This window comes from Tenrec ecaudatus, chromosome 3 (assembly GCF_050624435.1).
Source record: "Tenrec ecaudatus isolate mTenEca1 chromosome 3, mTenEca1.hap1, whole genome shotgun sequence".
In the NCBI taxonomy this organism is placed as follows: domain Eukaryota; kingdom Metazoa; phylum Chordata; class Mammalia; order Afrosoricida; family Tenrecidae; genus Tenrec; species Tenrec ecaudatus.
Window position 1 is genome coordinate 133,389,190 of NC_134532.1, and position 72,089 is coordinate 133,461,278.

The following is a 72,089-nucleotide window of genomic DNA, read 5'->3' on the forward strand; positions in this document are numbered from 1 at the left end:
CTTCAACTCAATCAGTATAAAAAGTTTTTGGAAATAAAATAAATGTGCCCGATTGTGTTGTTTTGTAACAAAAGTCCTGGGAAACTAAGAAAAGCCAGTAATCATACCAGACAGAGGGAACAACCTGCAATAAAAAGCATGATACTTTTCAGGGAATGTCCCAGGCGGCCAATCAAATTCTCTTTCCTAGGAAGTTTGAGTGCAAGTTGTGTTTTGTTTGGTTGTTTGTTTAAAGAGTTCAAATGAGAGTGGTCTTAGTAGAGATGTAAGCAGAAGTAAGTGCAGTTACAAGATTCTTTAGAGGATTCAGAAAAAGAAGGTTGTTCGTAAAGGAATGACATAACCCAGACACCAGAGCTTGGCATCAGGTAAGAAGTACTGTTGAGTAGATGGATCTGCCGCTGTCTTCAGAAAGATAGAGCTTCCTCCCAGGCAATGGCTAACAGCCCATTAGAACTCTTCAATGGGAGGACACAACCCCAACTCAAACATGCGAAGCAATGTAAAATTCAATATTAGAACTCAATGAATTCACCCCTAAGCCAAGGTTGAATTTTCTAGTTAAGTTCTGTCACATGAGCTCCATTTCAATCTACCATGTGACACCTTGGCTTCCCCTCCCCTGTCATTATCCTCAAGCAAACTCCTTTTATAAGGTTGTTCCCATCACCGCCAAGCTTCCAGTCTTCCAGTCAGGAGATTCCCCCTTTCTCAGCAGGTCGTGCAAGAGTTTGGTTTTGCATCCTCTCATGAATCAATCATTGTTGTCAGGGCTATGTGGCCCTCTTGGAGCCCTGTCCTGGATCAGAGGCACCCCTGCCTAACCACGTAGATGAGGTATGGTTCTTCAATGGAAAACTGAAGTACAGTTTTCAACAAGGGGGTGAATGGATGTTGAGAAGCCAAAAACAAGTTTTCTACCATAAATAACTTTGTGTGTGTCCTTGCTTGCTTCCCTGTGACCTTCAACTAAGCCTTCAGTAGCTCAGGTCGTTTAAACATGTTTTTGCTTCTCCTAGCCTAAAAGAACCTACTGAAAACCATTCTTTGAAAAGCAATCCCATGAAAAAATATATTTTCACATTGTATGATATACAATTCATTAGGAGGGGATGATTATCTGCAAGCATATGCGGCTCTACTGGCAAACTATAATAAATATGAAGAGCTTCTAAATTGCAGACCCATGAGGGTTATGCAAACACAGCCACGGTTCCCACAATAGTGAAGAGCTCCTCCATTCTATGAAAGCTAGCTGGATATCCCCTTTTAGAATCACCCATCTTCTCTCACTTCAAATAAATAAAACAACAGATTTTCAAATATCTCCAGCAGGATGACTAAATCAGAGCAAACCTTTATGTTAGCCAATAGGCAGTATGCCAAAGTTTAAGGATTACAGAGAGTCATATAATACAAATACTGTGCCCTCATGGACACGGAGTTGATTAAAAGAGACAAACCCATCAAAACACAAATCATTGAACAGAATTTTCAATAATTTCAATAACCAGCACCACAGAGATCAATACCACCAGATATAGATGCCTCACAGGGGGAAAAGCAATTAAATATGGGAATGAATGATTCAGGTAGGTGTCGTGGAGGTGACATCGAAGCTGCATTTTAAGATATGAATAGCAATAAGTAAGTGGACATGGGGAAAGGACATTTCAGGCAGGAAGCGAATTCCTGATGCTCTGAAATAACTACTGTGGAATTTAAAAATTGGAATCATTAAGAGATATGGCTGGTAAAACAATTAGTTATCTGAAGATCTCTTTTCAAAATGAGTTGAAAAATCCTAGCTTAAAAGTATTTCAGGTCATCCTAAACCTTCAAGACAAGGGATTGTTTAGATATACAATGAAACACTAAATTGGATCAAAAACAATGCTAGGAAAGAGTACTTAGCTGGAAGAAGGAAAGTAGAGATAGGAGATAGGAAGGCATCAGTGAGAAAAAGAAGGAAAGAGATGAGGAGAGAGAGAAGAAGAAATAAAGGAGAAGAAAGAATAAAAGGGAGGGAAGGAGGAAGCAGAAAGGAAATAAAAATAATCCGACGTCTACCTCAGTCTTCCAGGATTTGGGCCCGTGACAGAGGAGTAGGTTCTGGACATTGTGCCTTGTGGGAAAAGAAAAACAGAAGTTCTTTATCCCACAGAAACTCTTTTCTTCTGTAATGATATGATTTTTGAAAAGATGACAGCCATTTTGTAACCTTACAATGACAAGTGTATTTAGAGCTCAGCCCTGGAAAGAGTGCAGAATAGAAAAGAAATAAAATCATGGTCCCTGAGCCTAAAGAGCCCTTAATTCAAGGTGGCAAGGCACGCACACGTGAATTAACTTAAAAACAATTGCAAAGCAACTTACAGTCTTACCCAGTGCCAAATAATGTAGAACTGATGGCAGCTCTCCAGAATCCACCGTTGGTCAGTGTCCTGCCAACGTTTTTGCCAATCCAGCCAAACTGATGACGTTTTTAGGAAAGATGTGACATTTAGGGAATAGTCTTGTGTCAAATTCTTAGAGTGAAGAAAAAACATCTAAGTTGTACAAAGTTTGCGATCAACCACTAACCTAAATGTTGGTAGGTAAAGCCCACCAAGCAGCACCTCAGAAGAAAGTACTGGCAGTCTATTTCCATCAAGGTGGTAGACAAGAAAGACCTATGGAATGGTTCTACACTGTAATATATTGGGGACTCGTACAAGTCATCACAATCCATGCATACATCCATTGTGTCAAGCACATTTGTGCATTTGTTGCCATCATCATTCTCAAAACATTTGCTTTCTACTTGAGCCCTTCGTATCAGCCCTGTGTTTCCAATTCCTATCTTCAGTGTACATCCTCTGTTCTAACCAGATTTGTAAGGTAGAAATGGGATCATAACAGTGTGTGGGGTGGTGGTGGTGGGAGCATTTAAGAACTAGAAAGAACTAAAGGAAAGGTGTATGTTTCATTGGTGCTACACTGCACCCTGACTGGCTCGTCTCCTCCCCGTGACCCTTCTCTAAGGGGATGTCCAGTTACCTACAGATGGGCTTTGGGTCCCCAATATGCAACCCTCATACCAAATCATATCATTCACAATGATATTATTTTTTGTTCTTTGATGCCTGATAACCAATCCCTTTGACACCTCATGATCACACAGGCTGGTGTGCTTCTTCCATGTGGGCTTTGTTGCTTCTCAGCTAGATGGCCTCTTATTTACCTTCAAGCCTTTAAAATCCCAGATGCTATATCTTTCGATAGCTGGTACCATCGTCTTTCTTCACCATGTTTGCTTACCCACCCACTTTATTTTCAGGGATCCTGTCTGGAAGGTGAGCATCACGGAATTCCAATTCAATAGAATGAAGTGTTCTTGCATTGAGGGAGTACTTGAGTGGAGGTCCAATGTCCATCGTCTACCTTTATATTAAACCTATAAATATATGCACATAGATCTATTTCCCCATCATATATATATTTACATATGTACATGCCTGTATTTAGACCTCTATAAATGCCCTTGCCTCCTACTTCTTTCCTCTATTTCCTTTGACTTTCCTCTTGTCCTGCTATATGTTAAGCCTTCATTTGGGTTTCAGTAATTCCTCTCAGTTACATTGCCCTTAATAGCATTCGTTCAGAAAGGAAAAATAGTATCAAAAAAGCACTGGGTTGAATATTAGACTTTAGTGTTAGTAAATCCAGTTAACAGCTTGTTAAATTTAAGGACATTGTGAAGGTCACTCAAACACCTTACATCTTGATCTCTGATTTGTAGAATGGAGATAAGGATTCACTTGGCAAACATTTACTGAACACTTAATAAGATTTGGACGGTCTCCACTGACAGGGCTGTAGCAATGAGCAAAAGAACCCAAGTCCCTGCCCACACAGAAGGCAGAGATGTAATAAACAAACATGTGCTGAATCAAGTATATAGGATATGCAGTGCAGTCAAACTGTAAATAGAGTAAGTACAGTAAGCCCCATAGAGAAACATAAAGCAGTGTAAGGCACACAGAAAATATGACAGGTGAATGGACAAAGGGATTCTTTTATACTGCGGTCAAGAAAATCTCTGATAAATGCTCATATTTCCCTTTCTGTGTGGTGTGATGTGATATGGCGTGGTATGTGTGAGACAGACACAGAGAACTGGAGTTTGTTCATACTCTCTGCAAGGATTGCTAGTCAAGGGTGCTTGGCAAGTTTTTCCCGATACATAAAAATCAGGTACAAGGTACTATTATTGTTGTTACTGTTGAGGATTAAGTCTAAACTCATTAGCTTGACATTTATTATCGTTGACAAAACAAGCTTCCAACCTACCTTTCCGGTTTTGTCTGCATTTCCCCTTGATAAGCCAAAGTTTAAAATAAAATTTTTACTTTTGTCTAATACGCTTGGTGATTGATCCTGCACACAAGACTTCTATTGTTTCCTCCATTTAGTCTTTTCCCCCCAATTTTTATACATTCTGTGTCTCTCAATGAAATGATAAACGTCTATATGTCAGAGCATTTTATAAATAACCTGGGCATGAAACATGTACAATAAACTAAATTTATTGTTTTAGTGTCACATACTGGTTTAATGCTTACAAACATTTCTGAAAACTCTCAATGTGTTTGAATATTAGGACTGGACTCAACTTTACATAAGTTTCTAATTGACTTATTTATTTTGGAACAGTGTAGCTTTATGAACTGAAATTCTGAAAAATTCTGCATTGCCAAAGAGGGCCATGAAGGATTGTCTCAGTGTTGACCACAGCAATAAGCAGCTCATCATTCTATGTACCCTTGAGCCTTGGGGTGTTACTTGCAAGGGTACATGTTCTATTTCTGCCTCTTAAATACCTTCTTGGTTGAGAGAACTTCTCAGCAGACTGAGAAATCCAATAGAAGAGAAGGATGAGTGTCGTACAGTCGAACCACAGGCTGAGTACAACACACGGTGGTGGTGGTGGCAGGCAGAATAACGCCCTAGAAAGATGTCCACATCCTACTTCCTACAACCCGTGACTGTGAGAAGTTAAGGAGCTTGACCTGAGCAGATAATCCTGGATTATCTGAGTGGGTTCAATGTGATCATAAGGGTCTTTATAAAGAGGAGGAGAGAACAGACTCAGAGAAGGGGGAGTTGCGATGATGAAAATAGAGGTTGCAGAGATGCAGAAACAAGTCCCAAAGTATAGCTGGAATAGCATGAAACAGAGGCTTCCCTCGGAGCCTCCAAAAGGAACGTGCACTTGCCAGTGATGTTGTTAGGGGCCATGGAGTCCGTTCCAACCCATAGCAACCCTGTATGCAAAACAGACCAAAACACGGCCTGGTCCTGAGCCAGCCTCACAATTGTTCATATGCTTGAGCCTATTGTTGTAAGCCACTCTGTCAATCCATCTAATTGAAGACCCTGCTGTCATTCGCTGCCCCCTTCTTTACCTCCATGTGTGTGTTGCTGTGATGCTGGAAGCTAGCCCACTGGTATTTCAAGTGTCAGCAAGGTCACCCAAAGTGAACAGCTTTCTGCAGAGCTTCCAGACTAAGCTCAGAACCATGAAGAAAAATCAGCTGCCTACTTTCGAGGAAGAAGCCACTGAAAACTGTATGCATAGATCCTATGATTGTAGCACCACACACCCCACCTTCAGACATCTAACCTCGAAGACTGTAAGATAATAAAATTGTATTAGATTAAGCTACTGTGTTTGTGGCCGTTTTTTACAGCAGCAACAGAAGACATACAGTGGAATAAAAACAAAATACAACACACACACACACACACAAACATCTTAAATTAGAGCTCCAACACAATCTAAACCTACCACCTGCATACTAAATTTTCAATTTTAGGAAAAACACTCAACCTCAGTGTCTTGTCCTGTCAAGTGGAGATCACACTCGGCTTCCGGTGCTGTTAGAAGACAAATTGAAATGCCTCACATGAGCACTTTCTGAAGTGTTTTGTGCCTTACACATAGCAGGTGTAACATTTTCAGTTTGTTTTTGTTTTGTTTTCTTTGATGAAGCAGAGAACTGAAAGGAAAGAAAGGCTAAATTGAGCCAAAATCTAACAAACTGGGTGGCCACCCAACATCCATGTCACAACCTTCCTTCCTCAACACCTAATACATTTTCGTGTTCTTTGACCAAGAGCTAAGACACGACACGGCCTCAGAATTCTTCTTAACTCATCTTTAGGAGGTCACTATTCATAGATGACACTGGTATGTAAGAAGAAATTGATTTCAAAGCCCCGGTCTAGTGATTTAACAAGTTTGGTCCTTCGGCGGGCAGCATCACGTAGCATCTGTAAGCTAGTTAGAAATGCAGGTCCCGAGGCCCAGGCCACACCTAGGACACCAGAATTCACATCTTACCAAGATCCTCCACGTGTGTCCCGTGTGCTATTTTAAAGACTACTATTTTGGACTGCTTTGAATCCTAGGGTTACTGGGTGCCTTGCGACTAGGCCCTTAACTCCTGGACGTCTCTGTCCCAACTTCCTTGGTCAGTGAAGAACTATACCTATCTTGTGGGGTTTTGAGCATCGGAGAGCAACTGCAAAGATGGCATTTTGCAGCGTGCCTGCCAGTCTACTCGGCGAGTAGCAGTTCTTTGTATTGTCTCACTCTGCACTGTCGCCAGCAGCTGAGCTTACTACACAGCCATTCAGTTTGCTGGCGTTCCTGGGCGGCCAGAAGGCTGCCAGAGCCACCCCTGCCTAGGGGCAACCGGGGCGGCTCGAGGGGTGCGTGGGGGCCCTCACTCGATCAGGAATGCCAACTCCAAATGCTCAGGCCAGGGTACATTTCACAACGCACATGAAACGCCAGGTGGTCTCCCGGCTTCCAGATCCTCCCTTGCAGGTGGCTGTACGAGAAGAGACCGTCTGCAGGAGTCGTCGCTGCCCAGGGCTTGGGAGCCTGTGGGGAGAAGCCGGGATCCGTGCCGCGTAGCCCGTGGCCACCCTGCCCTCTCCCGAATCCCCTGCTCAACTTTCCTCCTGGCCCCGGCCTCCCTGCAGCGGAAGCCCAACCTGCCCGAGCTGCCCTGCTCCCTCCCGGGCCAGGCGCCCAGCAGCCGCCGCCGCCTCGCTTCCCCAGGGACCGCGCGGGCGGGGCCTGGGCCGGGGGCGGGGCCGGGGCGGGGCCTGGACTCGTGGGGGCGGAGCTCGGCGTCCTGCCACGGCCGCCGCCGCCGCCGCCGCCACTGCCGCTGCCTGGCCGCGCAGCGCCGCCTCGGTGGGCAGACGGGCTCGTGGACTTGCGCCTCCAAATTGGCCGCGTGCCCGCCGCCGGCGGCTGCCCTCTGCGGAGGGGCGCCCCGCTCTCCGCGCCGCGCCTGGAGCCGCCTCAGCCCTGCACAGTCCCCTCGGCCCAGAGCCCCGGCTGGGGAACTGAGACGGGACGACCCCGCCACCGCGCAGGCAGTGGCCCCGCCACGCTGGGGAGAGCCCCGTGAGAGCAGGTAGGCGACCGACGGACGCGGCCGAAGACGGACACCCCCCCCCCACACACCGACACACACGCCCCCCGCTTTCCAAACCGCCTCTGCTCAGCGGCCAACCCCGAGGGACAGAAGTGTGCGGTGTGTGCCCCGCGCTGCTGGGGCGTGGATCTAGTCCCACCAGTCCCACATTTTGCTGGCTGATCCTTTGCCTGTTGCTGCCGTCCCCATCCCATGCTGCACTCCAGGAAGGGCCCTCTCCTGCCCAGGTATGGATTTCTCTGCAAGGTCATCGCTCCCTTAGGACCTGGCTTTGAAGGTAAGGCTGGAGAAGACGCCTCATGTTCTTGGGCTGGAGTTTAGCATTTATAATAGGGTCTGCATACTCTGTGCATATTCGAATAGAGATGCGTGTGTGTGTACCTGTGTGTGTGTGTGTGTGTGTGTGTTGAGAGAGAGAGAGAGAGAGAATGAATACTTCCCAGGCATTTTCATTTGTCTAGGCTTCTTTCCCATAAGGTCAAAACACTATAGCCATCATACCTATGCAGGTCTGATGTGTATATCTATATGTAGGTGATGCCCGCACATACATATAGACATGCATCTATGTATGGTCACATGTAGTTTTTCTTGCGGTAGGAGGAGAGAGAAGAGGAAGGGCGGGCAGAGGTTGATCAGGGGAAATCACTGTAGAGACCTGTTCAGTGTCTAGAGGTGAACTTTGGAACCACATTAAATCAGGGTAGAGACTACAGACTATAAATGTTCTTTAGAGAGGGATATATATATATATATATATATATACCTGTCTTATTATCTATTTATTTATTTATTTCATTATTTATTTATTTATGCGAAGGGCTGAAGGGGATTGTCTACACACAGCAGATCTTCCTGCTCTCCTGGCAGAGGGAAATGCCATAGGGAAAATTTCAGACGCAACAATGGGCTGGGAAAGAGGGTCGAAAGAAAAGGATACTCAATGGGCATTGAAAAGTGCATTTTCCGTGATGGTTCAGACAGCAAATCCACCAATCAGTTTAGAGGGCCTGGAGAGGGATTGTGAGAAGTGTGTGCTGAGGGTGGAGGCAGTTCAAGGTTAAGATGATGAGAATGGCCACAAAGCAGCAGAGGGAAGAAGGAAAATGAAAAGGTTGCGGGGGTGGGGGGGACTGGGGGGAGGCACAGAGAAGACCTGAGCAGTGAGGTGTCCCCTAGGAAGCAACCACCTTGAGTATGGCATCTTCTTCCCCGAGGGACAGCCATCCTGGAACATGCTTCATCTCATCTTGTGCACAACACACAACACGTTTGTTAAACACCATTGGTCGGTCCATGGTTCTCATTTTGGTTTGGCAAGGAATCTGGGTCATGGTGGCACTGGAAGAAACCAAACTGTTTACAGCCCAAGCAAGATTTGGAGAGAGCTGATTAAGGCTCAGCATCATGAAATATTTACACATCTCTTGCATGGACTTTTGTTGTTCCTGTTGGTGCTGCTGCATATTTTTCCTTAATCATACTGTCAGTGTATGTCTACCCAATGTGCTTATCCTCTGGTTATAAACTCCCCCTTCCAACCCCGTCCTCTGCCCCCTACCCTCTCCTCCCCCCCCACTGATCTACCCTAAGTAACAACTGTGAGAATACAAATACATGAAGCCACAGCATGTGGTGGGGGGAAGGGGTGGTGGATCTCTCTGTTGCTAGCTGCAGGATTTTGAATGCTGTAATGTCCTTTCGAAATAGAAGCCTGAAGATTTTCCAAGTTTGCCCTCCTTGGGTGAGGAGGATAGGATGTTCACTCATAAACCAAGTGGACATAGGTAGTAATTTCCATTGCTAGTCTAGATGTCAGATCATACAGATTTATTTTAGCAACAGAGGGACTCGTGTACGGTGAGCTTTCGGTCTTCTTTTGAATGCTTTTAAAGTAAGGTGCTATTGAAAGGGAATTAGTGGAATAAGTGGTGAGGCTTCTCCTAATCACTCACCAGACTTTTAAGGACATGCTTAAGACAAAATAGCAGTTGCATCTGTTTCATATAGGAAGTGGAGAGCCGAAGCACTAAATGAATCAAATAAGTCTCAGTTGGTGGGTGGGGTGGGTTCTAATGAGATGAAATTTGTGGGGTTTCTTTAATTGTCTCAAAACACTTGCCAATACATTTATTTATCCCTGTGCCACTTCCTTGATTATGCCACAGATTACTATTACTTGCAAGAGTATATTTAGATACAGCCAGACTTCACTGTTTGAATTTCCAGTCACAAAATCTGCAGCCTATTGGCAAGCACTAAAAATCAATCAAAGAATCACACACACACACACACACACACAAATCACAACACGCTGGCATCAGAGTCAGAACACAGCTCAATCTTTTCCATCACTGGTATAGCTGCTCTTTGTGGCTCCTTTCATTTATTTACTTGTCCATTCACTGGTCCATTCAGACATTCAACATGTATTTTTCCTGACGTAGATAGGGCCCTCCACTGTGGAAGAAAAGGGCGAAGGAGATGCAGCCTCACAGGGCTAGCAAGCGCTCTTCAGGGTGAGCAGCTGGTGCGAGGGAAGGCAGTACACCCTTTCCTCGTCCCCCAGAATTGGGCAAGGAGAGATTTCCAGAGATTCCCTGAGGAGGGGAAGATCCTCCTTGGTGAGGAAGAGAGGGGAAGGCGTCCCATAAAAGAAACAACATGTGCAAATGTCCTAGGAAAACAAATCCCTCTTGGTGTTCTCTCAAACACAATATATGCACAGGTAAAGATGGGAGGATGAGGACGGAGGAGCAAGCAGGATCCATCCCCAAACCAAAGTCCAGCAGGGCTTCTTATTTATCTGGTCAGTCCGCCATTAAATCAGAGGAATTACACAAATGTCTTCCTATGCAGGCTCTATGCTGTTGCTATTTCTTGATTTTATATCCTCAACTAGCCAGAAACCATTGTTGGTGTTGTTAGGTGCCATCAAGTACGTTCCGACCCCTGCACAGCATCATGAAAGGCCACCCTGGCCTGCACCATTGATGCAGCCAGTGTGTCAGTCCATCTTGTCGAGGGCCTTCCTCGCCTTCGCTGCCCTTCTCCAGGGACTGGCCTCTCCTGAGAACATGTCCAAAGTATGTAAGATAAGGTCCCACAATTCACACGCAACAATTCTTCTTCAGCCTTCCTTCATCAAACACATGTACCTTAATTTACCGTGACCTAAAACCAAAACACAACTCGCCACCATCAAGTCTGTTCCCATTCAGACCAGCCGCACAAACTGTTCCTGAGGCTATAACTTTTCACGTAGGCAGATTGCCTCATCTTTGTCCCTCTGCGCAGCTGGTGAGTTTGAACTGAAGGCGTGGCAGTTAGCAGTGGCACACTTGCTGGACAACTCCACAACTCCCCTAATTTACCCTCGTTGACTTAGAAGAGAGGAATATCCCTGGGAAAGTCATAACCCAGGTGCTTCGATTTCTTCACCCATGAAATATCTACCACCACTCTCATACTATACAGATGGAAGGAATAGTGAGCCAATGGGAATTTGCATCTTCTAGAAATGGATTCTGTTGTAAGGCAGGATAACTTATTTTGTGTTACAAAAGTATTCGGGGCCAAAAGATTGATATTTCAATTATGCAATTGTCCCAAATGATGGTGGTTGGTGGTATTAAAAACTCATGAGCAAACAACCCAGAAGCATGGGCCGAAGAGAACCTCAAAAGTCATATCTAAAATGTACAATTATTTTCATATGAGAAAAAAATTGATAATCTCAATAAGTAATCAATAACCACCCTTCTAGAACTGGGCATCTCAAAGCACAGGGCACAATCTATTGTGAAGTCATCTTGGTAGATCTGACTGTAATTTCTTTTCCTCAAAAAGTAGAACAAAATGGAAAAGTAAATATTATTCACGGGACTTTTAAAACATCATATTTATATGGAGATATATATTGGAATATGATGTAAAATGGTTACCTGACTGTGTACCGTGTGCCCCAAAGCCCAAGGGATACAAAGAAGTATCAGAGCTGTTCACGATTTGCTATTTGAACCTATACAGGACCTACTGAACAGAAGCTTATTAAGACAGACAAGACGCTATCACTTACCAGTTAGGTGGCAGGAAAATCAGAGCAGAGGGAGACTGGAGGACGAGCTTAGTCCAGAAAGCCTTCAAGGAGAAGGTGGAACTTGAGCTCGCTTAGGAAGACGGATGGGCTCCAGGTGGGCAACGGGGAAGGAGAGGTGGCATAGAAGGAGAGGGTGGAGAGTGGGTGTGGTGGGAGATTCGGAGTTGTATTTAAGATCCCACGTTAGCCGGAGCTCAGTGCAGCAGGATGTCTAGTGAGGCTGAAACAGTTCTCGTGGGTCGCTGATCTCCGGAGTCCTTTTCCGAAGACTGCCATTTTAAGGAAATCTAGACTTCTGCACCAGACCATTAAATTATCACTAATGTAAACACGCTATGCGGGGAGACGCTGAGAGAGGCGCTCTCTCATCATAAACTTGCTACTCTCTGCCATATTTTAAATTTTCTTTTGCTGTTATTTACTGACTGGACCCTCTTTCCATTAAATTTGATGGTTGAACTACTGAAATTACACGACGCACCACATTGCCGCATGAGCATCTCAATTCTCAGAACACAACTGCAGTCATTGGCACCAGGCGCAAGGGTGAGGAAGTGATTGTCCTCAATTCGGCAAACCCGTCTCTTCAGTGAGAGTCTTTTTTTCTCGAAGAATGACTTCTGCTCTTGGATATATCTGCTTTCCTTTTTTCAGTTTTTTTATGACTATCTTTTTTTCCCACTTATTTGTAATTTTTATATAAACATACGTGTAGCCATTTCTCATAATTAGCACTAATGTTTTTTCATAACCTTATTGTTATTCCAAAGACAAAAAAGAAAAGCGCATATTGTTGTTTGTATTTCCGGCACCTTATTTTGGTGGGCTTTTGAGTTCTTGCTGTCTGTCTCTGGAATGAAAAAAATGTCATAATAGAGAAGGTTTTTTAAAAGCTGTGACTTTAACGAGAGCAGTGCTCATTAAAAATATCGACTCGTCAGCAGTTGATTTTGAGTGCAATCAAATGTGAATATTCACCTCTCTTTAGATAAACATTTTTAATTCCTCTCTCACCATCTTCCCCACATCCGTGTGTTTAAATTAGTGATAATCTAATGGTCTTGTGCAGAAGTCAAGTCAGGAATAATAGAAATATTTATTATAAGCATATAGAGAAGCATTATTATAACATTTCTTTTGAAACATAAAACTCATTTATTGAATTATAAGAAGGGGAGCGCATGTATTCAATTTAGATTACTGATGATCTTGAGTGTGGATGAGAATAATTTTCATAGCGTTTTGGTTGGAGTTGGTAACTATTTTATCAATTGCTCATGCTGAAATTATATCATCAGTTTAATTTAAGACCAGTAGGATAATTTGTGGCCCAAATTATTATTACCAGTCTATATAACTAACCCTAGGCTAGAGAGTGACCCCTTACAGACTTTATAATCAGAATCTGGTGGTGGGACTTAGCAATCTGTATTTTTTGTAAAATTCCCAGAACAATTCTAGTAGCCAGGTGTAGACATCACTGGCTGATGCTTCAATTTACAAGGAAATGAAAAGGTTACTAATGAACCGGGGATAAGTTACAGAACTTGCCCTCCATCCCTGTTTGAGCTGAAATTCATCCAGGGCTCCACTTTGCAACACACCACTCATTCTCTGGAGGGGAGGAGGGGCAGGACCTAAGAGAAGGCTGGGAACCCCTGAGTGGATGGGGGGAGGGTAATCCAGTGAGTTATAGGCCCCTTCCTCCAAAACTGAGAGTCAGTGCAGCGACAGACCCAAGAGGCTGTGGTGGCAGAGAACTGAGGAGCAGCTGTGTATTCTGAGGCAAGAGTGTTTCTGGGCCCAACATACTAAGTTTGGTTTCTAAATTCTAGTGATTGGATCCTAAACCGAGTGGATTCCCAAATCATCCTTAGGAATATTGCTTTCATCCCTATCCACATCCTTGTGGCACTTGCCGGGAGCAAGCAAATCCTGAAAAGAATGGGTGACAGGAGGAGAAAGCCCCCACAAAATCAGGAGCTTCCCCCAGGACCTAAGTGTCATTGCTAATTCGCCGAGGTTCTGCTAGACAGAGGTCCAGTGCGCCTTAACGCATTTGCATCTGATAATGTTCTGAAGGAGGAGTTCCAGAGAATCCTTGTTAAAGCATGAATTGCAAATCGTCCATTAAAGTTGGAGATCTGATTTAGGGAGGATCATCGAGGAGTTTTGTGTGGACAGATTCTGGATGGATTTTCCAGGGATGCTGATTTCCCAATAGGCTAAAACTTAAATCACCACACGGTGTCTCTGAGAGACAGCTCTGTTTCTTTACAACATAAAACTTTGGTTAAGTGAAATGCTTGAGGAAGGGAAGGAAGTGTAAGTAATCAGAGCATCTTTTTTTGGTTCCAGTTCTTATTGACAGTCTTTCGAAAATGTAATAGCCTGTTTCAATGTGTCAGCCTTCATAGGTGCAATACGCTGAATATCATCAAGATTCAGAATTTCACATTGCCTCCGAGTTATTATTCTGAAGTACGTCTGTGTAGGACAGCTAAAAAGTTCCTGAATGGAACGTGGGAGTTTTTTTTTCTTCCTTTCTGCCCTGTTATGCATAAACTTGTTGACAGGGAGCTTGTTTGCTTTTTTTTTGTTTTGAGTAAACAGATATAAACATGATACAAAAGTATACGTACAGCATTCATTAAAAAATAGAAAATGTTTCCAAAAATGCAAAAGAGATTTGGTTCCTCATGGGTTCCACTTTGTTGGATGGCTCTGCTGTTACATCGTTCTGGAATGCTTAGTCCCGTGCCCTAATTTTGTTTCTCAAACCCTGGCTTGACACTGCTAAGTGCTCTATAATTGGTAAGGTCGGTTTCTAACTTTTTTTCTTACACACACAGATTTAAAGCATATTATACTTATATTCTATAGCGCTTTCTTTGTTTTACAGAACCCGGGTGCTATAGTGGATTATACGATGGGCCGCTAACCACACAGTAGGCAGGTCAAACCTACTGGTTGCTCTGCCGGAGAAAGATGAGGCTTTCTGCTCCTGTAGATATTAAAAAAGCCAAGGGGGCAGTTCTGTTGCTTCCTGTAGAGGTTACTATGAGTCAGAATTGACTCTGTGGCAGTAAGTTTGTTGCTCTTAGCCTGGCTTGCTTCTTGCATGTTTGACAGACCTGTTCTTGTATCTGAAGCAGCCCCCGGGTGGGCTGATGGCTTTGGTGGTTGTCATTGTTTTCTTTATATTATTCTCTCAGCACACCTCTCTTGGAATCCTTGCATACTTTATTTATTCAGGAAAGATTCAAGTAAAATGATGGGAGTAGAAATGTTAACCCTTACAAGAACTCTCATCAGTTACAGTGTCACCAGAACCCCCTGACACATACAACTGGCTGATGAGAAACAGGCGTAGAGGATTGTTCTTGTGCTCCCATTGAACATGTTCGCAGAGCAGTCAGAGAGCAGAAGTCTCTCAGGGTATCGGTGTCAAGGTCAGTGCCCTGGTCAGGACTAGCAGTGATTCTCTCCAGCATGGGGGAAGGTTTCTCAGGACCTGTCACACTCCAGTTAACCCCTTCAGGCCTCAGGTTTGAGGACGGCTGTGCCAGAGCCGAGATGTAACAGTGGCAGCCTGTGCAACCAGCAGGAAGACCGAGGTTTATTTCGCCTGCAGGGTATTTGTTTTTAATTAAACCAATATTCAAAATCAAGAAGGGTTGTTACCAAAAAAAAAAAAAAGATAAAGAAAGAAAGAAACCCTGGCTACGAAACCCAAATTCTGCAGGGAGGAACCCAAGCACCTTCTGTGCTCCAGTGGACTGAAGTCCCCATTGCTCCCTACTGTGTCTTCACATTGTGATGTTGAGGCTTCCTACCGGTCGCCTGCAGGCAGCAGCTGCACTGAATCATGTTCCTGGCACCCGTGCTGGAACCTGTATGAGTCTGTGAAGGCTGGGCTCCCAAGCGCCATGGATCTGCTCAAACAACCTCTCCATTCGAAAGCCCAGAGACAGGAATGCAGTTCTCTCCCCCCTAGGGAGCATCAGAACATTTCTATCAACATATTTAGATTCCGTGACAGTCCCATGACTGTCAATGGAGCTGACCCGGTCTGTTAGGAAGAGAATAACCGAGTTCTTTGTTTGCTCGTTGCTTGCTGTTTTACTGTAGCACATGGGCCCCCAACGTCATCAGTTTGAACAACAATGAATTCCCGTCGTTTGCTTTGTAGATCAACGAGTAGAAGCAGATACAGGCTTGCTTCTGAATTTTTAATGAGTCCGTTCTTTATCGGAAGTAGCCCCTTGGTGGTGCAATGGTTAAGTCCTTGACTGCCAGCAGAAAGGCTGGAGGTTCGAATCCACCAGAAGCGGCACAGAAGACAGGCCTGACGCTGCTTCCGCCTTGAGAATCATATGCAGCGCAGTTCCCATCTGAAACACACGGGGTCGCTGTGAGTCAGAATGAACTCGATAGCAACTAACCACCACCTTTATCTTCTGGACGGCAAATTTACATAGCCTCCTAAAAGCACAAAAGGTATCCTCATGTCTCCAGTGGTCGCACATGCCATTTGGTAGGCCTAGGAGTTTGTATAAAAGGGTAGTTATAGTATGGACTCCCTGCCCCGTCGCCTGTCCCCCACCCCCTCTGGTGGCTGTGTTTGTACAGCTGGGAAATGCCCATTGAATGATGGACGTCCACGGTGCGCTCACCCCCTCTCTGAAGCGCATCGGCCTGAACGCTCCAGCGTGTGGACGGAGCTGCTCTGCGAGGATGGCTGGAGAGGAAGTGGCTGTGTCACGGTTGATTTAGCCGTGCTGCAAATAAAGACAAATGCCCTTTTGAAACAACAAGATGGAAAACTCGGAGCTCTTCCGTAGTGGAAGAGGCCTTAATTACTCTGAGTTTCTCTCTCTCTCACTCAACTTTTGCTGCCACGTTCCTTCCTCATGCACACTTCACAGCATTTCCACCCCCGTATCGTGCCTCCTACTTTCCTTCTAAAAACATCCTCCCATCGAATTACTAATCCTTAAGAGCCAGCACTTCAGCGACTTCAATCTAAGAAGACAGGACTGAGAATAGTACCGGTGGAAGCCAACGGAGGACACGGGGCCACGTGGACTCTGGGTGCCGTCTTCGCAGAAGGTGCCACTTCTTCAGACGATGAGGTCTTAGCGTCCAAGTACCCTGTTGCCTGAATTGTGTGCAGAATGTATAAAGTACTGGAGGCATGAAAGCACTGAGGGATAAGTTACCCCTTTTTCCTTAAGAGTTTTCAGTGACAAACATTAGTTACACTGTAGCTTCCATGTTTTTCTTGTGCAGAAGAATCTCCTTGGGGTGGCTTGGCTGCTTAAAGCTCTACTAGTGGATTTCTCAAAGGTGACCCCCAGGGCTTTGTCACTTTGAAGTGGGGACAATTATGTTTCTGAGAGAAATGGCAAAGTGAATAACCTGAATTGAACTTGATTTTGGGTAGACAGCAGTTACCCCTGCTTTGCAAATTAAATGAAAGATCGCCTCCCTCAGTCAGGAAATAAGACGTATTGAGGACATCAGGCACCACGTGTGAAATTGGAGATTAAAGGAGAGCCCCTGATTGAAGGAAGGTGGGTGTCTTGATTTATTTACGCAATCTATATTGAACACATAGCATATATATTAGATACTGTCTAGGTGCCAGGAATTCAGTTAAATAAAACAGACCGAGCTGTCAAGTTATTCCCAGATTAATTTCTTGTCAAACATGGTTCCAGCAGAGCTAGGGTGTATCGTTCCCCAACCTAATCTCGGGAAATTCCCCAAGTAGCTTTGCACCGGGGTCTCTTCTCCGCCCCAAGCCAGCAGCCGTGTACCTCCTTTCCTTCCTGTTGTTAATGATGTTAGGTGCCAGCAATTCAGCGTAATTTCCCTTTCTCCTCACAGCTTCACCACCTGTTCACCACACCTGGGTTCCTTCCTCCCAGCCAAGCCAACAGAAAAATGAGAGGAAGCCATTCCCACACTGAAATTCTTTAATGTTGTTAAGGATATTAATATAGGGGCATGTGTTTTGATCTCTATCCTGCTTTAATGCTAACAAAGAAACAAGCAGTAGCAAAAGTGACAGAGATGGAGCAGATTAAGAGTTAAGTTTCATCCTCGCAGTGTTAGATCCATGGACTCAAAAGACCTTACTTCCCCCATGACTACCAGAACCTCAATGTAATTTTCCTTGTCTGTTTTCTTCTTAAGCAAGCACTTCCAAAGGCAAGTGAGATGGCATTACTCTCCAAATGCCAGTAGCATCAGTGTGAGTATAAATTATCTTAGAGGAAACTGCTCCAAGCTATTCTTTTAATCATTTGCTCTTATGAACTTTTATCATTATTTACTGGTGTGCTTAGTGCAGGTGAAAGATATAGATATGATTGCTTAGACTCTTAGGAACCGCCTCCAACCTTGGAGATCTTCAATTAGATCGGTCTTGGACAATATACTTATTCCAGGGAGTGGAACCTACCTAGATGCTTTCATTAGCTGCGCTGTGAAATACTCTACATGAAGAAGAGTGTGGCATCAAGATTGGAGGAAGGCTTATTAACAGCCTGTGGTTTGCAGAAACCACAAGCTTGCTTGCTGAACGTGAGGAGGAATTGAAGCGCTTGCAGATGAAGATGAAGGATTGTAGCCTTCAGGTGGATTCCAACTCAATATAAAGACCAGGATCCTCAGAACTGGATCAATAGGTGAAACCATGATGGAGAAAAGATTGAAATTGTTAAGGATTTTGTCTTACTTGGATCCATAATCAATGCTCTCAATGCCCACGGAAGCAGCAGTCAAGAGATCAAAGGACTTGTTGCGTTAGATAAACCTGCTACACAAGGGCCTCTTTAGAGTGTTGAAGAGCAAGGATGTTACTCTGAGGACTAAAGTCTCCTGACCCAAATCCTGGTCGTCTCCATTCCATCATATGCCTGAGAAAATTGTGCATTGAACAAGGAAGACCAAAGAAGAGTCAATGCCTTTGAATGGTGGTGCTGGAGAAGAGTACTGAAAAGTACCATGGACTGCCAAAAGGAGAAAATGTTCTGTATTGGACAAGTACGGTCAGAGGACTTCTTCGAGGGGAGGGTGGCAAGACTTAGACTTACGTGCTCTGGACATAGTGTCAGGAGGGACTAGACCCTAGAGAAGGACATTATGTTCAGTAAAGTGGAAGGGTGACGAAAACACGGAAAGGCCTGATTGAGATGCACTGACACAGTGGCTGCAGCAATGGGCTCCGGCATGGGGACAGTTGTGAGGATGGTGAAGTGCCGGGCAGGGTTTCCTTCTGTTGTGCATGGAGCCACATAGGTCAAAGATGAATCAAAGACACCTAACAATAACACCAGCAACCAAAGTAGTTCCTTTTTTTTAAATGCAGATTTTCTTCTTTTACGTACTTTTATTGGGGCTCTTGCATCTCTTATTACAATCCATACATTCATCCAGTGTGTCAAGCACATTTTCACACATGCCGCCATCATCATTTTAAAAGTTTTCTCTTCCCACTTGGACCCCTGATATCAACTCCCCATTTCTTCCCCCTCCCTCCCCTACCCGCCTTCCCTCATGAGCCCTTAATAAGTCATAGATTATTATTTTCATTTCTTATATCATCCTCCATCGCCCCTCACCACTTTTCCATTATTCGTCTCCCTGGGAGTGAGGTATAGGTTGATCCTGTGGTCGATTCCCGGTTTCTCCCTCTACCCTCCCCTAATCCTCCTGGTATCTCTATCCTCATTGTTGGCCCCGAGGGGGTTATCTATCCTGGATTCCCTGTGTTGCAGGCTCTTATCTGTAGCAGTGTGCATGCTCTGGTCTAATCTGATTTGTAAGGTAGAACTGAGGTCATGATAGTGGGGGGAAGGAAGCACCAAAGAACTAGCGGAAAGTTGTGTGTTTCATCGGTGCTATACTGCACCCTGACTGGCTCATCTCTTCCCTGTGACCACTCTGTGAGGGGGTGTCCAATTGTCTACAGATGGGTCTCTACTCCATGCCCACCCTGCATTCACACTGGGTAGGTTTTGTTCTGGATCTTAGTTGTCTGACACTTGATCCCTTCAAAAGTAGTTCTTACCACTTTTCCCCTAGAAGTTCAAATGGTAATTCATGTCTCTGGAATCCTATCTTATATTTTTGTCTTTTAGGTGAGAAGTCTCCTTGCCTTGCTACCTAGAAAGCAGTAGTTGATGCTGTTAGGTCCATCAAGTTGGTTCTGGTCCATAGTGACCCTGTGCACAACAGAAGGAAACACTGCACCTTCCGGTCAATCCCTCTCTTTAAGGGCCTTTCTCTTTGTTGCTGCCCCTCCGCTTTGCCAAACGTGATGTCCTTCTGCAGGGACTGGTCTCTCCTGACAATATGTCCACAGTATGTAAGACAAAGTCTCACCATCCTTGTCACTAAAGAGCACTCCATCTGTACTTCTTCCAAGACAGATCTGTTTGTCCTTTTAGCAGTCTATGATACTTTCAATGTTGTTATCCAATGCCCCAATTCAAGTGCATTAATTCCTCTTTGGTCTTCCTTATTCAATGGTCAACTTTCACATGCATATGAAGCAATTGAAAATGACCATGTCTTGAGTCAGGTGCACCTTCGTCTTCAATGTAGCATAGAAAGCAGGAGCAGAGTAGAAACGAGGAAGACAGGTCTCTTGTGGAGTGCATGATAGGTGGGAAGGCATATCATGGGAGTAGAATGGGATAAAGAAACTCCTGAGGGGAGAGGCAGTAGAATGGGATAAAGAAGAAGCAAGAGAGCAAACTGAGCCACTCAGGCATTTTGGTTCTAGGGCCTAAGGCCACCCTGTTACATTTATCTTTATACGGCTACCTGCAAAATAAGGAAATGGATAGACTGCAAACCTGAGTAAAGAACTCCAATTTCTCGAAAACTTCATCATGCTGAACCGATAGTTCAGTTAGCAAAGGTATAGAGTTTGCATTATTATTTTCCCCATTTTGGAAATGTGAAAACACAGATGATATGTCCGCAGTCTCACAGATACTAATAGATTGAGATGGAATGCAACGTTAGATTCATCCCCCTCCAAAGCACATGGCTGGTATTTTAATTGTGTGTTACACTAAGCTACCCTGAAATGTTGTGCTGCTGATTCCAAAGAAACTATTAGCACTGGGTCAAAATGAGGAAAAGGCAGTGTTTATTCACTGGTTTCTTCTGTCTTGGATTTCATTTCGTGTTGTTTATAACAAAATACAAAAATGTCTAAATTAGTGATGTCTGTTTGAAAGAAGCAGGGTGAATTAAAGGGCAGGTATTTACCTTAAACTCCACAAATCACTGTACAGGAGATAAAATGCAAAAGTATTAATTTATATGAAAATATGCAGGTTACAGGATACACATGTGTTCAGCAAACAACATTTCTTTGTTTCTCTAAAGAAAGACCAAATACTATTGACAGTTACGTGTACACACACACACACGCACGCACATGTGCACACACGCATAACAAGAAAAAGCAAGCATGTGACTTTGTTTAGCCCTACCTACTAGGTCCACCTGTGGACTTTGGACTTAGAAACTATTTATAGAAATAGTATTTCCGTGACTGATAGGCACTCATCCCCTTATGGACGTTGACCTGTGCCTCATTGTAGTTTACTGCACAGTATCATGGTTACAAATTGAAGACTGAAATCAAGGTGATCTGTGAGTGGGCATTGGACTGCTCACCGCAACACAAGATCTATGGTTCACACCCACCCACTGCTCCACTGGACAAAGACAAAGCTGTCTTCTCTCATAAAAGAAATTACAGTCCCCAAGCGCTCAGGAGCCGTTCTGCTCCTAGCTCATCAGATTGTCCAGAGTCAGAACCCACTCCACAGCATTGAGGTCTCCTGGAGGCCCCTTCACACAAGTTCTTTCTCAGAGCAATCTAATGAAACTCATGGCACTTGGCAGGGTATGGAGACATCTGTCTCCCTTTGTTTGGGAAGGGCAAGTTCCCAAACTGCTTTTGAAAACCCTACTTTCTACCTTATTTTTCATCGGTTTAATTTCTCCATAAGCACCAGGAACCTGAGTGGGGCAAACAGTGAAGCAGTTAGCTGCTAACTGAAACGGTGGTTTGTACCCTCCCAGAGGTGTACCTGGAGACAGCCTGGTGATCTTATTCTGTAGTTGACAACCCAGAAAATACCCAGACAAGTTCTACTCTCATCACATAGGGCCACCATGAATTGGCATCAACGGAAGGGACCCCATAAGAGCCACCTCACTAAGCAGTTGACATAAGCCACCTACAGACTTCAGAGTGACTTCTAAACCCCTTTCATTCATCTTGACTGTCTTACCGCCTTGTCGATCCTCAAAGCCCATATGCTGTGTCCTGGGATTTGGTCCCGTGACACAGCACACTGCTCATAGTGCAGTGGATTTCAGTCAGCAGCATGTGAAATGGTTTGGGGAAATATACAGATTTAATTCTTAATTTAATAGCTATGTGCTATTTTAACAGAAGGAGTAGTTTATGAATAAATTTGATGATATCTTTGTGAAAAAAAACAACCAACCTCAAAACCCACAACCTTGGGGTCAGTTCCGACTGAAATGATCCTGCATCATGTTTCTGAGGCTGTTATTCTTTAAGGGAACAGAAAGTGTCGTCTTGCTCCCAAAGAACACCTGGTGAGATCAAACCATCAACGTTGCAGTTAGCAGCATGATATGAAAAGCACATAACTAGCATATCAAGCCTATGGTCGCACAGTACTTTCTGTCTTGCTGTTAGCTGCCCCAACAAGTCGGGCTCCATTCACAGTGGAACAAGGCACTGTCTGATCCTGAGCCGTCCCTATGATCAGTTGTGGTTTGTGATCCATCAGGTTGTCACTGGTGATTTTCTGAAATAGATCCCCCACCCTTTCGTCCTAGTTTGCCTTGGTCCAAACTGTTAATCACCAAAGCAACACACAAGGCACCATGGACACTGTGCTGGTGGCTTTCTTGGGATGCACTAGCCGAAAAATGGAATCCAGGTCTCCCACCAGCGCCCTCCCTCTGTTCTTCCCGAGGGCTAAGCTAATACTTTCCAGTGTATACAAGTCCATTTGATGGAAACTATTAAGTGAAATATAGTTTAGATTTTAGCCACATAAGGCAAGTAGGAACTCGGTGCACAGATGTCACGAGCTGTTAAGTGATACACAGTCATCTCAGGTTTTCTCTAGAAATGAGACGGTGAGTCTAGAAATACCTCAGATGACTCCTAGCTGTTCCGCTCCTCCCCCGGCCACGTTTTTTCTTTTAGTATTCATCCTCAGGCCCAGTTTTTTCCATCCCATGTCTCTGTAGCCTTTCAGAAGCTACAGAGAGATGGTTCTTATCTCTGCCTTCCCAGCACCACCGATACACACATTAAACAAACGTCCCACAGGCAGGTAGCTTAGGTACTATGCAAGGCCGGCCGGCAAGAGAACTACACAAAGTTCTGTGCTTCTGACATCTGTGTTAAATGAACATCTGTGTCTGTAATCCCCATTGAAGTCGAAGTCCTTGAAAGCCCTGGTCTTGTGCCATCAGTTTTTCTTTGTACTTCCTGGAAGGTGAGAAGCTCTTCAGTGGAAAGTCCCTTCATTGATAAAATGTATTAGCCGAGCTCCTATGGCAAATTTGAAACATGTGTTGCTGTGCATCCGGAATGAGCGAATATGTGAGAATGGGCAAAATGGAGTCTCTACACTTCATAGCTACAAGAATTTAAGTCGACAGTCATTTTGAATAGAAAGGGGGTGGGTGGATAAGTACTTCGCGCTTTTTGTTTAGAGAACAATGCCCCTTTGGTCAGTTGGATATTTTTACATATCTGGATCAGATGAGTAGTTTTAACTTCAAGTTCTTTTCATTTATCATGTTTTTCTACATCTGAGTTAAAAATAGAGGAGGAGGCACCCAGCAACAAGAAATATGTCATTCAGCTGGACCTGTCATGACCACTGTTTGACCTTGAGAGTTTGTCCTTGAGAATGCTTGCTAAAATGTTTCAAATGTGCCCATGGTATGAGGGCACGTTATCGCAAGCATCTGCGTGATGTCAATGTAACTATTCTAGGCTGTGACAATTCAGAAGATTGTTCTCCAGTGGTGCAAAGGATGTAGCTGTGGTTTCCTGCCAGGGTTTCTATATACTTGGGAAACAAGCATCAGAGGATGCACTTGGGTTTGGTTCTTTGCTCATGCTCTGCTGGTCTTTTCTTGTTTGTGAAAAAAAAAAAAAAACCCAAAACAGGAAGCTGACACGTGCTCTGTACTTAGTCCAATGGATGTCTCAAAGGCTTATCTGTGTGCTGGAGGGGAGAGGATACAATGAGGGAAAGATGCATTTCTGTCTTTGAAAGACCATAAAGCCGTAATATTAGGAAATATTCAAGAAGTTGATGTACTTATGGCTGTATATATGTACTGTCAGTGCATACGTATAGTGATAAAATTGAATATTTGAAACTTCAAAATTTTAACGTTTATCCATTTTGAGAGTAGATAGAATTTCCCACGTGTAGCATTGCCTAAAAATATTTTTGAATAAATACTCAGCTAGTTCAATTTCCCTATTCTAGCGGGAAATGGTTCCCCACCTTTCTTCTCAAGGGCCTTGGAGTGGACTGGAACCACCCACCTTTCAGTAAGCAATCAATCACACCAACTGTTTGCCCCATTCAGGGCATCAGTTGGACAGTAACTTACTACCACATGCTTTCCTCTTTATCATGCTGGAAGAATTGTTTTTGTAAATCTTTTTTTTACAGCATGAAACATAGGCACATTTAAACTACCACCTGCCAGGGCCACACACTAAACAAAAAAGCAAAAGCTACCCCCGGAGATTATTGGATTCGATGGAAGTCCTATAATGCAACAGATATGTCCTAAAGCTCTTCCACGAAGACCAGGTTGTTGGATCTGTTCCACGGTGGGGTGCTGCTGCTTCGGGAACGATTTCCTTTTATCCATTTATCAGTTGGTTTTTAATTCTAATTATTCAATGATTGTTCATATGCATTTGTTATTTTTTCTCTGCTCTCTGGTCATAGACAAAACTCTCAATAGCCCAACCCATTAATGTTGACGGGAATCAGGCAAAGGAGTAAATGCCTAACTATGTCACTATGCGTGCGGGAGAAAGGGGAGGCTTTCTTTTTTCTTTTTTTTTTTAGTGATTTTTATTTATTTATTTTTCCTCTTTTCTTCTTTTACATTTTATTAGGGACTCATACAACTCTTACCACAATCCATACATATACATACATCAATTGTATAAAGCACATCCATACATTCCCTGCCCCAATCATTCTCAAGGCATTTGCTCTCCACTTAAGCCCCTTGCATCAGGTCCTCTTTTTTTTCCCCTCCTCCCTCTCCATTCCCCCCTCCCTCATATGCCCTTGGTAATTTATACATCGTTGTTTTGTCATATCTTGCCCTATCCGGAGTCTCCCTTCCCCCCTTCTCTGCTGTCCCTCTCCCAGGGAAGAGGTCACATGTGAATCCTTGTAATCAGTTCCCCCTTTCCAACCCACTCACCCTCCACTCTCCCAGCATCGTCCCTCACACCCTTGGTCCTGAAGGTATCATCCACCCTGGATTCCCTGTACCTCCAACCCTCATATGCACCAGTGTACAGCCTCTGTCCTATCCAGCCCTGCAAGGTAGAATTCGGATCATGGTAGTTGGGGGGAGGAAGCATCCAGGATCCGGGGGAAAGCTGTGTTCTTCATCGATACTACCTCACACCCTAATTAACCCATCTCCTCTCCTAAACCCCTCTATGAGGGGATCTCCATTGGTCGACACTTGGGCCTTGGGTCTCCACTCTGCACTTCCCCCTTCATTTAATATGATATATATATACATATATATACATACATATATACATATACACATATATACACATACATACACACACTTACATCTTTTTTTTTTTTTGCATGATGCCTTATACCTGGTCCCTTGGGCACCTCGTGATCGCACTGGCCGGTGTGCTTCTTCCATGTGGGCTTATTTGCTTCTGAGCTAGATGGCCGCTTGTTCACCTTCAAGAGGCTTTCTTTTTTTAAATTATTTTTAAAAATCATTTTATTGGGGGTTCGTACAACTCTTGTCACAATCCATCCATCCATCCATTGTGTCAAGCACATTTGTGCATGTGTTACCCGCATCATTCTCAAAACATTTGCATTCTACTTGAGCCCTTGGTATCAGCTCTTTTTTGTTTGTTTCATAATCATTATTTTTATGTATTTATTTATTTTTAAGGATGATGCTTTCTACACCTGAAAAGTGTACCAGTCTCGTAACCCTGCAGGAACAGCCCTGCTCTGTTCTGTAGGGCAGCTGTGATCCGCCCCAACTCAATGGCAGCGAGTGAGTGGGTTGCTATGAGTTGGAGTCACTGTGATGTCAATGGGTTTGGGGATCTCAAAAGACAATCAGTTACTGTCAAGTGGATTCTAACTCAGGGCCACCCACGCGTATCACAGTGGAACTGTGCTCCACAGGGTTTTGAATAGCTGATGTTTGAAAATTAGCTCACCAGGCCTTTCTTCCGATATGCCTCTGAGTGGATCGCTATCTTCAGCCCCTCAGTTGGTGGCTGATCATATTAATCATTTGCGAAACAGAGAGGCTGGCTCCATGACAGCCAAATTTACCCCCCAACAAAAATGCTTGTGGTTGGAAATAAGCTTTTTGGGCTTAATAAATCAATACTACAATGGGAGATTACCATAAATAAGAAATCAATGTACAGAACAATGTAACTAAGTACATATTCTGAATAGAAAAACAACAACTGGTGAGGCCTCAAGGAAGGCCACATGGAAGAAGCACACCCGCCTGTGTGATCCAAGGATTGTAAATAATAAAATCCACATCTCCAGGAAGGAACAGTATCAGAGTTTAAATTCTAAACACTCAGTTTGCAGAAACTTATGGAGAACCGTGGAAGCCCCAAATCCATGTGCAGGTCCCCACCTGGATTCCGCCTGTGGCGAAACGCTTTGAGTAGAGTACAGGGATGTGAACAGCCTTGCTAGAATCAGGCAGAGAGCACTGTAAAGTTGATTATGGCAGATGTAGTTAGGTGAAAATGTGACACTCTATCATTTGATCTCCATTTTGACCCAGTTTTAAGTTGTTTCAATGTTTGCTATTTTTTGCTTTCTATTTAATTGAACTTTTTCTGGGTTTTTTGTTTTTGTTTGTTTTTAGTCATTACTGGTGTTTTTTGTTTTTAATGTACTTCCTGTTTGTGTTTTGCAGGATTTTCCGTTCATGAAATCCAGGATAAGCAAATCTTTACAGATAGTAACTGGATTAATAATTACCTAAGGGCATATCAGGGGAGATGGGAGGGAAATGGGAAGCTCACCACAATGAGTATGAGCAGAAACTGCTCTAAAATTGATTGTGGTGGTCCATGTGTTTTGAAACATGTTAGCAGTCATTCTCAAGAACAACGCATCTTACTATGATTAAATTGTATAACATGTGATGTGAATTATATGTGAATAAAACCATTAAGTAATATGGAAAATGAATCCATTGTAAGTCTAAAATCATGTGGGAGATGATGATGACATCTATGGAAATCAGTTGCTTTTGGATCTGGTGTTAGGCCTGTAACTTTGGAGAGTCCCTTGGTTTTGAGTTCTGAAAGGAGCCTTTCTACAGAAGGATTCATAAGTTGTCTCTCTTCAGTCCCTACACATTTTCTTGTGTCAAACACTGCTTGCTGTTGGTTTATTTCCATTTAAAAACAAATGTTGCAGAAAGAGGACCTGTGAAAGAAATTCTGAAACTGAGCCATTTAAGCTACTGAGTTCAACTCTTCAAAATATGTATCTTCCTGGAACATAAACAGTAATGAGATTAACTCAGCACAGGGCTGAGATGTAGTGACAAACATATTTTCTACAACAATAGATTTCAGACTCCAATTTTAGATCTCCGTAAGTTCCACAGAAACCTTGTATGATAGAGTGTTCCAGAAACGCATACTTCTGCTCCAAAGTAGCTTCTTTCACGGTATTTCTCTGATTTCAATTTTCTTTGTTTCTTGTTCGTGTGGAGGCTATCTTTCCCTTAAGGGCATGTATGCATTGGTATTGCCTTGTGCAGTGGTGAGGTTATTAACAGTGGAAGTATTGAGGCATACACTGTAGCTAGGCTTCTTGTCCCAGCGGGAGGCTGGCCTGTAGATCTTCATGAGGATCATTGCATTTCAGTGTTCTTCTCACCTTCATTACACCCTGTCTCTCTCTTTTGTCCCATCTCATTGGATAAATAACATCTAAGATTTCCCCTATAATTTGCTTTTTTATCTCTTGAAAATAGCATGTTGAAATTCAAGCTGGTGATGTGTTTTATAATCATAATAATCAGTAATTCAAAATCTCTGACTTATATCCTATGAAGCAAAAGCACGTTGGGCATTATTTTCATTTGGCAGAAACAAGTCTTACCTGTTACTTGTATTTTACTCTTCCAACTGTATTTTTTCAAAATAAGGATACAGAAATGCAATTAGAAAAGTATACAGAAATTCAAAGACAGGTAGAAAAATCCATGGAAGGGGAAAGTGCATAATTTTATGAAAATTCCTAATTAATGATATATAGTAGCTGATAAAATTAGGAAACATTACATTATGGTTTTTGATGCATTAATTGTGTCCTTGCATATGTTTACTGAAGTATCATGCAGAGAAGTATTTATTTAAGTAACGTGAACTATTTGCCTGTGGTTGCAAATCACAGTGTAGCACATGCACAAAGATAAGGAAAATGTGTTGCTTGCTTACAAAGACATCTGTAATGCACTGGTACAAAGATAGTACAAAGAATCAAATGAAGGTAGAAGTATTGAATGTTGACTTAGTATGTAAGAGGAAACATTATAGTTCTAAAAAAACAAGTTTTAAAGTACCATTCCTATAGGCTCACCAACTAAACTAAATGTGTACATAATTTGAATAAAATGTGCACACAAATGTTAATAACAGTTTTATTCATAATTGCCCCACATTGGAAGCAACCAGATGTCCTTCAACACCAAAGCGAACTCACTGCCATCAAGTCAATAAATACTTATCGCAGCTCTATGGGACAATGTAACACTGTAGGGGAGTAAAAAGCCTTATCTTTCTCCCAAGGAGAAGCTGGTGGTTTCGAACTGCTGACCTGGTAGTTAGCAGCCCAACACATAACTACTATGCCACCAGGGCTCCCTTGGCCTTCAATAGGTGAATGTATCAACAAATTGGGCATCTGTACTATGGGGAATTAGTCATAACAAGAAATGAATGATCAAACTAGGAAAAGGCATGGAGGACCCGTTAATGCATACCATTGAGTGACAGGAGCCAATTTGAAAACTCTACATACTTTGTCATCCCAACTATATGATACTCTGGAAAAGGCAAGACGCTAAGGACAGCAGGCAGTTCAGTGGTGCCAGGGGTCCCGGGAGCGCAGGGTAGAGCTGGATGCGGGAAGGGAGCCCATGTCATATGAAGGCAGTGCAATTGTCCCTAGGTTAGAGTTAGTGGGTAGTTCTGCGTGATAGAATCATATGCTCAAGACTGAAGAAGAATCGATGCATTTGGATTATGGTGCTTGGGAAGAATATTGAAAGTACTCCCCGCCAAAAACAAACAAACAAAAAACCAGATCTGTCTTGGAAAAGTACAACCAAAGTGCTCCTGAGAGACAAAAGTTCATCTCACGTACTTTGGACTTGTCAGGAGAAACTAGGTCCTAGAGAAGGACATCATGCTTGGCAAAGTAAACAAACAAACAAAACACACAAACATAAAAACCAAACTCACCTCCCAGTGGTGGTACCTTGTAGAACTCAGCCCAACTCATAACCACTACGCCACCAGGGAGTGACACAGGAGCTGGAACAATGGGCTCAATTATAACAGCAATTGTGTGAATAGTACAAAACCTGGCAGTTTTGTGTTCTCATGCGTAGGGTCACTGTGAGCTGAATGGAATTGACCTGAGAGCACCAAACAACAACAATGTAGTTGTATGTGACATAATAGTGGACATAGGACATCGTGTATTTGTCAAAATTCCTAGGCCTTATACTACGTCGAATGAACCCTAGTGTAAACTGTGGATTTTAGTTAATAACTGTCAATATTGCGTCATCAACCAAAGGAAATACATTACACAAATGCATGATGTTAATATTAGGATAAATAATATGCTGGTGAGAATTGCAGATACTTTGTACTTTTTCCATGTTGTTTTCTGTAAGCCTATAATGTCTCTAAAATCCTATTAAGCAAGACCATCTCCCACTATGTACTTAACATGGAGTTAAAAAAAAGGAGGGGAATACTAAGTGTTGGCAAGGACGTGAGCAACTCTAATCATCCTCGGTTTCTAGTGGAGGGAGATGTACCATGACACAGTCGCAGTGCCAAATGTACACTAAAGCGGTGCATCCCTGCTTGGAATAAAATGAAAAGGAACAGCGTAACGGGCCACATGGAGCATCCATCTATACAATGGAGAATTGTCCTGTGGTACAAAGAACTGAGCTATCAGCTCTGAAAAGGCACACCGGAAATGAGTCTGAAATAAAACCCAGTTGGCGTGGAGTCCACCCTGATTTCTAGTGATCCCGTGTGTGTCCGGTTAGGACTGTGTCCCATGGGGTTTTCTGTGGCTGATTTTTTCAGAAGGAGACTCCTGGCCCTTCTTCAGAGATGCCTCTTGGTGGACTCGAAACACCAGCCTTTGCAGTAGCAGCTAATCATTTGAACTCTTGAGAGATACTGAATCTCAGATACCTCATAGTTATAAAAAAGCCAGACTGAAGCAGCTATGTAATTATATGTTATATGACATTTGGGAAAAGGCATCTAGCATTCGACTATAAAATGATAGCACAAAGGGATTTATATGGGGAGCGATAGAACCATCATCATCTTCGCTGTAGTATGAATGACAAAAGCTCAGAGAAATGTACTCCCATCACCCAAAAGCCAACATAATCGTGTGTAAATGTCTAAACATTGTTATTGTTTGTTTTATCTCAGAAGCCTAGTTTATAATAATCTACAGTAGAGCATCTTCCTGGTTCTTGGGTCGGAAAAGCCGACCATATGGAGAAGCTGCTAATCCTGTTTCCCATTTATTGACAGAAAAATGTGCTGCCTGAAAAGATTTTCACTCCAATGTCCAAACATTTGGGTTTATTTCTATCTCTAAACTTTTTTACTGAATGGAGGCAAGTACCATGGGACCCTGGATGTCAACTGGTTGCCCAAAATAATATTATAAATCATGCTAAGTTCACCATCTGGTGAGTCGTGGAGAGGGGGTTAGTTTATGTTCGCCACAGCCAGCCTTTGCTTTCTGCACATGAATGAGGCCTCTCTCCAGTCGCATATTCACAGACTTTGAGAAAATGTTATTCAAATATTATTTATTGAGGTCTTGTTATATGCGTAGTGATGTCTTCATGCTGTGAGGGCTGCATATTGACCTACTTTGAGTTCCCCTCCTGCTGGAACGTGTAACCTAATGTGAAAGCTGAGACCTATGTCTCAATAGCTGTAATTCCATTTAATCGTGGCAAGTCCTATCACCAAGGTGTTCCTCAAGGTTCGTGCCGATGCGATGAGGGTGTCATCACTTCCTGCCAGGCATACCAGGAAGGCTTATTCCTTGGAGAGTGTGCCAGTTGTCCTGAAACAGTGACAATGCCAATAGACCCTAAGCTTTTTGAGAAAGGGATCTTTTCCATCTCATTGGTTGGTTGGTCCCTATATGTAATCCAGTCCCTCGTGCGTGAGGGACTGTGGGTAGACAGTCAACGTTTTGGAGATCATTAATGAAAGAAAAGACAGCTAATGAAATCAAGTCTTGTCTCCATCAAGCCTAATCCGACTATGGTGACACTATATTTTTCAGAGTAGCATTGCTCTCCATGGGTTTTTATATTTTCCAAGGCAGAGAATAAATCCCAGGGGCCGTGATCGAACAGAGGAATGCAGACAACTGTTTTAAGTACATTTGAAAAACTCCAATAAGTTCAATTTGGCTGGAGTGCAGGGGATTGTGCGGTAGTAATGTAAAAAAACCCAACTGTGTTGGAAACACATCGAGAGGGTCTTTGGTGTCAAGTTCATCTCCATTTTATAGAGAGACTCTAAGTAGCTCTGTAAATTTCCCTCCTAGTGCAGCATGCCAGCACTTCCCATGAGGTGAACATTTCCAGTACATGAAGCCACTCGAACGAACTGGGAGTGATGTGACTGGATCTGTGGTTGAAAAGGGTGTCATTTGCCATTGATCATGAGACAGTGATGATTAGTGATTCTATAAACTATACCAGCGCCAAGTAGAGTGACCATTTCTGAGGCCTCTGGAATGAATTGGTGAAGGGCATTGTTGGAATTTTGCACTTGGAAAACCAGAGTCAGAAGGCCTGGAATCAAATCCTAACTCAAATTCTCAATAGCGGAGCAAATCTCCTAGGTTTTGGAAAACATGAAGTTTGTGTCTTTGACCTTGTGAAAACGAGAGGTAGCACTAACTGCGTGCTTCATAGGTTGATGTCACAGACGGCAAAGAAGACCTAATGGGCAGTGCTTCGCTTCACTTTACATCAGGTCCCCATGAATTGGATTTGACTTCAGTGGTAGTTATATCAGTAACGTAAATGTATAGGACTGTTGTCTTGAGTCTCAGATATTGGAAAGAACATTGCAAATACTTCTGGTAGAGATATGATGGAATTTGGTGAATGCGTGATTATAGGGCATGAGGAAGCAGAAGCTGACAAAATTACTCCAACATTTAGAGTTATATTTGACTGAAAGAACATCTCAATTGAGAAGTCAGGAAGAAATGTTTATTTTGGCAGTACAATGTCCAACCCAGTGTTGTGCATTGAGTTTGGGAATCCTTCTTGCTATTCAAGTTGTATATTTGGCATGCAGTTATAAAGTGGAGGAGGATCAGAAGATGAGGGAAGAAAAGAAATGCCAGCAATTAGAGCTGTTAGAATCAGTATCGTTAGATATGATAATGAGGAAAGATTTCCAAGGACAGCAAATAAGACAGAAGAGGGACCCCTGGAAAAAATTCATATTTAAGGGGAAAGAGACATGAGTTTGAACTAAAGCTGTAAAGAGATCCCTCAGAAAGTGTAGTGAAAAAGAAGAATGTCGAAGGGGACCAACCTGTGTTCCTTGAGCTGATTCCGACTCACAGCGAACTTACAGGACAGAGCAGAGCTGCCCACGGGGTGACCATGACTCGGTCTTTCTACCACATCTTTCTCCCAGGGAACAGTGAGTGGGTTCTAACCCTAAGCTAGGTGCTTTAACAGATTCACCACCAGGATTCCTTTGCAAAGTTGACCAGTAGTGAACTGTATCCCAGGGGTTGAAAATGGATGGCGAATAGCTTTCAGTTTCCCTACATTAAAATTGAGAAAAATAATGCCTTCCTGGATGGCTTGCTCTGGAGAGTAAATAGCAGCTAGCACCTAGTGCAATATCCTGTAGTAGTCTATTTTAGAATAGCTATTATTATTACCATAAAATATTAGTGTTCATTTCAGCATTTAGGGATGTTTGTTTTTTAATGGAAACCGGGCCATGTGAAGGTTCTGTGTGTGATGTGTGGTTTGGTTTATTGTTGTTGTTTTTAAAATAAATCAGAGACTAAATTTGCTACATAGCATGCCCTGACCTTTAAAGGGTAAAACATAGTTCAACTCCAGTTTTAGAAGAGTGCCATACTGTTTTGAAAAGTGCTTTCTTTTTAAATTCTCATGAGAGTGGCAGGGGGAATGAAAAATGTCCCTCATCGTAAGATGAAGCTGAATCATTTCTAGGTACACAGGTTGGCAGGGTCAGCGGCCCTTGCTCTTTTGTTTCATTTTGCCCTAATCTTTCAGCCCGGAAGTAGATGAGATCTTTCAGCCCGGAAAATGACAATGAGATGTTTTGATGACAAGTTAAGGAACCCAGAAAACCATTAGTGAAGGGGAAAAAATTCATAAGAATGTTGACACACACATTTCACATCACCTTATAAATGTGTGACCAAGATAACAGGAAACCTGTAGAATCCACCTTCAGCATGTTGATGAGCCTGTGATCTTGATACAAGAAGTGCAATGGCTCTGCTTTGATTCATGCGAGAGCCAATTAGCTTCGCCACAAGAAAAAACGAAAGAAGAAACAAAACCTCTCCTGCAGGATCACACCCTGCATCTCATCTCAGCCAGCCACCTTGAAAATGTAGGCAATTAAGGGACACCGTGAGAAAGCATAAAAAGGCCTAGGAGCTCTGTGGTTACTCTTGGGAAAGCCATCCCACGTGAGGAGCAGATTCTGTGATCGGTAGCAGATTCTGTGATCTGCCCCCAACAGCCAGTCTTCCTTTTCCCGTGAGTTCCAATGAACATCACAAGAGCGCCCGTGGGAGCTGGTCAGCTCTTTGTTGTCATCATTGGATCTAGGGTTGCTAGCCTGGCACTGGCATCGAGGGCAAATTTTCTTCTGTATTTGTGAAGTCAGTTACTATCAAGATTATCTGGGAATCAGGCCATCAGTCATCCTTGACCTTGGGATTTGTTATGTTGTTCTAATATTCAAAAATTCTTCCAAGTACGCTCACCACCATCCATCCATTTCTGTTTTCTGTTTTGGTCCACGTCTCAGTGTCATTATATTTTCCTCCTTTAAAGGCAGAGAATCTTGAAATCATTTAGGGAATGAAATCCAGATGTTCAGAGCCACATTGGCTTGGATTCACCACAGATCGCTTTACCTAGAGCCATGTTTCTACTGAGGAATACAGCCCCCACCCCCACCCCCCACCTGCTTACATCTCTACTCCAGCTCTTTTCCCTGGCCACAGAATGCCCAGGCTCTCTAAGATGTGAATCATTTTGGGGTCTCTTCCCTCTGCATCCAAAGCTTAGCTCTCAAAACCTGAATTCGTTTTGTAGGTATGCCAGGCGAAAGTACCAACGGGGAACCTTAAGACAGCAGAAATAGATTTTCTCATAGTTCTGGAGGCTAGAAGTCTGAATCAAGGTGTGTTGTCTCTTGAGAGGAAGATCTTTACTGGCTTCTTTAAAGCTTCTCATGGTCCCTGGAAATCTGGCATTTCTTAGCTTAGAGATGCATAAATTCTCACTCTCTCTGTCTTCACATAACTGCCATCCTTCTGTATCCCTTTGTGTCATTGTCTCTTTAGAAAGACAACCAATCATATTGGCGTGAGGCCACCTCACTCCAGTATGACCTCGTGTAAATTAATCATATCCACAGAGACCTCATTTTCAAACAAGGTCACATTCACAGGTTCCAGGGGCTTAGATGTAAACTTTATCTTTTTGAGGGGATACAACTCCACCCATGATAAGGGAATAACACAACGAAAACCCACTGCTTTCGAATCCGTGCCAACTCACAACAGCCCAATAGGACAGGGTAGAACTGCCCCTGTGAATTTCTGAAACCAGCTCGTTATGGAAATCTATTTCTCCTGCCGAGCTGCTGGTGGTTTCAAACTGCTGGCCTTATGGTTAGCAGCCCAACACATGACCATTACACCAGTTTGGTCAGAGTTTAGATCTATTACTCACAGAAGACTAATTTCTGTAACATACAGCCCCCAAATCTCAATGATTTAATGAAAGGAAAATATGTTTACAAGTACATTAAATAAAAAGTAAAAATACTATTTATCTACACCACCAGAAGCCTTCTAAGTGTACCTCATTGTTAACTAAATATTCACTCTCCAACCCTTCCATAGCACTTTCTTCATCATGTATAGTAGAAAAGTTGATTTTAAGGGTATTTATTTCCAAAATGTTCAATTTAGGTGGTCAGCATCCAGCTTTTATCTTTTATATCTTTTACTTACTTTTGTAAAAGTGCTAGAACTTAGGAAAATACCCTGTACAAAGGAAGCATCAGTAAACGTTTATTGAATCCAGCTCAATTTTCCATTGAGTACAATACTGAATTCTTCAAGATTCTGAGTCAAGAGTAGTAGATTATTTGAAAATGTCATTTAATTTTACATATTTTTGAGGCATTTCCTTCCAAATCTTTGTCATATACAAATTGTTGGGTTTGCATTTAAGTGTCTTGTTGTGTGATTGTGATGAGAGGGTACATTTTCCCACCATCTGTACTGGTAACTTTTTTTTTTAGATTCTAATCCTTGAGTCAGAAACTAGGAATAAAGTAAAAGTAGGGGCATATAAGATGAGTTGAACATGGAAACTGTGTTAATCTGGGTTGACTGGAGAAACAAATCCAGGGAGACTCATGTGTGTAAGAAAGTGCTTTAAATCCAGGGAGACTCATGTGTATAAGAAAGTGCTTTAAATCCAGGGAGACTCATGTGTATAAGAAAGTGTTAATCTGGGTTGACTAGAGAAAAATCCAGGGAGACTCATGTGTATAGGAAAGACTCATGTGTATAAAAGAGCAATTGTATATTAAGAAAACACCCTAGTGCAGATCAAATTCATGAGTCTGATATTAGCCCACATGTCCAATACCAGTCTATAAATTCCTTTTCAGACGCATGCAACACATGTAATGATCCCGAATGCAGGAAGATCACAGGCCAGTGGGTAGAAGGTCTTGTTGACCCAGTGGCAGTGGAAGGCTCAGTGCTGACTTGGGGCTCCGGGGCTCCAGCTCTCCCAGTGTCTCCCCAGCAGGAAAGGGGAGGCAGGGAGCATGAGTGTCCCGCCTCCAGGGAGGAAGACCAGAGTTTCTAGAACTCTCAGGAGAAGGCCATGCCGACACAGAGGCACCATTGGCTATGACCTGATTGAGAGGCTAAACTCCACCCCTTCACTCAATTTGACAGATTATATAACTGCCACAAAACTTTATTTCCATAAATCGGAATCACAGTCATGTTTGAAAAACACACACAACCCAACCCGCCTAAGAATTGATACGTTCTTTTAAAATAAGCTTTTGTAAAAGGAAATGGATTCTCTGATGAAGAGAATATCTGGTGGAATAAGAATAGAATGAGGGAGGCCCCAGACCGGGGGGCATTCGGGTTGGTGCCCCCCAGAGCAGTTATTCAGATTGCCACCTCGCCCATGGACCTCCTCCCACAATAGATCATGCAAAGTCCTTAGTAGGGTTCACTACCATCTCTCCTCTAAATAAGACATGATCGATATGACCGTAAAGTGCTTCAGTGAGACATTTCTTAGATTATATGAATTCTGACAACAAAATGTCTTGTGAAGGCCGTCTACATGAAATGAAAACATGATGAGTTACAGCATTATTAGTAACTGGATGGAAGCCTTTGAATATTTTTCTCCTGTTTTTCCTTTAATGACAACTTCGTTCTCAAAAAAATTTACACGGTTTCACAAATGCTAATTGCAACAGTATTGTAGCTTAAGCCCCCCAGAATTTGACAAAATCCGTGACAATAAAGACACCAGAAAGCGTGTATAGTTTGTGTGTGTGTGTGTGTGGTTCAGTGTATGTATGTGTGTGTGTGTGTGGTTCAGTGTGTGTGTGTGGTTCAGTGTGTGTGTGTGTGTGTGTGGTTCAGTGTGTGTGTGTGTGTGTGTGTGGTTCAGTGTGTGTGTGTGTGTCTGTGTGTGTGTGGTTCAGTGTGTGTGTGTGTGTGTGTGTGTGTGTCTGGTTCAGTATGTGTGTGTGTGTCTGTGTGGTTCAGTATGTGTGTCTGTGTGTGTGGTTCAGTGTGTGTGTGTGTGTCTGTGTGTGTGGTTCAGTGTGTGTGTGTCTGTGTGTGTGGTTCAGTGTGTGTGTGTGTCTGTGTGTGCCTGTGTATGTGTGGTTCAGTGTGTGTGTGTGTTTCAGTGTGTGTGGGGGGGGTTCAATGTGTGTGTGTCTGGTTCAGTATGTGTGTGTGTGTCTGTGTGGTTCAGTATGTGTGTGTGTGTGTGTGGTTCAGTGTGTGTGTGTGTCTGTGTGTGTGGTTCAGTGTGTGTGTGTGTCTGTGTGTGTCTGTGTGTGTGGTTCAGTGTGTGTGTGTGTGTGTGCGTGTGTGTGTGTGTGGTTCAGAGCCAGGGGTTTTGTATCAGGGAAAACTAGGTTGAATTCTTGCGAATGACCTCTTTGAGAATGATTGGGGCAGGGAATGTATGGATGTGTTTTACACAATCGATGTATGTATATGTATGGATTGTGATAAGAGTTGTATGAGTCCCTAATAAAATGTAAAAAAAGAAAAGAGGAGAAAAAAATGATTAGGGCAAAGACTGTACAGATGTGCTTTATACAATTGATGTATGTATATGTATGAACTGTGATAAGAATTGTATGAGCCCCAATAAATTGTTAAAATAAAATTTTTAAAAAATGGGTTGAGAGTTGAGGGAAGGGATATGTTCCACAGAATGAAAAGAGAACCAGCCAAGAGCATGAGCACATGATGACGGCGAGCTAGCAAATGATTCCCCTTACTTCTCTCTCTCTTCCCAGAATCTTGTTTCACTGTCCCTGGACAAAACATACAACAGTGTAACAGCAGAGTGATTGCTTATCCACAGCCACTTCCCTCCACCAGTTCTTAGATAGACTGACTTACTTTACATGGCTTCTCCTCCGTGGTGTTGATTTTGATTTGCGTCGAGGTGAATACTGATCAATTTTGAAAGGAAGGTTCCCTGTGGGTTAGACACTGGGCTGCGTACTACAAGCTTGGCAGCTTAGATCCACTAGCCTTTCCACGGAAGACAAATGACACTCCCTGCTCCGGTAGAGCTCTATAGTCTTGGAAACAGTGCCAGACAGGGCCACTGAGTCAGAATCACCTCAGTGGCAGTGGGTATGGAGAGAAAGGAAAAGTGAGATTTGGGAAACATTTTTAAAAGCTATTGAAACAACGGAGCAGGAGCAGAGATTTATTTTAACTTTGCAATCTGAGAGTTCCAGCACATTTTCATAATTAAAATGTCAAGTTATGGATTATGCTTTCTGTGATTATGCAATGGATGAGGGAAGAAAAAGCATTCCTACTGCCACAATCGTTAAATGCTTACTTGGAAGCTAATTCAAGGGTTGGCCATGTGAATCCACTAGCAGCTTCCTTCAAGATTTCCGTGTGGGGATCCCTATGGAGTAGCTCTACTGTCTGATAGAGGGTCTCTGAGTGGGGATTTATTTGATGGCAATAAGTACAGGAGTAAAGCAAGAGAGGCGGGGAAAGGGCTATGGATTTATAGAGTAGAACTGGGGGTTAGTTTGTGTTTGTAAGAAAAATAAAACAAAAATTCCAACAAACCGAACTGCCATTGATTTGTTGCCAACTCATCCGGACCTTGTAGGACAGGGTAGAACTGTCTTTGGAAGTTTCCAAGACTGTAACTCTTTACAATAAGAAAGTCCATGTGATTGTATTGCCATTATTGCTACTGTTTGTCTGCTACCTTTCTACTATGGTTAATACTTCTGTTGCTGCTGTGTCCAACTAACAAGACCTGAGTGTTGCAAGCTCTTTCCTAAGACCCCCGCAATAACATGAGGTGTTTGCAATTTTGATCCCCCTGTAACAAATGAGGAGGTTTGGACTAGGAGGAGCTGAGTAATTTGTCCAAGGCTACACTGTTAATAAGTGCAAACAAGGCTTAGAATGAAATCATATGACTTCACTCTTAACCACCATCTAACCTTCTCACACAGAGAAATGTTTCTAGAAAATAAGAGACATCATATTTCTGAACTGCTATTAATTTGTTCTTTGCATTGATTTCAGCCTTCAGCCTCTACGCATGCTGACTCCTTTGTCTCTGGTGACCCCCTTCAGCCCACATCTCTTTCTCCTGATGAACTTTTCATCGCCCCAGTCTCAACTCCATTGCCACCCTGCTTAGCAAACCTTCCCAGAAACATGGGTAGGCTGGCTCCTTGCCTCGTAGATGGTAGGCACGCTTGTGAAATTTATTCGGTGTAGTATTTGCCTCAGTGTTTTGTTACATTGCTCTCATCTGGATATTCTTGGATTCCCTTGCTCCCTTGTCTTTCTCATTCAATCATCAGGCATAGCTGAGGTGACTTCTTCAAAATTTCCAGAATCCACCTATTTCTATTCCTGTTACCAATGCCCTAGTTCTCACAGTACCTTCTGGAAGATCTCTCTGCCTTAGTCTACACACACTACCTCATCAGGAGCAGTGACTGCTCGTGACCTGACCTGATGTTAAGGCATGGAAGACCTTCTTCTGGCTTGCCCTCTTACGTGGAGCCCCCTCTTCTGACAACTGGTTGCTCTGCACTGCCAGCCTTGTATTTGACCACTACTTATTACTCCCACCCCACCCCACGCCCAGCCACTCCTCCCACTGCCATCTCTCACCGCTGTTTGTACATCTGCTCAAGCTCTGTTCATGTGCACTTGAGAGGCCCTTGCCTCCCCATAACGGCCCCATTTTTCCAGAGAGATTCGCCTTCCTTTCTGTCCCAAGGTCCTTAGGCCCCATAGTTAGCCCCTCTCTTAGGCTAACTATGTCAAGGTGCTGAGTCTAACTCTGTCAAGGTGCTCACTACATTATATTCCAATTGTTGTGGTCTGTTTCACCCTCCCCGCCAGAGTGGTCCTCCTGGATATGAAGATTGGTATGTACACCTTTATGTTCTCCATGCCTAGGACGGAGACCTAAGTCTGAGACCATCTGGTCAGTATTTGATGTTAGATTCATGAGTTAACAACATGTGACAATGCATCTATAAAGAACGTGGCATGCGCCTTTTCAAGAAGATGCCATGTTCTGTTCTGTGTGTTGACTTCCGTGGTTCCTACCGTATTATCTTCCAAGCATTGCGCCCTTTCCTCACTGTCTTCCCGGAAAGTCTTTCCTAATTACACAAGTTGCAATGAGTTATTTGTCTGTTGTGTTCTGGTTAAGGAACCTTGGTGATGTGGCAGTTACCAGTCGGGCTGCTAACCACAAGGCTAGAAGTTTGAAACCACCTGCTACCGCTCCTCGGGAGAAACTTTCTACTCCCGCAGTTACAGTCTCAGAAACTAAGGACAGTTCTCCCCGACCCTGTGTGTGGCAATGAGTTGACATCAGCTTGACAGCTGAGTTTGGTTATGGTCTTATGATTTGGGTTCCTGGTTAAGTCTCGGGCATGGAAATACCTTCCTCAGCTACAGGATGTGAGACTGTAAAGGCAAGGTTTGTGTCTTGGTCATCTCTGAGCACTGGTCTGACACATCCTGCTGTCTGTTTAACACAACAATAATGCACTCTGTTTGGGATAGCAGGCCTTTGTTGAGCTGCCTAAGAGGAGAGTGAATCAGAAAAGGAATTACTGTGAAGACCTTACTTATCTTATCGCAAAGTCCCAAGTAAGCAAGAACGTTTAGGAGCCAAACACTGATGCCCTTGTGCAATTGCTAAAGCCGAGTAACAAGTGATCTTCTTAGACCAGACCATATAGGAATAATGCTAAGTCCTTAGCAACTTTAAGAGAAGGGAAAAAAATGTCCTTCGATATCAGCTGAAGCTATTTTTTTTTTAATCATTGAATTTGTGGAAAATAAGCAGAAAGTAAGTAAGTCCAGGTTGAGAATTTACACAGGCCTGTGAGGATTTTGAAATTCTGGCCCCTAGGACAGCATAATGGGGCTTGCCCGCTAAGCCGCAGGGGACTTTGAAGAGGTGGTGTTTAGTGAGAAAAGTGCTTCACTCCTGAGGGGTGATTTCTCCGCCTTCCAGTTCTCCACTTGATTAATCTTTTCTTAATGAACTTAAAAAAAACCCAAACCCCGGGGGCTTTTCCCAGCCAGGTGTGTGCCATTCAAGATTGCCACTCAACAATCACACTTAACAAGGCCTGTGGTTAACAGCCCTCTCTTCTATATGTTTTGGTTGAAATGCCGCATCCTTACAAAGTACTGTCAGAGTGAATCTGTAACATAATTGAATAAATACTATTGGACATCTCACAGTATGAAGGTATTCGGTGATACTTATTTTTCTGATAAGCAGCTAATCAAAGCAGCAAACCCTATTGATTCGAAGTCATTAATTCATGATTTAGAATAACATGAACAAAGTTCTCATTATTGCAAGTGGGAAACACAAAGCACAACTTCAGTAATAGAAAGCTCTGTTCCTATGTTCAAGTGCTTGTGTTGTAAGGTAGTACGGGCCTACTGGGAGGCCTTCTTTTTCCCACTGATGTCTCCATTTGAAGGAAATTAAATCACACTTCTTTGGAGGCTTGTTCACATTTAGTTTTCACTCACCAAATGTTAACTGAACTCTGTGTTCGTGTTTTCCTTGCAAGTACTGTGCAGGAGACCAAAACTACCAGGCAACTTCTCTACCCTCCTGCAGCTTACCGCGTAATGGGCAAGAGAAAGAAAACAGACGCAAAACGCACGAGGACTGCGTAGCAGTGCTTACAATGGATGTGGGCATGGGGTGCAATGTTCCTCAGCTGAGGTCTGCAAATGATGGAGGAATGGGAGAGCTCGAGAAAGGGGCAACACTGGGCTCAGTTGAGGTTAGCAAGAAACAAAAAGGAGGGAGGGAATTCAAGAAACAAGAAGCTGCATCGATAAAGGCAGGTCTGAGCAACCTCAGATCCTTCTGCCTAGTTCCATTGAAGGGCTTGAGACCCCATCAAGAAATGTAAAGCTTCAGAAGTGCTGAGACCCTCATTGCAAAGTACCTTGTGTGTCAAGCTGAAGAACTTTGGCTTCCTTGTGAAATGCATGGGGAACTCTTGAGGGATTTTAATTACAAAAGTAACATGATTATTGGTGCCGTTTTTAAAAGAAATCTCGCTGCAGCAGTGTAGAGAATTGATTTGGGGCGGAACATAGACTGGAGGCACAGAGATTATTTTGGAAATCCTTGAAATAAATCTAGCAAGAAATACTAAGAAATTAACATTGCATCAGCAGAAGGTACACTGAAGAAGTAACATATTCTAAAGGAAGGAAAGGGAATGGTTAAGTGATCGTGAAGAAAGGGGAGAGTCAAGAGAAGCTTTGAAGTTTGGGCTTGAGGAGAGATGAAGGTGACATCCACAGAGTGAATTGAGAAAGGGGATCATGCTTAAGGGTCAAGGCAGATGGGGACATATTTAACTTGAAGTATCTATCAAAAAGGTTTCTGAGTGGAGCACTTTTGTTTCAGAGATTGATGGGGGAGTTTTTGCTGGAGATACATTTGAGATTCTGGAACATATAAATAATGGGGTCTCCCAAAGAGAGGGTACAGAGTGAGAAGAACAGGAAGTACCAACCAGTATTTAGGAAATGAATCGAGGGAAAACAAAACAAAAAAGAATGCCATCAAAAAGGAGATTTCTGTAGAGAAAAGAAGAAAAATAAGTAAGAGTATATCGCATAGAAGGCTTAAACACCTACTTGTGACTACTGATTTGAGCCACCAGCCATGCAGTTTCCAGTTACAGGCCTAACCCCCACCCCCACCAGCAAAAGGTGTTTCTTTGTTTTGGTACGGTTTCAGTTATTGGTAACCCTATCAAAGGTAGCTTGTTGGTGGAATGACAGGAAAGGAAGAGGCTAGCAGATCGGAGTATGACTGATCAAGGTTCCTGGGCTGACCCTTGACTGCCCACCTAAAAGTTAGCTGTTCACACCCACCCAGGGATGATGTGGAAGAAAGGCCTGGTAATTGCTCCCATGAAAATTATCACCATGAAAACCCAATGGAGCAGTCCCGCTCTGTAACTCAGAGGATCTCCATGAGTCAGAATTGACTCAAGAGCACCAGGTTCGTTCAGAGTATTTTAGTACAGAGTCGCAGGGGCATCAGCAGCTACAGCGGGATGTTGTTAGGAGTTGTCAATTCGGTTCTGACTCCTAGAGACGCCATAGAATAAAGGCAACACGGTCTGGTCCTGAGCCATCCTCACAATTGTGTTTGAAAGCGTTATTGTAGTCACTGTGTCAACTTATCTCCTTGAGAGGCCTCCTCTTGTTTGCTGTCCCTCTACTCAGCACGGTACCCTTGTCCAGGAACTGTAACATGTCCAAAACATGTGGGATAAAGCCTTGCCATCTTCGCTTCTAGGGAGCATTCTGACGGCCCTTGGTGACAGACTCCTTTGTCCTTCTGGCAGCCCGTGGTTCTTGCAATATTCTTCCTCAGTACGTAGTGCAAGTACTCAGTTCTCCCTAGTCTGTCTTCTCCATTGCCCAGTTTTCACATGCATAGGAGGTGATTGAAAAGAATGTGGCTGGGATGGCAGCCTTAGTCCTCAAGATCACATCTTGGCTCTTTAACACTTTAAAGAGGTCGTGTGCAGTGGCGTTGCCCGATGCGTGGGATTCGGGATGAACTCATGTGGGATAATAGAGACTATCAGAAGTGGGGAAGCATCAGCACAGAACCAAAGGAATAGTGACATCTTTTCCAAGCTACAGAGTGTGCTAACAACCCATTCTTTGGGAAGTTGAGGGCATCTCTCAGAGCATTTCTATCGTGAACTTTTTGTTCATGTGAATAAAATATTATTTTCTTGGTGCTTCATGTAATGTGTGCTGTTTTGCTGCTGCTCCTTCCCAAATCTGTTTTGCCATCTTTTTAATAAAACTTTCATTTTCCTCTGGGAGAACTGATTCTTCCTCTCGGTGTGCAGCCTTGATAAGACTTCAGAACTCGTAGCATGCCCTCTCTTGAAACCCACAAAATGATACAGCAGCTTGGTGTGTCAATCTCTCCAACCTATGAATGTAACCTTGCACAGGCTGTATAATGCCTAAGACTCCGGCTTGTATTCAGCTACAGGTCAGATCACATCCTAACTGCATGGTCTGAAACAAGTCACTTCTCTGCATTTTTGTTAGGAAACCCAAAGTGGTACTAGAAATAGTACCTACCATGTAGGTTGTTCTAAAAATTAATATGTCTAATGATTATAACTGAGAAGCCCTTGTAATGCTCCTGGTTGAGTGTTGGACTGCTAATCACAAGGTTAGTGGTTCAAATCTGCCAGCTTCTCCTCAGAAGAAAAATGAGACTGCCTGTTCCCTTAAAGATTTACAGGTACAGAAATCCTGGATAAGGGTCCAAGTGAGTTGTAGTTGACTCAATGACAGGAGCTTGGCTTTGGGTTTAACGTTTAGAATGGCGCCTCATTTAATAAATGCTGAATTTGTTACTGTGATTCCAATGAATTCCTCTCCTGGACCATTTGCTGCTATTTGCAACCAAAGAACTTTAATGGATACGTCTTTTATTGTTAATTAGCATTTCTGTACACTGGCATTGAAAATATAGATAATTTCAGGTGCATTGCCCATTACGGAGGTGTTGAGAGAAATGGAGAATTTCAATATATCATTATAATCATGGCAAATAGATAAAAGCGGACATTTAATAATCAAATAAAAGAGGTTTGAAAAGAGATGTTAATGGTATGTTTGTTGAAAATTTTGGAGAGCTAAAATATAGGCAGGAGTTCCTGGGGGGCACAAATGGTTTAGCTCTTAATGATGATGAGCCAAAAGATTAGAAGTTTGGCCCCCAGCTGAGCCTCCTGGGGGAAGATAGACCTGAGCATCTGTCTGCAGAGGTCACAGCCATGAAAAAACTATGGAGCAGTCTGTTCTGCACACCTGAGGTCTCCTTGAGTTAGACTCAACTTGGTGGCAACTGACAACAACAACCATGAATTTGTTTTCAAAATATGATTGTAGAAGAAACGAGACGGATGTGATATTTTATCTTTTAGCAATTTTAGAACACAGTAGGAAAGGCGGTACACAAGGAATCAGATGTAGAAAACCATGTCTTCTCGAAGGACTCCTGGTCTGTGATCTGAAAGGTCAGCAGTTCAAAACCACCAGCCATTCTTTGGGAGAAAGAGGGGGATTTCTACTACTATAAAGGGTTAGTCTTTGAAACCCACAGGGGCAATTCTACCCTGTCTTATAGGTTGCTATGTGTTGGCATCAAATCAATAACACTGAATTTGGCTGCTCTGAGATTCTAGAAGAAGTTCTAGAAGAAATTAATTTTTTTCTCCTCAATGAGCTTCAGTTTCCCCATTCAATCAATAATAGAGGGATTAATTGAGAAGCTTCCAGGGCTGCTATGAAGCCGAAATGAGATGGTATAGATAAAACGCATCATGAACAACGTGAACTGATTACAGAGATGGTCCCAGTTAGTAACTGCAGTTATTCACCCTGAAGTCCCTGGATCCTGATAACCTAAAGACAATAGTTCAGACAGGTAAAAGGAAGGCCTGACAACCCCCTTCTGGAAGATCAGCCTCTGAAAACTGCAAGGCCTTCCTCTGACACACGTGGCATGCCACGAATCCAAACTTATTTGGCAAGCCCTCGACTAGTTTTACATTTATCTCATTTTCATAAACCATAAAATGGAGGAATTGGCTTCCTGACAACCAAGCTTCCTTGTGGCAGTTGCATAATCTCCTGTCAACTCGAGTGAAGGGATGGAGTCTGGCCTTTCAATCAGGTCATAACCAATGATGCCTCTGCGTAGGCATGGCCTTCTCCTGAGGATTCTGGGAACTCCTGTCTTCCTCTCTGGAGACAGGAGACACACCTTCTCTGCTTCACATTCCTGTTGACAAGTCACGTGGAGACACACTGATGGAGTCAGAGCCCTGGAGCTGGAGGAGCCACATTGAGACCCACATCAGTGCTAAGATGCTTCCACCACCACTGGATCCACAAGTTTTTCCACCTACTGACCTGTGATCTTCCTGTATTCAGCATCGTTGCATGTGTTATGTGAGTCTAAAGAGGTATTTATGGACTGATATCAGACATATGGGGTAATATCAGACTTATGGACTTGATCTGGACTGGGCAGGGGTGTTTTCTTAATATACAATTTCTCTTTGACATAAGGCTCTCTCTTACACATAGATGAGTATCTCTGGATTTGATTCTCTAGTGAACCCAGTCTAAGACCACCCCCAGCCCACCCCTGCCAAAGCTTTAAAGGGAGGTGGGGCCCCTCATGCCTCCAGGTCATGCCCATCTTATTTTTTAAAGTAGATTTCAAAGTTGATTTTTCTAAGTGTTCTTGCTTGGTGTGTAGAATCTCCTTGATGGCAGTGGGTTTGGTTCTGGTTTTAGGCAGAATTCATTTCCCCATTTTTATCATTGTCATTTAAAGACCATTGCTGTCAAGTTGCTTCTGGCTCACAGTGACCCTATAGGCGTCCTGGGGTTTTCAGGGCTGTAATCGCTGCAGAAGCAGACACTACATCTTTCTCCCACCGAACAGTTGGTTTCTCATCCAAACGCTTCACCACTGTGTCACCAAGCCTCCACCAGATTGTTCTACAGGTTAACAAAGACCTTAAGTCAGCCTTAAACAGCACATTTGACATATGCTCTTCTGAGTTATCATGTCACAAAATGCATCTTCCCTGCCCTCTCCTCTAGGGAAGATTAAATTTGAGCTCCAGCTAGAACTGCAGGAGCCCATTTCTTCCTGCTGGATTCTCAGCAGGCGGAGCACCAGCCAGCCAGCTAGCTTAAGCCACGAATGAGAGCTGGAGAACTGACACCACTGACGTGGTCTCTCCTCTTAGGAGCTATGGGGAAAGCGATTTAGCCGATAGTGCGCAATGCGATAATAGTGGCCTACTCCCGTTTGGTTTGGTTCTTGTTTACTGTTCCCTACAGCTGCAGAGTGTTTACATTATAATGCAAGTAGATTTCTTCACTCGTATCTTGGGAAGCTTTGTCGTGAGCATTGGGAAGAAATACTTCTCTGGTGTAACATGATTTGAGATGCCTATAGAGGAATCTTAAGAGAGAGATCAAGATTTTTCAAAGAAACTGTCAAGGGTATCTTTTTCGATTAGTCTCCCTATCTGTATAAATAATAACCCAAGAAAAAATCCCAATTCCCGGGAATCATCAGTGACAAGAGTCATGGCAATTAATGAAAGGAGTCTATAGTTAAGAAAAACAACAAAACCAAGCCCACGGCCATAGGATTCCTTCAGACTCATCGTGGCCTTTTATAGATTTCTGGGGCTCTCACTGTGTATGGGAGTGGGCATCCTCTTCTTTTTCCACAGGGTGACTGGGGGGTTTGAACTGCTGACGTTTCAGCTAGTAGTCCATTGCTTACCCAACAGCATCACCACAGCAAAGGATGGCACTTACATTTGAGTTAGAAGACAATCAGCCTTCAGTTTCGGTCAAGATGATCCCAACCCCTGGTGGACCCCTGCTTCTGGAGTGGAAATGCTCCTTTGGGAAGCAGAGTGTCAGCCCTGCTTTATCAGGCTCCTCTGGGTGGGTTCAGACCTCCCACATGTAGCCTCAAAGTCCAGCATTTAACTGTATTTACCATCGAGGAACCCCGGAAGACTATTAGCAAAAGCTGTCGTAATGTTTTTTTAAATTGTCAAATTTTAAAAATTGATTAAACTTTTGAATTGCATGATATGTGAATTATACACCAACAGAGCTGTCTTTAAAAAAATTAAACATTCCAAAGGGGGCATAAAGATTAGTGTGTAGACAATGTACAGAATCAAAATCAAAGCAAGCCAAATAATACCATCAAGTCAGTTCACCCTTAGAGCAGCCCTCTAGGGCAGAGTAGAGCTGCTCCCGAGGGTGCTACAAACCCTTATGGCAGAGGTTCTCCTGCAGGTCGCGACCCCTTTGGGTCGCCCGATTCATAACAGTAGCAAAATGATTGTTATGAAGTAGCAATGAAAATAATTTTTTGGTTGGGGCTCACCACAACATGAGGAACTGTATTAAAGGGTCACAAAAATAAAAAATAAAATAAAGAGTGGCGGCATTAGGAAGGTTGAGAAGCACGGAATTAAAGAGCCTTGCCTTTCTCCAGAGGAGCAACTGGTGGATATGAACTGCTGGCATTGCAGTGAGCAGCCCAAAGAGTAACCAACTATGCCAACAGGGATCCTAAATAAATAAGAGAAGTACTATTTATATGAGATTATACACAATTATACCAGGTACACGGTAGGTGCTCCAGAGGTGTTGGAGAAAGAATGGAGCCTGTCGTGAAGTGACTGTTAGCTCCGCACAGTGTGGTCGAGTGAAGAGAAAACCCCAGTGCAGAGAAAGGTCATCCTGTTTATCGTGTTCTGCTAATTAAAGTCAGAATTTCCTGGAATTTAGTTCTCTTGAGGCAGGTAAGGCTGAGGGAACCTTTTCTTGAAATTAAGTCAGCTTGGCCTAGGTTAATTACAGACATTTCTCATCACAACTGCAAAGTGCCAGATAAACCGATCCACCAAGGAGCTCTCTGAAGCAGATTGGGGGTGGTGGATTTTTCGATTTACTTTATGGAATGTGCCAGCAAATATTAACCCATCTGATCAGGGCTGGGGAGCTTGCTTCCCAGTGAGTGTGGTCTCTGAATGTGTCATTGCTGATGACATGGAAGGGGAGTCCAATGGCAGTCTGATTCACTAAGGACAGGGAAGGGGTGGCCCAATCACTTCTCTGTCTCCCTCTGGCAAGGCTGACAGGAAGTGGGTGATGGGGTAGAAGGTGTGCACTCGGCTCCTCCTCTGAGAACGAAGGCAGTTGTTATTGCGTGAGCTGGTGCACAGACTGGCAGGATACATCTCATCCAACTCTCCTGGAATTAGTCTGAAAGAGATGGAACAAAAGCAGTTCCTTTGTCTGTTTTCTCTGTTGTGATTTTGTTTGCTCCCACGAGGTTCACATGCATGCCACCTAAGGTCAGAGAACAGCACCTGCTTACTCCATCTTGCCCTCATGGCTGCTATGCTGTAGGCCAGGAATGACCACTGAGGAGACTATCTTGAGCAGCAAAATATAAACCTCATCCAATATTTAAAAGTAGGTACCAGCTTTTGTGCCCTATTCAAACTGAAACAGGGCCAAGTCCTCTTCTCAGATAAAAGCGCGGTTCTTTATGGGTAACTGCTTCCTCCTTAACCCTGACCCTCCCCTGGAAAATGGAGTAGCCCTAGGACATGCCACTCCTCTACCCGGCTGACTCTCATGCCTGCCAGGAGCAGAAGCCAAAGGCAGTTTACTCTCATAGAGCGCCAAGTGGCTCTCTGACTTAATCTCAACTCAGTGCCACAGAGTCATCACGACATGCCTGCGCGTGGAGGGGATGGGGGGTGTCTGTGGTAGAACTCTCGCTTTGCATCCTGGAGATCTGAGTTCAGCTGCATCTCCGACACAAACACCACCTATCTGCTAGTGCAGGCTTGCAGGTCGCTTCCATGTTGAGCAGGTTTTAACAGAGCTTCCAGGCTAGAACTAGGAAGGAAGAAAAGTTGGATGATTTACTTCTGCAAGCCTCTAACTGAGGTAGCCAATTTCCTTAAATCCCTGAGGTCTGTTGCATCTGACATTGCCAATGTTAGATGTCCCATGAGTGTTTTATCAAAATTGTATGGGAATTAATACATAAATGGAGCCCAGGTGGTGCAGGGGGTTAAGCACTTACCTACGAACAGAAATGTCAGTGACTCTAAGCCACCAGCAATTCAGCATGAGAAAGATGAGTCACGCTGCGTCTGCTGAGGTTTGCTTCCTCAGAAACCGTTTCAGAGCAGTTCTACTCTGTCTTGTAGGTTCAGTGTGAGTTGGAATCAGCTGGACAGTCCTGAGCTTGGGGTTTTGGTGTCTTCGTTTAGGGGCATAATGGTTAAGAAGTCAGCTGCTAACGAAAAGGTCAATGGTTCAAACCCACCAGCAGTTCCATGGGAGAAAAGACTGGGCAGTCAACTCACATACAAATTACAACTTAGGAAATGACAAAGGGGAATTCTACTTAGTCACATGGGATTGCTGTAAGTCATAATCAACTTGATGCACACAAAAATAATATAGTACCTATTAGGTATGCATAGCTAATATAACTCAGTATAATGAAAACCTCACTACTGGACTAACACACAGCATCATGATAAATGGGGCACAGAGGCAAGTTGCGAAGAAATTCCTTTTTCTTAGCTCTGAAGTCAACGCTCATGGAAGCAGCAGTCAAGAGATCGAATGGTGTGCAGCAATGGTCAGATCTGCTGCATACCACCTATTTAAAGTGTTAAAGAGGCAAAGGATCCCTTTTTTGTTTGTTTGTTTTTTATAATCGTTTTATTAGGAGCTCATCCAACTCTTATCACAATCCATGCATACATCAATTGTGTAAAGCACATTTGTACATTCATTGCCCTCATCACTCTCAAAACATTTGCTCTCCACTGAAGCCCCTGGCATCAGCTCCTCATTTTCCCCCGCCCTCCCCACTCCCCCCTTCCTCATGAACCTTTGATAATTTATAAATTGTTATTTTGTCATATATTGCCCTGTCCAACGTCTCCCTTCACCCACTTTTCTGTTGTCCATCCCCCAGGGAGGCGGTCACATGTACATCCTTGTAGTTGGTTCTCCCTTTCCAATCCACCCTCTCTCTGCCCTCCCAGTATTGCCACTCACACCACTGGTCCTGAAGAGTTCATCTGCCCTGAATTCCCTGTTTTTCCAGTTCCTATCTGTACCAGTGTACATCCTCTGGTCTAGCCAGACTTTCAAGGTAGGATTGGAATCATGAAAGGGGGGGAGTTGGAGAAGCATTTAGGAACTAGAGGAAAGTTGAATTTTTCATCGTTGCTACATCGCACCCTGACTGGCTCTTCTCTTCCCTGAGACCGTTCTGTAAGGGGATGTCCAGTGGCCTACAAATGGGCTTTGGGTCTGCACTCCGCACCCCCCCCCCATTCGCTATGATAAGATTTTTTGTTCTGATGATGCCTGATACCTGATCCCTTCTACACCTTGTGATAGCACCAACTGGTGTGCTTCTTCCATGTGGGCTTTGTTGCTTCTCAGCTAGATGGCCCGTTGTTTACTTTCAAGCCTTTAAGACCCTAGATGCTATACCTTTTGATAGCCGGGCACCATTGGCTTTCTTCACCACATTTGCTTATGCACCCATTTGGCTTCAGTGATCCTATCATGGAGGTGAGCACACAATTATATGATTTTTTTGTTCTTTGAAAAGATCCCTTTGAATACTAAGTTAGCCTGAGAATATTTTCAACTACATCATATGTGTGTGAAAATTGGACAATGAAAAAAAATTGGACAATGAGTAAGAAAGACCTAAAAAGAATTGGTGGATTTGAATTACAGCATTGGCAAAGAATATTGAAAGTACGGTGGACTACCAGAAGAACAAACAAATTTGTCTTGCTAGAAATAGAGCCTGAATGCTTCTTAGAAGGGAGGGTGGTGAAATCTCATATCATACACTTGGACTTGATCTCAGGGGAGACTGGCTCCTCGAGAAGGTCATCATGTTGGCTAAATTAATGAGTACGAGAGAAGGAGAAAGACCTTCAATGAAATGGACTGAACCAGCGGATGGCAACATTGGGTTCAAGTATAAGGAAATCTGAGAGGATGGTGCAGGACTGGTCAATGTTTGATTTCGTTGTGCATAGGATTGCTAGCGATTGGAACTGACTCAGCGACACTGAACAACAATAACTTCAATGGGGCATTTGATAAGATGGACTTACTTAGCATTCTTTTCCAGGGTGAAACTACAGCAGCCATATTTTGTAATGTGTATTTACTTAACATTTCCTCCTCTAAGATTAAACTGTGGCCATATTTTATGGCCTAGGACATTTGGAACAGGGCCAAAATAGTTTCCTGAAGCACTTTGGCCCCATCAGTAAAAAATATTTCTGGCAGGAGACATGACCTTATTTTCAGACAAAGGAGCCCACAAAAAACAGAAAGTCACAGGCAGCCCACTGCGATTGAGTCCATTCCAGCACACAGTGATGGTGCAGAATAGTGAGGACTGCTTTCTAGGTTTCTGAGGCTGTTCGTCTTTACAGAAGCAGAGCCTCGACTTTCTACCACAGAGCAGCTGTGGGCTCGGAATGCTAACCTTAGAGTTAGCAGGTCAACGTGTCCCCTGAGCTCCACACAGACCACCTGATATTCCATGATGGGTGTAACCCCTGCCTCCTCTGCTAGCTTTTATGTAGAGCTTTTTAAAATTAATAAGTAAATGGATTCCGTAGAGCTGAATCTGACCTTTTGGTTTTTTTTTGCAATGCTTGCATATAATTCTGATGCTCGGCCAACCCTCTCATTTAAGAGAGAAAGATACAGAGGCTCCAGAAGATCAAGAGTGTGGTCTTCTAAGTAACCGTGAGTCCCATGCCCTCTTCCTACAACTATTTTTTTTTTAGGAAGTGCTTTCAGTGACTCTATGGAAATCAACATAATTACTGTCAAGTAATTATGATTTTTGTACCTTCAGTGAAAATATCAGAATAGTCAAAAAGGCAATTAATTTCTTAATATTATTATGGAAGCAGTTTAAAGGGGCTTGGTTAGACATTCAGGAGACCACAGAAGACTCTGGAAATTCACAAATTTGGAAATTTGTGGATTTCACCTTCACAGAGAATTTTTGAAATCTCTTTTGGGTATTTTCTATCACTGATTACATATTCCTCATGCTGCTTTTGGTAGTGTGTGTGTGTGTGTGTGTGTGTGTGTGGTAGGAGGGGAATTACACAATCCATTGGGCAGAATCGTTGTCTACCTTGTTCGACCACAGTTCTCCCATTTATCTTATCTCCTTCACAGTCATGATGAGTCGCTTCATTATCTGTAATAATCATTTGTTCAGACATCTGTCTTTCTTTCGTAATGAACTTAGTGAGGGCAGAGTCCATGCTCATTCATTATGTGTCCTTTGTGCCTAATTTAGGACTTAGTACATTATTGATGTTTAATTCGTTGAACTGAACTAAACTTAAAGTGGATCTAGCAGGAATGATTTAGAAAGGAGCCACAGTATAACGTAGAGAGTCATGGGTCTGATGAACACAGGTGGTCTGCAGGGCATATGCCACATGGATGTTCTTATTAAAATAGAGTTTGTCTAAACAAAAATATTCCTATCAAAATTGCACAATTTTCTTTAAATCGCTGTATGTTCCAGGCCACCATCTCTCTATCAGTGTGTCATAGTGTTTGATATGCAGGTTGCTATTGCTGCTGGAGCTATGTGACTGGCATTCCAAATACCAGCAGGGCCACCTGTGGTGAGCAGGTTTCAAGGGAGTTTCAGACTAAGACAGATTAGGAAGCCAGATTTAGCGATATGCTGCCTTAGATTAGCCAATCAAAATTATATGTACCTCAAAAGATATCGTTCAATACAGTGCTAGAGGATTCCTAGTTGTGCAGTCAGGTGTTGACTGCTAACCGCAAGGTTGGAAATTCAAACTCACCAGCTGTTCCAAGAGATAAAAATGAGGCATTCTTCTCCCATAAAGATTTTAAAGTCTGAGAAACCCTAGGTAGGATCACTGTGGGTCAGAATTAACTTAATGGCATTAGATTTGGGTTGGGTTTGTAGTGCCAGAAGACAGTACCCTAGGTTGAAAACCAAAACCAAACCCATTGCCCTTGAGTCCACAGACAGCCTCGTCTTTCTCCACAGAGTGGCTCGTGGGGTGAACCACTGACTTTGAGGCTAGCAGCCCAATGCCTAACTCACAACACCGCTTAGGTTAGAAATAACTCAAAATAGACAGTGACCACAACAGTGTACTCAAATCTAACAATGACTGTGAAAACTGGACAGGATTCATTTCTTTCCGCTATGGAAGGGGTGCCATTGAGTCAGAGCTAACTCAACAACAGCATATAATTCCAGCCATTACCGAGGGAGGGGAGGCAAGAATCTTGTTATGTCCATTTTACTCCAACTTTGCCAGCAACTTAACAAAAATCAGTGCAATATTCTGATTAGATGAATGGTACCTTCAGGAGATTCAAATTCCAAAGGGTTGTGGTTATTGGATTAAGACTGTGAGAGAGATTATCAGTCATTTGGATTTGTGACTCCTGGAGAAATTCACTAGGTACCCAGATGGCATGACCTGGGTGAAACTGACATGTAATGAATTTACAGAATCTTTCTTACATTGATAAAAATAATCAGCCAAGAGATGAGACCCACTCCCTTTTTCATGCTTTCAACGCATATAAAGCTTTATGTGTTAAATTCTGGGTCAGTCCCTGGAGCTCTTAAACCGAAGACCACATGGTGGCCTCCTTTCAGGGAACTCAGCGTCAGGTCCACAGTTTTTCTCTGTAGGTCCCTATAGTTATCAATTTGCAGCATTTTCAATGAAACGGGGTGGGGGGGTGTAATTATCAGAAGATAAGTACTACTATTAAGTGATGAAATGACAGGGCACATTGGATAAATCTGCTGTACTAGACCTTTTCAAAATGTTGAGAAGCAAGGATGTTACTTTGAAGACTAAGATGCAACTGATCAAGCCATGGTATTTTCACCTGCCTCATATGCAAGTGAAAAGGGAACATTACAGAGGGGTCTCGAGGAGAGGGGCCAGTCAGGGCACAGTGTAGCAATGATGAAATATACAACTTTCCTCTAGTTCTTAAATGCCCACCCCCCAACTATCATGATCCCAATTCTACCTTAAAAATCTGGCTGGACCGGAGGATGTACACTGGTACAGATAGGAACTGGAAACACAAGAAATCCAGGACAGATGAACCCCTCAGGACCAGTGGCGAAAATGGCTATACCAGGAGGGTGGAGAGAAGGTGAGGGAGAAGCGGGGAACAGATTACAAGGATATACATATAACTTCCTCCCTGGGGAGACAGACAGTGGAGAAGTGGGTGAAGGGGGACCTCAGACAGTGTAAGGAGGGGAGAAATGAGGAACGGATACCAGGGGCTCAAGTAGAAAGCAAATGTTTTGAGAATGATGAGGGAAACAAATGTACAGGCGTGCTTGACACAATGGATGGATTGTGGATTGTGATAATAGTTGTACGAATCCACAATAAAATGATTTAATTAAAAAAAACAAAGAGTTACAGTTTGGAAACCCACAGGGGAAGTCTGCTCTGCCCTACGGGGTCACTCAAAATAGGCATCCACTTTATAGTGAGCTGTGAAACAGAAGCAATGGCATTATGTAACTTGCTATGTTGTTGTGATAATTACTTGAGAATGTGTTTGCCAATGAGAAAATTGAAAAGAAAATGAATTTTGCTTTTCTTTTTTGCCTAGACTACAAAAAGCATGGCTGTACAGGGAAATCTAACATTATCACATGCACACACTCACAAATCCTAGCACAAAATAAATGGTACTTACCATTGTTTAAAAAAAATAATGAGAGCTAATGTTTTGAGAATGATGAGGGCAATGAATGTTCAAATGTGCTTTATACAATTGATGTATGTATGGATTGTGATAAGAGTTGTATCAACCCCTAATAAAAAGATTTTTAAAAGATAAGGAATGTGAAAAAAAATAAAAGAAAAGAAAGAAGAATTGATGCATTTGAATTATGGAGCTGGTAAATAAGTTTGAAAGTGCTATGGACCATCGATAGAACCAACACATCTGTCTTGGAAGAATATGAAAATAGAGATAATTTATAAATTATCAAGGCTTCATGAGGGTGGGAGGGTAGGAAAGAAAGGAAAAAAAGAGGTGCTGATACCAAGGGCTCAAGTAGAAAGAAAATGTTTTGGAAATGTTGATGGCAACGTACTTACAAATGTGCTTGATACAATTGATGTATGTATTGTGATAAGAGCTATAAGATACCCTAACAAAATAATTTATATAAAAAATGAGCTGTAAGAACCCCCCCATAAAATGATTTATTAAAATAAAATAAAGTGCAGGAGGAATGCCCCTTTAGAGGCAAGAACGCTAAGACTTAGCGTCATGAGCTCAGGAGAGATCAATCCCTGGAGAAGGACATGACACTTGGTAAAGAGGGGCAGCGGGGGAAAATAAAAAAGAAGGCCTTGACAAGATGGATTAACACCTCAATGGGTTCAAACATCAGAACAATTGTGGGTATGGCACAGGACCAGGTAGTGTTTTGTTATGTTGTAGACAGGGTCACTGTGAGTCAGAACTGAGTCCTGGACACCCAACAATCGAGCAGGCTTTTCCAGAAGCCCAACTTGTTATTTTGGTGATTAGCACATTCACTACCAAATATTGGTGATGTCCGCACCACTTAACCAATGTTAAATAAAGACATTAATAAATACATAAGATGGGTGCTACAACAAAATGTGGTGAAGAAAGCAGATGGTGCCTGACTGTCAGAAAGAATACATGAAACCTAAAGGTCTACGTTCCACTGAGTTCACAAGGAAGAAACACACCGGCCTGCGTGGCTCAAGGATTTGTATATAAAATAAGCTCCGATAAAATGAATTGTATCTAAAAAGTAAGCAAGGGCTGAGGCTGAAGTAAGAGCATAAGGGAGTTCCTTATACTCATCTTCTAACTTACTGTGTTGGGCAGGGTCGTCTAGAGAAACAGTGACACTGGTCTGTGTATACGAAAGAGCTTTATTTCAAGAACCACTTCGATGAGATGATGAACCAGGATGACTTTGAGTTCAGTTAGTGTTGCTTACTGTTTTAATTTGCCAAGTGAATAAACTTCTGTGCCTCAGTTTCATCGACTGTCGAGTGTGAGTTAAATTAGCAGTATGTTATTTTGGAGTCTGAGTGAGATGGTGTCTGCGAAGCCGTAAGGACCTCGTAAGAACGCAGTAAGCGCTCAGTAAGCATATGTCGCCGCGGTGCTGCTGTTGTCAGCCACCTGCGAGTCAGCATACACTCCTGGAGACCTCCTGTGTAAGAGAATGAAGCATTGCCTGGTACTTTGCCATTTTCATGACCATTGCTTTGCTATGTTGAGCCTATTGTTGTGGCTGCCGTCAATACAGGCTAATTGAGGGTTTCCCTCATTTGTGCTGACCTCTCTTTATCAAACACGATCTCTTTTCCTAATGAGTGAAAATGCATCCAAAGTAAATGAGTCGAAGTCTTGCCATTGTCACCTCGAAGAACAATGTAAGAGTAGGGGGAGTCAAAAAGCATTGCTACTGGAGTTCTAGTTCATCCGTGCACAGGCGTATTCCAAGCAAAACTGGTTTGAACACATCTCTGCGATCAGCAGACACGTTTCTCTGGGTGGTGGACTTGCCTTCATCTTGCAAAGGGGTGCTTTCCAAAGACAAAGGAAACTAGTAGATTCCCGGGACATTGGTGGGCCTGCTCACTGGAAGACAGAGAAGTCAACTCAGAAGCGAATGGTGACTGCTTTGGAGGGTTGCCGAAGGGGCATCTGGTGAGATGCTTCAAAGAACACACGGTACTGCAGCGGGAGAAAGAGACCTGGAAGTTGTGCCAAGGAATCCTTTTGTCCATTCCAGCAATACATGGATCCTTCTTTGAACCGATCCAGAGCAGCCCTGTGAGAATGTTACTGGGAAACCTGACTCCAGCCAGCCGGCAGCCTCAATATTGTCTCTTCAGACTTCTTTTGTTGCCAAAAGAACACCATTTAAACGGAGCACCGGTTGAGTTCCTCGTGGATGCAAAAACTGCCATTTTGATGCGGTGTCGATTGAAGAGGCCAGAATTCTTTGGAGGAAGCACTAAAAAGTTGGACACACCACCTTCAGAAGTGGATAGATCTAGGTGGAGGATGGGTCGAGAAACAGTGGTTTCCCGTTTGCATGTTTTTGTTTAGTAAACATTTCTATGATTCATAACGATACTTTTGAACTAATCGTTGTGTCTATTCTAATATCAGTCTGCATTGTTGACCGACAGCCTGGGATGTACACCCCTCATCTATGTGACTCGTTATTCTTTCTCCTGTTGGCCTTCATGCGTGAGATTTGTGGGAGAGGTGCCACAGTAAACCAGAACAAAGTAAGAATGCCTACTATGGTAGAGGACACATGGGAGAAAAATATAAATGTGAAAGAATGAGAAATAGATGTGTTGTTTTTATTTGCATTCTCCGTGAGATACTACACTTATCTAGCAACTTCGAAAAGTTGGTAGCAGTTAACCCACCTTTGTGTTCGCTGGTGTCTAATCTTATTAAAAGAAAACTACAGGGAGATAAGCTTAGTCACCAGACTTTAGACAGACCTCAGCCCTCACCACTGTTAACCCGCCGTCTCCATTCCTGAGAAGCCACGTTCAGAAAGGAAAGTCTTCTGTGTCTGATTTCTCCTATTCCCATCATCCTTTGGGTGGTGAATTGACTTACCTCAACCCTTTCGGTATCACTTTCTTTATGCTTTTGATGTGATTATGGATTCTGGTTTGGTAACCTGAAAATGGTCAGTAAACAACAAATCTATGAAACCGTCCCTACCAAAATGAGCTTAAGGATATCCAAGCTGGTGAAGAGAATGAATTAATATGCTCAAGATTCCAAACACTACTGCGCTTTGGATTGTGAAAGGAACATGGCCCTGTTAGTTCTGACACTACTTGACTTAAAGTTTACTGTACTGGAACCCTACTGTCTAGGGGAAAATAGTTCATTCTTTTCAAAACTTCTTTGAGCACTATCTATGTGCCAATTCAGGAAATAAGAGATGCAATGCTTTGTAGTCGTTGTTAGTTTTCTTCAGAGTAAAAGGGAGCTCGCTGTTGTGTAATCATCATCTGTGCCTTAATAGGCTTGTCCTAATGTGGCAGCAAATAGTGGGTATCTTAACTTAGACTTAGCCAAACTGTGATTTAGGCAAGGTTGAGTGGTCTCTTTATTAAAGATGATTGTTTAGGAGAAGAGTAAATAGATGTGTCCTTTAAAGGAGACAAGAGAAGTATGAGGTGGATAGAATTGTAAAGCGGTGGGGTTGATTTTGTTGAGAAAATACAGTGCTAGAAAGGTAACCTGAGTTTAGTGGTACAGTGAATTATGTTGGTGATTTGCTATCTCCTGCTTCATACGTTCAGCACATTAGCCCGCTGACTAAATTCATTATTGCTCAAGCTAGTGCTTGTCGACCTTGAAGAGGCTGTCTATTTCGCCAGAAGGCCAAGAAGCACTAGTCACCTATAATGACAACTTTGGTAAGACGGGATTGGTACCAGAGTCATTGCAATTATTTAGATAAACTTAAGACTCGTTTTACCTTAACAACCATGACCAATCTAGAGGGAATCTAGAAATGTATTCCTAGACACCCCACCCCCGGTGAAAGTGTATATCGACATGCAGCTTCCCATGAACTCTCATAGCTAGGCGTTACAAACGCACTGCAACATCATATGCGCTTCTCCTTCATTTCACTTCTGACGTTTATTTGTAAATGTTTCCTTACAATGATGCAAGGCCTTATATAAAGCCTCGCTATTCTTTCTTTACAGTCAGCTTCTTGAGATGGGGGTGTTTAACAACTGCATGTCTGGGGGGAAAGATTCTTTATAGGGTTTGTCAACTTCCATGGGGTAAATGCCCCCCTGACAACTGATTTCAAGCTATCTCTATGTTATCATTGGTCACTAAGTTTGGATGAGTTGTACATAAGCTGTACATGTGAACCAACCTCAAGATGCAGGCCTAATATTCCCATTTTTCACCACTTAGATACCTTAGGAAGGAGCCTGGTAGCTCGGTGATTAAGCACTCAGGTGCTAACTGAAAAGTTGCCAGTTTGAACCTACCAGCAGCTCCATGAGAAAAAAGATGAACCAGCATTTTCCTATAAAAACCCCCATGGTCAGTTCTCCTGTGTTACATGGAGTTGTTGTGGGTTGAAATCAGAAATGAAAGAGATATGAGCTGGTATATACATGGCTTAAACCAGCCCGGGCTCTGATTGGGGCTCAGATAGAGAAGACTCTTAAGGACGATTGATCATCATTCTTTTAGAACTCACTGCCATCTCATGTCCAATGGTAAAAAAAGGAAGAAGTTTATGCTTCACTGAAAACATTAACCAAAATCAAGGTTCTAGTAATTGAAGAAATAATAATTAAAACATTTTGATGCGTGGATAAAGCACTAGAAGTACTTACTCATCTATGCCAAGAAATTTGGAAGACAGCTACTTGGCCAACTTATTTGTACACATTACAAAGAAATGTGACTCAATAGAATGCTCAAAATATAGAAAAATACCACTGATACCACATGCAAGTAAAATTTTTCTGACGATCATCCAACAGTGGTTACAGCAATACATTGACAGGGAGATGCCACAGGTGCAGGCAGGATCCAGAAGAGGTTGTGGAACAAGGGATATCATAACTGATGTCAGATGGATCTTGGCTCAAAAAGAGAATACCAGAAAGATGGTTGCTTTTGTTTTATTGACTATGCCAACATATACAACTGTGTGGATCTTAACAAATTATGGATAATCTTGAGAAGAACTGGAATTACAAAACACTACATTATGCTTATGCAGAACTTGTACATTGATCAAGAGGCAGTTGTGCAAATAGAACAATGGCTTACTACATGGTTTCACATCAGGAAAAGCATGCTGCAATACTGTATCCTGTCACCATACTTAGTCAATCTGGGTGCTGATCAATCATGAAAGACACTCCAATCAAATCATGAATGACTTCTTGCAAGCCTGGTGCCTCACTCTTCTTCACATAATCCAGCTTCTCTGATGATTGTCTCAGCATAGAGATTGAATACGTATGGTCAGAGGATATGGAGCTGAAGCACACCCTTCATCATTTTAAAGTATGCACCATCCCCTTGTTCTGTTCACATCGCTGCCTCTTGATCCATGCACAAGTTTCCTCATGAGCACAGTGAAGTTTTCTGTAATTCTTCTCAAGATTATCCATAGTTTGTTGTGCTCTGCTCAACCCGATGCTTTGAAGAAAATGACAAGTCATAGTACTTCCTAGGAGTCTCTTAATAAAATTCTCTTGCAATGACTAATGCCTTTCAAAGGCCAAACTTTCTCTTGGTAAGACAAGAACCTGAATTCTGGTCATAGTCAGGATTTGGTGTGTGTGTGAGATTGTGTGTGCATTTGTATTTGTGTGTGTGTGTGTGTGTGTGTGTGTATAAATTGAAACAGGCAGGTTTGTTGTTGCTTGAACAGAGACCTTTCATGTGTGTCTTGGGAAATAGCACCATGTGAGGTTAAGTTTTGGAAACTGACTAACACAGACTACTGCCGCTCCTATTGCTTTATTTTAAGATGTGATCAGTTGCTGAGCCTAGTGCTCACAGAACAAGTAGACGTAAAACTGGCCATTAAATGATTTTTTCTATTTTATGTCTTTATATTTAGTCAAATAAAAAATGTAGACAGAAAAATAAGAATAAATGACGGTTTCTTAATCGTTGTATTGACATTTTGACCCAGTTTTACAGAGTGTGGCTGCAGGTATCGGTAGAGATACTGTTTGAGGAACGTGTGATGTGAAGATCAGTTGCTAGAGCTAGCAGGAATAGGAACGGGGGGGAGAAAAGGAATCAACTGGTAAACAGGCGTCAGGGCGTCTGGGAATCGTAACTTAAGTAAGCTTTACTTTTGGAGCCCAACAGACATCGCTTTAAAAGTATTTCTCAGTTGTTCACTTTGCACAACAACGGCATCGCCTGGCATGGGTACGTGGTAGATGCAGACATCACCGCGTTCTTTAACTAGTTGCATGACCAGCCTGGTTCCTTCTAGTGCAAAGAACGTGGACACATCCATCATTGCTGATAGGAAAGTTCAAGGGTGTGCCTTCAATTCTGCCTCACTGAGAAGTTAATACCTTTTAGGTTTTTAAATGAGAGAGAGATTTCATTTTAATGACTTGACTCATGCAACTATGGTAACCTAGCATGTCCAAAATCTGTGAGCCAGGGACAGGGTGCAGTTCCTGCAGTCGTGTGTCACCAAATCTGTAGTTCAGGTGACAGAGCAGAGAATTTTTTTACTAAATGGGTATCTTACAGGCAGAATATACTGTAGGAAATGCCCCATTTGCTCTTACTTTTTCAATTGATTAGGTAAGGCCCACCCGCATTTTGACGAATAATTACCTGAGGCCAATGTATTTAATCACATGGGACTACTTCATCTAGACAAATACTCAACAAAATAACTGGACATCATTTCCTAGCCGTGTTGACAAAATCAGCCATCCGGCTAGTCTATTAAGAAGTAGAAGTACACCTATACAAACACACACACACACAAGCACAGCACTTTCACACCTGTGGACACACAAAATGGAAAAAAAGCTGTACTGTCGCAGGGCGTTTCGTCTTCTTTTGTACACTGCTCTTTGGGAGGTGGGGGCCGGTGGGGAGTGGGGCCAGTGGGGGGTGGGGGCCTAGAAGGCCTAGAAGAATAAGTAGCACATAACAAGTATTCAGAAAAGATTGTTGAGTAAAGAAATGGTTCATGAACTCCGTTTCTGTTCCAAGCTTTGAAAGTACAGAAAGCTAGTCATAAGGGAGAGCCTTATCTTAGAATTAGCCCATACAGGATAAACCGATTTCCCTAACTAAATCCCTCTCAGTTAAAAATCAGCCGGTGCTGGGCCACCATCTTCTTTGGGTGGCATCTTGGTGCTTTTCAAGAAATTAAGGTGGTCTTTGTATATTTGGTTTAATGTGATTGGAATCAAAAGGAAGAAGCATTTCATTGAAATTATAATACAACATATTCTAAGGGTATTTCTTTCTACTAAAGCTGAATGCTATAGAACAGTAATTCTCAAATATGAGCAATTTCCTCTCCCCAGGAAATATTTAGCAAAGTCTAGAGACATTTTATATTGAGCAGCTGAACTTTCTGTAATGCACAAGACAGCACTGTGGCTACTTGATCAAATAAGTATCGGGTTTAAAATAACAGTGAGAAAACTGACAAACCCTGTTGGAGACAAACATCTACTACTTCTTCACCATATTAAACATATCTTACAGAGTTTAGGATGTTCAATTGTCTCTAGCCTAAGGTCTTTATTGAATCAGATGATAAGACCTCTGTGTTCCTCCAGTGTTTTTGTTTTTTACAGACATTTATAGTGTATTGACAGTAATTCATTTTAAGGACAATGGTCTAGGGGAGGGGGTAAAAGGTCACAAATTCAACTATACTTTATGGAGCCGCCTTTATTAAGTCTTAAGGACAAAAGAGAAAAACAAATCAACCAATGAAGGAAACAAACACCATAAAGGCCTTATGGTGCCCAGAGGATTCACAACCATATGGCTAATTACATAGAATGTGGGCAACAAAGGAAATTGTCCCCCAGTCATGATTGGTGTCTGGGATGTAGTCAATTCATATGGATCTTAGAGTCATAATCACTTCTGTGCTGTATTCTAAATGCGGGCCTCTATTCCTGTGGCTCTTTCCCATTGTGCAGGGAGTACCTCACTATGCTAATGGACAGGATTAAAGTGGGATTACGTCTCCACCATTTCAGAGTGTGGAAGCAGTCACCATTCTATTTCCTTAGAAACAAAGGGGGAAAAATAGAAGTTTACACCATGTAAAGTCTACAGAATAAAAGTCACACCTCCATCAAAACCATTCCTCTGTGTATTATAGCCACCTCACAGAGAGAGGATTCCAGAAGAGTGTGGTAGTTACAACATCTGGTATCAATTTGTGAAGGGGCGGAGTCTAGCCTTTCAATCAGGTCTCAGCTTGATGACCTCATTTGAAGGTACCATGGAGATAAATAGCTCACTGGAGGTCACATATACTCACACTCTTTTGGTATTCCTGATGACAAAACACATGGAGCTACGCTAGAGCCCTGAAGCTGGGGGACCCACACAGAAAACCACGCCAGTGCTGAGATGCTTCCACCACCCCTGGATCCACAAGACTTTCCACCCACTGGCCTGTGAACTTCTACATTCAGCGTCATTGCATGTGTTTCATGAGTCTGAAGAGGACTTTATATTGGTATCGGACATATGGGCTAATGTGGGATTTATGGACTTGATCTGGACCGGGATGGGATGCTTTCTCCATATTCAATTGTTCTTGTATATAAAACACAGATGAGTCTCCCTAGATTTGTTTCTCTAGTCTACCTGAAATAACACAAAGAGTTGAGCACATTCAAGATCTCTGTGTGCAGATCAGAAGCTGCAGCACAGAGACCTTGGGACAGAGCAAAGGAGCCGAAACCAAATGCTGAGACAAGAAGACCAGGAGCAGCACAGAGCTGATGAGGCTCTGGGGTAGACCATCGGGCTGGCTTCCTGCCCAGTGAAAGCAGAAGCCAAGGGACCTTGTGGCTGAGTCTAAGGACTGATGAGGAATTTAGTAGCTGGTTGAGAAGAGGCGCTGCAGATTAAAATAACTATATCCTTACTGTTTTCAATCCTGGTCTGTTGTGACCTATTAACTTATCTAATAAACTTCCTTGAGTGTGAATATTATCTGTACGTTTTGTGTGGCCATTGCAAGAACTTACCTGCAGAAAAGTAGAGTGCTATCGAAGGAATGTTGGTGCCAGAATAGTAAAGACAATTGGAGGATGGAAGCATATGTGACCTCCACCTTGTGGCAATAGGGAAGTCAGGGGAGGTCAGATAAGGCCCCCTCTATGCCTTTATTTTCAGTGACCAATCAATCCATTACTGCCACAGGCAGGGCTACATAAGCAGGAAAGGGACCAGGATTGGGATACTGTAGTAGGTCGGGTTGACTAGAGAAACCAATCCAGTGACACTCATATCTGTGTGAGGTAGTTAGTTAATTGTGCCATCCTGGCCGATAAACACATGTGGAGTTAATTGAGGGGCAAGGAGATAAATGGCTTGGTGAGCCTCACCTTTAGAGTTCTCGGGTTTCTTGCTTTGTGATGGTCGCGCCAGGGTGCAGCTGCCTTAGCAGTTCCCTTATTGCAAGACATCCCCAAGGAGAAGCCACGTGGACCTACCCCGATGCAGCCCTGGGTGCTGGAGCACCATGTGGAGACCCTGCCAGGGCTGAGATGATTACACATTCACTGACCCAGCTTTCTTCCTGTAGTCGGCGTCATTGCATTTTGTGTGTGTGTGTGTGTGTGTGTGTGTGTGAGATGGAGGAGGACTTTGTGGATTGGTGTTGGACATATGGGTTAATGGGTTAATGTTGGACTTGTGGGCTTGGGCAGCACTGGCTTGGGATGTTTTCTTGATGCGCACTTAACCTTTATATAAAACTCTCTCTTATACATGGGTTGCTGTGGATTTGTTTCCCTAAAGTACCCAGACTAACACAATGTGTAAGAAAGAGCTTTATATCAAAAAGTAATTATACATCAAGAAAACATCCCAGCCCAGTTCAACTCAAGTCCATAAGTTCGATACTAGTGCATAAATCCCTCTTCAGATTCACACAGCCACATTCAATGGTGTAGAATGCAAGAAGATCAAGCCAGTGGCTGCAAAGTATTGCGGATCCAGTGGCGGTGGTAACTTCTCAGGGTCTGCCAGCAAGAAGATGAAGGCAGAGAGAGGGGTAGGAGTGGGGAGTTCCCAAGACCTTCCTTATGAGAAGACCACACCCACAAGCAGGCACCCTCGGGCTCTGACCTGATTGGCAGGTTGACTACCACCCCTGCACTTGTATATATCTTCAAGTTGACATGAAATCATGTAACTGCCACAGATGTATACACACTTGCAGATTAGAAAAGTTTACGGGATTGGGTCTGGGCCCCATGGAACAAGTTGGTCGGGGTATGACTCATGACCTTGCAAAACTCTGCTACCTGGGTTTTTATGAAGGAAACACCCAGGCAAGACCCTGAGAGGCAGACTGCCCATCAGTGGGCTAGGAGAGTCCTGGTAGTCTCCTTTCAAATGCAGTCTGCCAGAAGGCAAAGCTTTTTATGAGGGGTAATACCAGAGAGAGCTGAATTATGTAAACACTCAAATGGATTTAGGGTTCCCACTGAAAATAACCCGAGTGCTCAGAATGTAAAGCTCTAATGCATATCTCATTTACATGATAGCCTTATGTCTGCCTCAAAGCAGGCACTTAGCTTATTAAATGAATAACAGTCCTTAGGGGCTGTCTCGGTCAACTTAAAAAATTCGTTATTTTTAATCAAAGGCTCTTCTTTTTTCTTCTTTTATTTGATTTACTTTTAATTCCAAATGACCATTTTCCTTTAGACTTAATAGAGGCATTTTTTCTAGCCTACTGAACAATTGTACCAGGAAATGTCAATTGAATGAGAAATAGTGGTTTCCTCCTGATCCAAGCACATCTAAAGCATAGTTTATTACCACGGCATTAGCCACTTCATTATACACTATCTCATTCACTTATAGCTTCTGATTGAATTTGTCTTGTCTTCTCCAATGGCTTGAAAATCTAATCAAAGCTTTTGTGGACCTCAAGACGCATAACTCCTAAGTGTTTTGCTGACTGGAAAGCCAGCGAGTGACAGATTGTTAGGGTCTCATTTCTAAAACCATACCTCACAGGTGAAACCCCAAGAAGACCTTGATCTCAGCCAAGGAACTAAGGTCTCCTCCAAAGTCGAGAACCGCAGATCCAGCAGAAGGCACGGAGCACAAGAGCCGCAGCCTCTCCACCCTCATGTTGCCTTCTCCTGCCTTGCTCGGCTTTTCCTCAGAGCCCAAGAGCCCTTCTGACCGGCCCTATGCGGCACTCTCTTTCCACATCTATTTCCAGCCCCATAAATATTTTCACCAGTCACTGACACATCTTGCAGGGAGAATAAGGCTCCAGCATGGGAATCAGAGGACAGAGCTATGCTGGTTTCTTACATGAGCAGAAAGCAGACATCACTAAGCCTGCAGCCTCCTGCTGGGGAGCAGGAGTCTCTGGCTCAGGTGGCCCCCTCTGCACTTTTGAACTGCCTCTGCCAGGGGAGACAGGTGGAGTGGAGGCCTGAGTTTAGCAAGAATGCAGGCACTTGCAGGGGAGCAAGGGGATCAGTAAGGACAGGGAGGAACCAACTTATCAGGGACAAGGTTATTCTTTTGTCAGGCTTACTTAGTGCTAAATATATGTTGCAGAAGTTTGGCTGCAGGGAAGCTTTGATCATATCTAACACAGGATTTTTTAAATGCCAATCTAAAATATTCAAATGAAGAACTGCTTAGTTTACCTCAGCTTGTTGTTTGGTCACTATTTGGATCCTTTTACATTCTCTTTGCTTTTCAGACAACCTTGCAATTAACTTCAAAGCCCAGTTTCAAAGCAGGGGAAATGATCCTATTGAAGAGCTGATCTGTCTGGTGAACCAAGTAAATGTTCAGAGACAGCTTGATGAGAGAAGGTAAAAATTAAAAAAAACCTAAATATTTTCAAAGCATTTTCTTCCCAGAAGATTCCAAATTCAAATTTGAATTTTCAAATAGTGACTTTAACAGCCATGAATTATATCCACAATGGGGAAGTTGACCAATTACAAGGTTAATTTCTGAGACATCGTGTTCTCAGAGCCATCAAATTAATTCTGACTCTGACCCTATAGGGCAGGGTAGACCTTCCCTTGTGGGTTTCTGAGACTAACTCTACAGGACTAGAAAACCTCATCTTTCTCCATTGGAGTGCCAGGTGGTTCCAAAGAACCCCAAAATCCAAATCTCTCACATGATCTTCTAAAAAGAATAGAGCGTATTTTTGTGCTAATTTGCAAGTTAACTAAGAATTACTTTCTTTTTTATTAATTGGGATTTAATACATATAAGATTCCATATTTCAATCCCATTAAGTAGAATTGTACAATTACTATAATAATCAGTTTCCAATCATTCTTTTTTCTACATGGACTCTTTAACATTGTCTCATTTTTACTCTCCCACCATTTTGTCCCCCTCCCCCTGAATTGAACCCCTTATTCTACTTGCTATCTCTATAAGTTCATCAAGCAAGGGTTGATAAACTTGTAGAGATAGCAAGTAGAATAATGGGAAAAATGGGAAAGCATGTAACACAGCTTCAAGAGGATGACTTCCATTGACATAACACCTCTGACATACACTCTACTGTGAACAAACAAAAGCCGAACAGAACAACGCAAACCAAAACCACAGAAAATTTTGGAAACCAGACGAGGTTCAGAATTACTTTCTTAAATGATCACCTTTGGGCTGGGACTGGGGAACATATATAGAAAACATTTGCATTTAAGATGGCTTCTTTATGACTCAGAATCAACTCAATGGCAGTTGAGTTTGGTTTGGGGAGTTTCTTTAGAATAAAAAGGAAAAATTCCTCCTTCTTAGCCAAAAGACTAACTTTTTCAAATAACAATTTAAGTTAGGTATCTGTTACCTTTCTAAAGATTATGCTAAGTGTTTATATTATTTTATGTAGAGATCCATAAATGGTACAAATGGCTTGTGCTCAGCTGCTCGAGCAGAAGCTTGGCAGGTCAAACCAGCCCAGCTGTGCTGCCGAAGAAAGGTCTGGTGATCTACTCCTATGAAGATGCTAGCCAAGAAAATTCCCTGGAACTCAGTTCTACTCTGTATCACACAGGCTCACCCTGAGCTGAAATCAAGTGGATGGCAATGAGCCTGACTGGTTGTTAAACTCTGTAACACCGCTTACCAAATCCAACTGCCAATTGATTCCATTTCAATTCAGAACATCCCCCTATGGGCTAGAGCCGCACTGTCCCCTAGGACTTTCAAAGCCGTAAATCTGTACTGACTGGTGGGGGTGGCCTCCTCTGTTTCCCATCTAGCTTCTGGTAGGTTTCAGCTGTCTCATCTGCATATGAGAGCCAGGCAATGGTTAAAGACAACCAAACAGAAGAATGGTTGTATTTGAAGGATGGTGTAGGCAAAGAAGATTAAATGTGCTAGGAACTCTCAGAATAACAAGAAGTCCTGGTGGCTCAATAGATTACCCATTGGGCAGCTAACTTCAGGGTGGCCAGTTCAAACCCACCAACTGCTATGTAGGAGAAAGATGAGTCTGTCTGCCCCTGTAAAGATTTAGTTTGTAAATGCAATGGAGAAGTTCTGCACATTCCTTTAGGGACTTTGAGCTGAAATTTGACTCAAAGCCAGTCAATTTGGTTTGGGTTTGGCAGGAAGAATCCACAAATCTGTCCTGGAAGAACTATAGCTAGTATTCTCTGTAGGAATCAGGATGGCAAGACTTCATCTCACAAACATTGGCTGTTATCAGGAGGGACCCGTCCTTGAAGAAGAACATTCTTGGTAATGTAGAGGATCAACAAAAAAGGAAGGCCCTTAATAAGAAAACTTGGCCCTGTGGCTGCAGCAATGAACTCAAACATCGTAACGACTCTCAGGACTGAGCAGGGTTTCATTCTGTTGAATATAGCCCACCCACCCCTACCCCCCAACTCGATCATCTGCTACATCTTTGAAAAGTGTGCTTCAGGCAGCTCTCAGTGACAGAGCATGATTTCCTTCTTTCTTTCTTTGAAGAAGAATGAGCTTCTTTCCATAGCCTGTGAAGGATACCTGGGATTAAATTATCTCTCCTTAATAAATGCACAGTGGCAAGTTATACTGAGCCCTGAATGCAAATTTTCTAAACAAATATTCCCCATTAAAGAAAGCAAATAAAATTAGGTTGGAAGAGTGCCAGATGACATTACTTTTTAGCATTTTCTTGTAGTTTAATAATCTCTTGCCACTCTGGTTTTTAAGGGTCTTTGCACCAGTTATCTGAAGACTAAAAGCCGCTGGTAAATGGCTAGAGACAGAGGTGCTCTGTACCATGGTTCCAATATTACCTAAGAGTGACCTCATGGAACCCTTGTTCTAGCCATGCAGCAGGTCCAAAGCAGGCGAAGGGAATTGCTGCTCACAAGATTATCAAAATACCTGCAGGACATTAGCATCCAGCTGACCCGTGGGCTGCCTACCTAGCCTTTCTCCATTATTTCTCTCTGAATGCTCTTTGCGCCAGAACAACATTGGGGAGCAGTCATAAAGGCCTGAGAGAACCCCTGCTGCCTGCCTTATTAAGCGTGGGTGTCTGTTATGGAAGCAGGCAGTGTGGAGTAGTGGTGGAACCCACTATTTTCCGAAAGAGCAGTGCCAGTGGCAGCTTTTCGCAAGCCAAGGCGTTTTTTCAGGTCGACCATTTCTGAATGCCCTTGTAGCTGGTCGCGATACCATCTCTCTCTCCTATGCTTCCATGATACACACCCCCACACAGAGGCACAAACTACATCTGCAGAAGAGATTCAATCAGCCTGTAGGCTCCCAGTTAGCAACCTTACTCTTGACGTTATTAAATTTTGGCATAATAAACTTTTGTCAGTGATGAAGATGTATACGTAATCACTCTAAAACAAGGAATTACACTATTATAATATCCTGCCAAAAGAACAAACACCTCTGTTGGAAGAAGCATGGCCAGAGTGCCCCTACTTCCCTGCAAGACTTTGTCTCACATACTTTGGACACTTTGTCAGGAAAGACCAGTCGCTGGAGCAGGCCATCATGGGTGTACAGTGGAAGGAGGCCTTTGATAAGGTGGACTGATACAGTGGCTGCAAGGCCGGGCTCAAACAGAGGAATACCTGTGGGGGTGGCGCAGGACAGGGCAGTGTTTCGTTCTCTGTGCATAGGGTGCCATAGGTGGGAACTGACTTGATGGTACCAACAACAGCTATGCCCTTAGGCACACACACAAGCAAACCCCCACCCCCACACAACCCTTGTTCGATGTATATCATTCAATCAGGGAGGGGACAAAGGGAAAGGGCAAGTTGTTTCAGAAGTGGAGCAAGTCTTCCTGATGCAGCTACAAGTCCCCTCGCAGAATGAATGTGAGCCAAGCATATGTTGGTTTTAAATGGGCTCATTCTCCAGCCCCTCTGGTCATGCTTTTCTCCTTGAGTTTTGAAGTTATTAATAATTTAGTCTATATTACCCAAGCAAACAAATGAATATGCCCTTTCAAAGATAAACTAATAAAATCAACATTCTGTGGGAAATGGAAGTAAACTCAGTTTTACGAAAGACAGCCGCCCCTATTTTTTTAAAGCTGAACTTTGAGCTAGTCATATTTCATAGTCCTCTTTGCCAAACCTGGTTTCTTGGCTACAGTCAATACACACTGTTCTGGCTTTCTGAGCCCTTTCAGCGTGATGTCGCAGCTATTTTGTACTCTAGGAGACTTGGTGGCATAGTAGTTAATTGAGCTGCTAACTGCGAGGTCCAGAGTTCAAAACCACCAGCTACTCTGTGAGAGAAAGATAGGACTTACTCCTGCTGTAAAGGGTTACAGTCTTGGAACCTCACAGAGGCCGTTATCCCCTGGCTGATAGGGTCACTAGGAGTCAGTATCAATTTTATGGCAGCAAATTGGTTTTGTTTATCTAATTATTGTTTAGCACTTTAGGTGTCCAAACTCTCATCCATTTTTTACTTATTCCAACACCAACCGTCTCTCCCATGGCAATCTACTTCCTTGTTGGGCTTGCTAATCTGTTGCAACAAGCACACAAACTCACAGGCAATACTCCTGATTACTGAGCTTATAAGGAAAGTTAACAGGTTGCAAGTCCGGATCAAAAAACATTAAGATTACATTTCTTTTGACCACCACACTTACTCCTTGGCTTCTGTCCTGCTCGGACAAGACTGCAGTTTCACAGCTCCTTTTGTGCTGATAGATGTCCAACGGACACCGCACTCTGC